General features: G+C 36.0%; 2 protein-coding genes across 3 annotated transcripts; one reads left to right on the top strand and one right to left on the bottom strand.

Moving 5' to 3' along the window:
* The first annotated feature begins 22718 nt into the window (after positions 1-22718).
* On the top strand, positions 22719-40594 carry LOC125655944 (ficolin-1-like). 2 transcript variants are annotated; one of them, XM_048886483.2, is made up of 5 exons: positions 22719-22958; positions 29354-29475; positions 37075-37171; positions 38867-39034; positions 40030-40594. In XM_048886483.2, exons 1-5 carry the CDS (start codon positions 22781-22783, stop codon positions 40299-40301), a joined length of 837 nt encoding a protein of 278 aa, XP_048742440.2. In that variant the 5' UTR covers positions 22719-22780; the 3' UTR covers positions 40302-40594. The 2 variants fall into 2 exon arrangements, with proteins under 2 accessions (XP_048742440.2, XP_056000849.1); XM_056144874.1 differs by having other exon boundaries at positions 22784-22867.
* Positions 40595-60813: 20219 nt separating this feature from the next.
* LOC125656222 (heat shock 70 kDa protein 12A-like) lies at positions 60814-71974 on the bottom strand. Its single transcript, XM_048886830.2, has 5 exons — positions 71729-71974; positions 70409-70697; positions 69952-70173; positions 63991-64150; positions 60814-62261 (listed from the first exon to the last, which is right to left on the bottom strand). Exons 1-5 carry the CDS (start codon positions 71737-71739, stop codon positions 61132-61134), a joined length of 1812 nt encoding a protein of 603 aa, XP_048742787.2. The 5' UTR covers positions 71740-71974; the 3' UTR covers positions 60814-61131.
* Positions 71975-72089: the final 115 nt, after the last annotated feature.

Raw genomic sequence — 72089 nt, 5'->3', positions numbered from 1 at the left:
ATGAGTTTATGATATCTTGACTGGGATTTGGTAGTGCAGAAAATAGGTGATTAAGTTTTGGGAGGAGAAGCGTTTTAATGACTGTGACTCTTCCTATGGGTGTTAAAATCCTTCTACTCCACTGCTTTATCATTACATGAATAGTAGGAATCTGAGGACTAAAATTTAATTCTACAATTTTTTCTAGATCAACTGAAAAATGTATTCCTAGGAGAGTGAAGCTTGTGGATCCCCAGTCTAGTTTCCATCTTGGGTGATGATAGACATCAGCAGAATTTTTTTTTTGCTCCGATCCAAATAATTTTTGTTTTGGAGCTGTTTATTTTTAATCCTGATAGCTTTGAGAAGAATTCTAGGGTTTCCAAAGCATTAAAAAGTTATTTATCTGAGCCATCAAGGGTCAAAGATGTATCATCCGCGTACTGAGACATTTTTTTTATAATATCACTCGTTGTCAAGTACTGTTACCCGTTGATAGATACTATCACCCTGGGGCGCGTGTTTTCTGTTCTCAGAGGGTAACAATATGTTTTTTCAAATGCTTCTCGACCAATCAGATTCGAGTATTTTACATGAAAGTATAATAATACTTTTTATTCCACATTTAAAACAAATGTCCTTGTTGACATACATTTGTTTCTGGCAAAGCATTTTTCTTAGATGATTTGTAAACTTGATATCTTTAAAACATTGCAAGATCTGATCGGAAATTTGGCAATTTCGGAATGTGGATACCACATAAGTATAGGCCCTATAGATAAAAGATTATGGAAAAATGACTTCACCAGAATGAATGTGGCCTAGCTTCCCCCACTTATTACTTAATGTTGTTCTGTTTGTTTTAATTCTCTTTTTGTTGGCTACTTCTTGTCACAGCATCATCATTAGCAATAAATTCTATGCTTTATCTATTTTTTTTTTTTTTATTATTTATGATATCCATACTTAGTCCCCATATTTGTTTGGGATTTTTTTCACGTTGTTCTATACTCCAATACCAGATTGTATTGATTTTTATTCTATTTAATCTTTTCATATTATTTTATTTTTCATCGCAGTTCAACACTAGTTATATAGCTTTACACCTCCAGTTACAAAATACTCATTATAAACCGACATTACAACGATTTAACATACCGCTTGAGTATACTGATTAGTTAAGGTAAGGTTTGCGACATTTTGACATGTAGCGAACAAAGACATGCTGCATATCAGTATGTTCAGTAGGAATTTATCTTTTAAAAATTGACTTTTTAAAGAAAATCGCCTGTGTCGTTTTTTGACCAGATGGGCTTATTTTTGTGATGCTTTACATTTTCGGGATCTTTGTACAAAAGGGAATACTAGTGGTATAAAAACTGCACGAGGCAAACTTGTGGGGTAAAAAGCTGGTATAATTTTTAAAAAGAGTATTATCTATAAGATTATACTAATTGGTAGAAAAATGTTATTTTAAAACACCAAAAAATAGCACTTTTTACATCTTGAATAAAATTTAATTGGTTGCCATGGCAACAAAAAATGTATATTGAACAGCATTGTAAGATCTACTTCAGAAAAAATTTCCTTTAAAAATAATATTTGGACCATAAATATTTAAGAAAGCATATAGAATTACTACCCACCGGGCTTTGTTTCCATGGTAACAGATTATAAAGAATTATTTCATTTATCCGATTTGTCACATTGTTTTATAATTGTACAACTTTTGAAGAGTGCATTGAGCATTTTCATGAATAAGATACAATTCCAGCCCAAAAATGATATTTATATTTATTTGTCAAGTATTGTAGTATCACATTTATTAGAAATTAAGATGTTGAGGTTTTTTTTTTTCTAAATTCAATACAATACAATATTTTCAATATCCCGGCGGGTTTTCCACGGTCCTGCTTCGTCATAAATTCCGTGTTACATCAGCCCGAACCTGCCTTATATACATCTTTGAAATAATTTCCCTCTCCTTGTTCCATTGCTTGATGTTTGTTTACAACTGTAACCTTCGGGACAATATAAAGTATAAAGCCCAGTCAGTGGTGGATCTAGAGGAGGGGGGGGGGGGTAACGTAAAGTTAGTAAAAATAACACTAATAAATTTGTTTTATTTCGACGTTGTGCAAATGATCCTCAGACAAAATTAAGACTATTTTAAGATGTACTAGAGAAGACCCCCCCCCCCCCTTTTTTTTTTTTTTACATGATCTGATCAGTTGCGTTTTCTACATTTCAAAGTTCATGCGCTCTATCAGCGCATGTAGATGTCATAGCATTGAAATATGAAGTGCATGTAATTAGAGAGCATTGTCGGGTTTATTTTTAAAAATCCTTGTGAATGTCATAAAAATTCCTAGCTTCGTTAATGTCGAACCTTGTCTTTGAGGATAATATTCACAAACAATGATCGATTATAACAGCATCAAAATAAGTCCTACTTTCCCTACTGAGCAAGATTCGCAGAGATTACATGGTCACAACATAATTTTAATGGAAATTAACCGTAGCGCATATTATATATGTATATTAAAAAAATTGTAGACTTTCATAATAATATGTATACGGTGTGACCGTTAGACCGAGCGAAGCATGTACGTAATGGTCATTGGAGTGTCCCAAGTGGTAATCATAATTCCGTTAAGTACGGTAGATTATGATTCATTTAAAAAAATATATTTTGAATGAAATTTCCTTGCGCTAAACACCCAGTAACATCTCAGTATTAAAGGAGTTTATATGGGGACAACAGTTTTACATGATCCGCCTATTCATTGAACGCGGGAAATAAAACGCAAGGCGACGTAAACTGTGCATTGTGACGTCACATTTAGCCTCGACTTTTTTCTCTTTTTCAAAGCAAACAATTATAAACAACAATAATACATTCCGTATGCAATGAAAAAGGCCGTTAAAACTGAACAAAATTAACCAATAAATTCAAAATGGTAAAAAAGTAACCGTAATTTTATCGTATATTCTTATTCAAAGAAACTCATGAACTCGTTCATCTATTTAGTCGTATTACGATTTTATATGTATTTATTTGCTAAAACCTGTTACAATTATAATTATACTATTCACTTTGAACAGACTGAGTGTTTAAATTACGAATTGCACGTTAAAGTCTTCTATTATTGGCATTCAAAATAAAACACGAATAATTGTTGAAGCAGGTGATGAAAAAATAAATGGCGGCGCCCATATGGATCACGAAAATTTCAGTGAACGTATATAGAGATTATCTCTTTTTCTTTTGCTGATTTGACTTTTTTCTTTTACATACGTGTTACTTTTAGAGCCTTGCTTCGCGGACGGGCCTTCGGCCCGTCCGAGCTTCGCTCGGTATCAAAGAAAATAATTTATAAATGATCATTTAAGAAACATTATTATTTTGTCATAGAGGGTTACACATACGCCACTTGACACTTGACAGCGGTAGTAGATAACAAGTAAATATTATGACATTTTCCCTCGATTCAACTATGACGTGACGCATTTTTTCATTATGACGTCATAAAGCGCGAAGTGCACTGAGGTATATCCAGAGTTATTTCCCTGTTGTTGCAAACATACCTTCACTCGTTCCTTGTTATTAGTTCAGATCAGTCATGACGCTCGATCAGAACAGATATACCCCATATTAAACTCGATAATTTCAATACTTGGACTTTTAATTTGTTATCTCGACAGAATAGAGCAAACAAACAAGTGTGTTGGCAGTTTTTGTCATGGCTTTACTTATCTTAAAATATAAATGACAGAACAAAATACAATACAATGTATAAATGAAAATTCGCAATGAGCAATGAGACATCAATGATTATATTCCATATTGTCAATGACCAATAACCAGTATTCACAATGAAGTCCATCATCAATAAGCGTTCAATATTCATAGGTCAATGAGGTTAAATGGTAAATGTTCGATATTTTCGTTATATGATACACATTCCATGATGATCAATGGATTTTTCACACAATGGTCTACATAGATTTTTCCAATAGTGTATCTGGAGAAACAATGAAAATGACACAATGACGGAAGCCCAAATTATTGGCCAGATACTCTGGAAAATTAACAGATCTGCGGCAGGGCTTCAAGCAAAACTCGGCCATATGTCTGAAGGCATCAGATCCCATTATCTGATGCCTGAAGACATCCGCCATAAGCGGGCATATTTTGCCCATGCCATGACAAAACTCCACTATTGCCGTAGAGGTGGATAAATTTGGAAATTTTGGCACAAGATTTTATACAAACCTGCCTGTATACCATTCAAAAATACAGTTTGGGCAATATCAGAGAGATGGGTACCATCTGGGAATAACTTAGGGGTGCAGTGTTGTAAGTCGGGGTAATTAATGTAGCCACCATTTCTGGCAATAATGAAATTGGACATGAAGCTGTTTATCCTAACCCCTTTTTTCGGCTGCAATGTGCGAAAACATGTGTCGATAATATTTCCATGGTAAGATTTGATACCAAATGATTCTACACTTAGGTAACATGGAGTGGATATTAACAACTGTTAATTTCATAATTTTTTGAAGATGACGCAATGATATAGTACCAATACTATTTCCCCTGCAATGTAACACTATAACATCCGGATAGCCAAACTGTTGAACAAGTTGACGTAACCAAAGCGCCACATCTTCCCAAATCATGCCTCTCTTGCCAAACCATCTTATGGAAATGTTGTGGGGCTGAAGATGTAGGTGCTGGTTTGTGTAATTCGTAAATGTTTGCTGGTGGGCGTAATGAATTAAAGATGAACCCATTATCTAAACAGTAGTACTGGTACCTACAAACTCATTTTGTACGAAAACAGTATAGATGTTGCAAGGTATTTTATACACGAATATAAGATTAAACAGCATTGGATTTCCAACGACGTTTGACCTTAATTTCGTCTACGGGTACGCCCTCTAAGAACAAATGTGTGGCCCCACCTATTCGAAATGAATGAGATTTAAAAGTACCGGTGTCCAGACCAATAAAAATTGACTTGTGGAGTACCGTCGTAAATTGATATGATGTTAGAGGTTTTGAATTGAGGTGGCAAAAGAATGGGCCTTGAACATTAGGTCTGATTGATAAGAATTGATGTAGGTGGGCAAATAAAGTGGATGTTTGTTTCTTGAGTGGTATTTGTATTGTGGCGCCCTTGCGAAGTTGATAAGTTTTGGACCCCTTAAAGCTGACATGAATGATTAAATACGTACACCTTTCTCATCTTATCCGCCATATTTCTCTCAGGTAGCCCAATTTACTCTACTCGTATATACCCCAAATGTGATTGTCACACCTGAGTGATTTTTCTAGGTGGACTCGACCAGTGCACATCTCCGATAGTAATAAATAGGGAATGCGAAACAAATAAAATCACATTTTAAAACATTATGCTTTGCTCAAAATTACAAAATATTTATTGTATACCAATGCAACATTCCGAAAGTTTAGATAATTTAGAAGAAAAAAAATGCAAAAAAAAAAATAAAGCTTTTCTTGCATACTTGCAAGTGCATGCAAGTAGTTGCAGTTTCTTATGAAATAAATGCGGAGAAATCATTTACCAATTACATACTGATAGAATGGAATAAGCAAAGAGCATAAAATATGTTATTTATATCAATTCTTGCAAAATACAGATGCATGCCATATGCGTAATATGTAATGCACATGGCATATTCGCCAAAACAAAAAACAAAAACCATATCAAATACGGACGTCTATTCAACAGGTATCGGAGATGTGCACTTACCGAAAATATTAGATTCTCTTTATTCTGATAAATCCACAAAACAAAATGATAAACTCCACTTGTATCTCGTTAGAACTTTACAACACGTTGTCATTCCATTATACAGACTGCGACACACTTCACCCGTGCCAAACAGGGTGTCTTCAATCAGGGGAGATGTCAGAGTCGAAAAATTTTCTTGTATTGAATGCTTGTCTGGTCGAGGTTTTGCAGTTTACAGAAATCGGGAATCTAATCATATACACTGAGCATCTGGTTGGATATATTGCGTGCTCAATTCAAAAGTTATCGATGATCATATACAAATTTGGATATACAAATAAGGGAATAATGATCGAAATTATACATCTGTTTAAAAATGCGGGTATTACATTTGCAATCCATAATAAACAGTTGATTACACAAAGACACATATAAAAGGAAATGTATAAACGAAAATATAGTTTTATTGTTTCTTTGGGAACCACATAATTATTTACGGTCTCTGTATATCCATATATATATATATATATATAGAGAGAGAGAGAGAGAGAGAGAGAGAGAGAGAGAGACTGTCCTACTTCGATGTACAATATATAATTTCACAGAAGGAAAGAAAATTGATCACTGATATAATGGTAAGCTTACAAGCATTAAAAAATTCCAGCTACTTAAAAACTTGTTATTGACAATACACTAAAAACTTACAGGAGTTGATGCTTATAATTGAATTCATTACAATTTTAAAAAAAATATATATCAGTTTAAACTGTGCTTGTAGAAAATACTGACTTTGTATGTTAGAATAACGGAAAAAAGTAAATTGTCAAACAAGTGGGGAGAGCAGACCAGCCAAGCCTCCCTGCCCACCCCAACCCCCTGTATACGTGCCTGAAACAACATATCAGTTCGTGTTGAAAGAAAGGTGCATATCTGCATTTCATTAAATTCCAAAGGAGCTCGAATTTATGTGTTCCTCTATTAATTATTTTGTATGCAAGATTCGTTCCCGAATTTAGAATCATGCTTTCAGTCAGAGCAGAAATGAATTCATTTTGAAGTACATCTAGTTTGAATGCAAATGTGGGGTTCCTTCTTTTAATTTCATCAGACTCATTAGAACCCCTCCCCTAAACTATGCAGCTTTGTTTTTATTGATATCTGAATTGGCATATGAATCCGGATATAAATTATATAATGTTTTTTCGTGATCATATAGATATCGATACTAGAAAATGTTTATACTCTTGTCTTTTGCATATCCTACTTATGCATTACAGTAAATTGACACTGTATCATATCAAATAAAACCTCAACACGAATTTTACTGATTTATGAATACTAAATCTTATCGAATACATTTGAATTTGAAATTTCGACGTACAGCGGTATGTCTATTTTCAGAATATATCCATTGCGCCAGATCTACGAAATGCAAATAATCATTATGGTATGTTACAGAAACGTTAAAACACACATATGCTATAGTCCTGCAATGCATGCATGCGATTTTTCTGAATAAATGTATGTATGTATTCGTGAATGAAGTTCCTACGCTTAAAAATATATTGGCTTTATGCATTTTGTTTTGTGATATTGGTTTACCATTCCTTACACTGTGTAAATGAAGGAAAACTTGGTAAAGGGTGCAATTCTACACCATACAATTAGTATGCATGCATGTGTTGAAAAGCAAAATGTACATGTAATAACCAGACATGTATCGTCATTTTTCATGGGGGGGGGGGGGGGGGGGGGGGGGGGGTACAACAGGAAGGAAAAAAATGGAAAATTAGATTCTTCAAAATTTCTTGCCCTTCAAAATAATAATTGAAAAAGATGAACGAAAACAGCAATAAAATAAAATAAAAAACCAAACAAAAAACCAAGATGTTTTATCCGATGTTCGAAGTCCTAATGTCGGGGTGAAGGGTTAAAACAGTCTTTTACTTTGACTGCCTCAATAATTTCCCCCTACACTTCATTTGTTTACATCGTTGGGGGTGGGATGGGGTGGTTAGAGTCCTCTACTATGAGTGCCTCATAATATCTTCATTTTCTTAATTGGTGGTGATGTGTGTTTTCTACTATTATATCAGAACTTTCAAGCTGGGGTCTAGTTTGGGGGGGGGGGGTGTTGTCACCCGATATATTTTTTACTTGCATTACAAAATAACGGCCTATCACTTCTGTCGGCGCGGGTTCGAAACCCGCTCGCGCCGGTAAGTGAGAAAGTTTCCCAGTTTATTTTCGGAAGGTCGGTGGTCTCTTCCCAGGTACATTGTATCTGGTTTCTCTCTTCCACCAACAAAAACTAGGCGCCACCAGATAACTGAAAAATTGTTGAGTGTGGCGGAAAACATCAAAAAACAAACAAACAAAATAACAAAAAATGGATATTGTTATCAAAGATGGGGGACATACACTCTTGTCCCCTCCCCTTGATTCTATGTACCTTTGTACTTGACCTTTGTATTTGGGAGAGGGCCTATATAGGCTATGGCTGTTGCCCAATCCTATTGCATGAGTTTCTCAATAAAATATGTTTAAATAAAAAAATTCTATGTGCTTGATAACTACGCATATGATAAACTCAATTATTACATTTTGCATTACTACAATTTGCGTCGAGTTCAACGCAGAATGTAATAAAGCAAAATGGGATAGACATATAAGATCTATTGAGCGCCGAATTAGCATAAAATGAACAAATTGAAAATAACATTATTTACAGAAATGTTTTTAAATGAATCAAATAAATCTGTATTATCAATTAATGAGAGCAATATTGAGTTACTGTTCTCTTATATTGAATTAACGATATCATTTGTCTTAATAAGAGCGCGATTATTACAAGATCATCATTTGAATTCCTCTCTCTCTCTCTCTCTCTGTATCTCTCTCTCTCTCATCCCATACACTCGTGCAGTGTTGTTTTTGCAAATTATCTATGCACAAACAATTTATGTACCTAAATGATTTCCTGATTTATAAATCTGCAATACTCTGACAAGTAAATCATACGGTATAAGGATTCATGCACAATACAGGGTAAATATTCTACTCTGATACTTCCCCTGACTGAAGATAGCTGATCGGCACGGGCTCAGTGTGTCGCAGTCTATACAATGGACAATGTTGTTTACTGTTGGAATACAAATGGAGTGTATCGTTTTGTTTCATGGATTATGCTAATAAAGGGAGTTTTACTACTACTTTGAGTATTTTCGACAAGTGTACACGTACATCTTCAGTCCTTTACAGATATTACGAGTTGACCCAGGTAATAGTTATCCGCATTCGATGCTTTTTCATGGCGAGCATACATGACCATGTCTTCTTTATACGTACAGTAACATTTATGTATTTGCATTTTGCTTGAAGTAAGTGTGAATGGTATATATTTTATACCCTTTGCTTATTCCATTTCATCAATAGATGTAAATAATAGATGAAATATTTATCCGCGTTTTTGTATAGGTTTGACATATTTATTGCAAATGTACGCACATTCATGTAAAGAAAAGGCATTCTATATTTATTTATCCAAAGCTTTTAGAATGATTTACTACTGTACGATATGTTTATTGTAATTTTGAGCACTGCGTGGTGTTCCAAACGAGATTTCATTTCTTCTTGATGTCCTATAAATTTAGTATCGGAGATGTACGTGTTACCTGTCGAAGCTACCCGCACAGGTAAATCGAAGACACTGATGTGAAGTGAAGCGTAGCAAAACTCGTCCCCTTATATACCATGCGAACCCTGATACATATAACAATAGAATATCCAACTAATATGGCGGATTAGCAAAGAAATATGGCGGACATATAGAATTATACTATATTCGTTAATTCATGTCGGCTTTAATATGAACTTTAATTTCGGTGACCGATACATGAATGTGACTGTTTGATAGAATCACTGCCTTGTTTCTTGACACCGTGAACTCACTTACTCGTAACAATGCAAAGAAAGCTAACTCAAAAGCGGTTGCAAACATAGTTGCTTCGTATGAATTTGAGCAGACTGAGGACAACGCAGGAATTAGTTGACCTAACATGGGTAAAGTGATTGGAGCTCTAACGTTTTTAGAAGGGTTTAGTCGATACTTGTCCTTCAAGCATATTTTTTGACAATAAATGTTTTTGTGTTATCGACATGACCCTGAATTTGGAGCTGATAGCTTATGCCACTCATGTAACATCTGGCAGTTGAATATGATATTGAATTTGCTGCCAGATATGCGATGTAACAAGAGGTACTGTGAGCAATGCTCACTAAGAATACCCCCCGCTTACCCCAATCTCCCAAAGGGTGTTGGTAATAGGTATAAACTACCTCTTTTCTGAGTGTAAAAAACAAATGGCATGACAAACCGAACCATATTGCTACTTCGATGTCCAGTGCGCGTGACCTTTGACCTTTTGACCCCAAAATCGATAGGGAACATCTTCATCCCATGGGTAGTCCATATGTATGATATGGTGACTGTAGGTGGAAAGGATAACGCTTTAGAGCCCGGAAACCATATTGCTACTTAGATGTCCAGTGCGCTTGACCTTTGACCTTTTGACCCCAAAATCAATAGGGAACATCTTCATCCCATGGGTAGTCCATATGTATGATATGGTGACTGTAGGTGGAAAGGATAACGCTTTAGAGCCCGGAAACCATATTGCTACTTCGATGTCCAGTGCGCGTGACCTTTGACTTTTTGACCCCAAAATCGATAGGGAACATCTTCATCCCATGGGTAGTCCATATGTATGATATGGTGACTGCAGGTGGAAAGGATAATGCTTTAGAGCCCGGAAACCATATTGCTACTTCGATGTCCAGTGCACTTGACCTTTGACCTTTTGACCCCAAAATCGATAGGGAACATCTTCATCCCATGGGTAGTCCATATGTATGATATGGTGACTGTAGGTGGAAAGGATAACGCTTTAGAGCCCGGAAACCATATTGCTTCTTCGATGTCCAGTGCGCTTGACCTTTGACCTTTTGACCCCAAAATCGATAGGGAACATCTTCATCCCATGGGTAGTCCATATGTATGATATGGTGACGGTAGGTGGAAAGGATAACGCTTTAGAGTCCGGAAACCAGTGCGTCTACAGACGGACGGACGGACGGACGGACAGACGGACAACCCGATTCCAGTATACCCCCCCACAACTTGTTGCGGGGGGTATAATTAACAAACTGATGGACTGGTGGTGGCCAAAGGAATGGCAATGGAAACTTGTTACGAAATATGCTAAACTAGTCCAGTCCTCTCTGGTATGTGTTAGCCGTATTCTTAGCGACCACAGCAGATAGTATGGTGTCTATGTGAGGTTTAAGAGATTGAATAATTCCGGTGGAATCTGAGTAGGCTGACTGTCCGCATTGGGAGCTAGTGCTCTGAACTTTGCCCACTGAAAACGAGAGATTGAATCTGCTATAGAGTTATAATAATCCGGGATATGAACACATTTTATTTGTATGTTGCATCTAATACAAAGTAACACTAAAGGCCTAAGTAGGTGCATGACGCGCTGAGACTTACTGCTTTGGGAATCGATAATGTGGTCTAAGGCCATATTATCTGTATTTATAAGTAAGTTTTTGGCAATGAAATGATCACGCCATATTGCAGCAAATATGGGTATGAGTTCCAGAAATGTAATGTCTCTACGAACTTGAGGGGACCAAGAATTTGGCCAGTAGATTACTGCCCAAAGGTTGTTAAGAACTCACCTCAACCACAGGAACCACAACTGTCGGTGAAAAGGTTGAGTGACTATGTCAGGGAACGGGGTTTTACCATTGTAGTTTTCGAAAAATTGGAGCCATACCTGAGCATCTTCCTTCATTGAGTTAGTTACTCTTATAAGGAATATGATTTTTTATGCCAATTGTTGCATTGTAAAAACGGCGGCAGAATGCCCTGCTGCCAGGAAGTGCTTTAGCAAAAATGTTGAGTGAGCCACAAAACGACTGCATATCTTTGAGAGAAACCTTTTTGGAGCAAAGGAATGATGCTAAAGAAGACTGAATCTCTGAGCATTTAACAGCTGGAATGAAAATAGTTTGTGTAACTGTGTCGATACCTAACCCAAGAAAAGATAAATTAGTAGTGGGACCCTCCGTTTTCTTTGCATTAATAGGGATACCAAACTGTTGGCACAAGGTGTCAAAGGACTTTTTCAGGTCTGAACAATATGATGTGTCCCCCTTTCCAGCAAATAAAAAACCTTCTAAGTAATGTATAATGGTCTGACTATTACACCTTTTAGCTAATACCCAGTGGAGGAATGATGAGAATTTTTCAAACGTTGAGCATGCTATAGAACATCCGAATGGCATACACTTATCGAAATAGAATTTACTGTGAATACACATACCTAGCAAACAAAAATTAGAGGGATGAATTGGTAACAGGGGAAATGCACTTTGCATTTTGCATAATAACGTGCCTTTGCCTAGAGTTTGGATCTTAGATATTGCCTGATCAAAGGATGCGTAAGAGACTGAACATAAGGCAGGGTCAATGAAATCGTTGACACTATTTCCTGTAGGAGCGGACAAGTTTGTTATTAATCGCCATCCCCCGTCTTTTTAGGGAGGACTCCAACGGGATCGCATTTCAAACTGAACATAGGTGGGTTGTTGAATGACCCTGCCATGCGACCAAGTTCGATTTCTTTAGTGATTATGGTAAGTAGCTCAGAGCTATGATCAGTAGCAGATTTCATATTTTGGGGTTGTAATGGAAGCCTTAAACCAGTGTAATTCAAATAAAAGCCGGTTTGAAAACCACTCAAAAGACATTGAGCTACGTTTTTGTCAGGGTATAGTGCGAGGTAATCTTGCATAATATGGATCTTAATTGGAGTTGTACCTAGGGCCCATAAATCTTGGTCTAGGTTTTTGAAATGAATGTCGTGGGCGGGAAGTGAACTGAGGTGAGTTGGGACGAAAATAGCTGTGGTTTGATTGAGGGTTGTTTTGACAGGTGTTGGTTGATTGATTTGATTGGAGTGACCAGCAGTGGATGAGTGCAAGGTGAAGATAACGAACAGTGATCAATCTCATAACTCCTACAAGCAATACAAAATACAAATGAGTCTTGTGGCAATATATTTCTTTATCATGCTTTATTTCTAGACATAGATGATCTCACACACAAAATCACACACATGCATACAATATTTTCCATACAAAACTTTCTACATGAACTAGTATTTGACAGCTAGGCATAATTTAAAGGTATTGAAAATATACATATCAACAAAATGATACTAATAGTAATAATAACAAATATAACCTATAAAGCTTTGGTTTTTCATCACTTGTTATAAACAATATCATATATTGATCATTTACTAAATATTTTGGATTTGCATCCATACACATTTTCACAGTATTTTTCCATTTGTCTGTAGTACTTAAATAAATTCACTGCCTCAGAATTTTGGCCTGATACTAATAAAAGAATATGTTCTAAACAGCTTCCTTCTGTATTACCAAGTAAGACTATTCTTCTTGAAATTTTATAACCATTTTCAATTGCATCAAACCATTGCTCAAAATCATTCCAAAATAAGTTGACAAATACACAATGATAGAATATGTGGATTATTGTTTCTGCTTTACAATTACAAAATGTACACAGATTATTGTCTAAAATTTTAATTTTGTAAAGAAAGGAGTTGGTAGCAATGTAATTTATTAGTATTCGGTATTGAAAGTAAATTAGTTTTGTCTCTTTTGTACATAAAGATGCATTTACAAAATAAAATGTCCAGTCTTTTCCTGAAATGGGTTCATCTAGTAAAGTTTCCCACTTATCCTGTTTAGAGATTGGGGTTATGAACTCCTTTCCTTTCAATATTTGATATAAAAAATTAACATTGCATGTTGACAAAAAAATTTGTATAAAACATATTTCAATATGTTCATTATTCTTCATGAATTCTACCTTCTTTCAATGCAATGATATCTCTTTTGACTTTTGATGGCATTTTTGATATTACATGAAAACAGTCTAAAACGTTATTAGTACCAAGCACTCCTTTTATTTCATTAAAACATCCAATGTTTCCATGTTCAGACACCAGGTCCTCTCTTGTGGCAATACATACACAAATGCTGTTATTTCAATAGAACAGAACGATAACACGTATTGGCAGTCTTTGTCATGGCTTTACTTAATAAAAACATATTTGTAATTCAACGACAATGTTCATATCAATACAAACCATCAGTATGTATATCATATACACTCTGTAATGAAATGCATGATCTACAACGACTTTTGGATAGTAATGTTGTAGCATCAATAGTCCATGCATGTTTGAGTCAATCAATCAATAATTCACTCAATATTTTCAATCAATATTTCAATCCACCAATGTGTCAATCAATCAATAATTCATTCAATATTTTCAAACAATCAATCAATATTTTAATCCACCAATGTGTCAATCAATCAATATATCAATCAATAATTCATTCAATATTTTCAATCAATCAATCAATATTTCAATCCACCAATGTGTCAATCAATCAATATTTTCAATCAATCAATATTTCAATCCACCAATGTGTCAATCAATCAATATATCAATCAATCATTCAATGTCAATAAGCCCAATTATTGACCACGGACCTGGACTGAAACAAAATCTGTGACAGGCTTAGCAAAATTTGACGATTGTCTATTATTGACCACTGACAACTCGTAAATTCGTAGAGCCATGACGCATCGTGAAGGCGGAGAGTCGAGTCACTTTGACACAAAATGGATCTGAAAATACACAAAGAGAGACAGCAAAAACACAACAAGGATGGATGCATATATGCTTAGAAAAAAGGGGGAGTGGAGGGAGGGTTTGGATTTTCGTTGACAAGCAACTCGAAAAGGACCGGCAATTAGCGCTTACGCACTATATATAACCAGGGATTAGAAAGAGGGAAAGTGTCATAATAGGTATTTGGGGGGATAGTGTCAAAACCGCGCAATTCAATTGATTGCAAGAGTTATGTTTCTTTGCCTGAACAACAAATACTTGTTCTGTTCATTTCAATAACAGGACTTAACTCATAGTGAATTAAGTCGGATATTGGCAAAGTTGCTTACTGCACGAACCCCTGTAATTATAATCGGAGCACTTCAAATTTGACTGTGTTTGCTGCATTATGGACTGATTAGCCATGTAAATGAGCCAAAGTTCGGCATCTACGGAGCCCCAGAGAAGTGAAGTATTGGCGGACATTTTTAGGCGAAATTTTTTATCATATTCTAAACAACTTGCATTAGGATTTCGACTGGCCCAGAGCCTGATAGTTTGGAAGTATTTCAGAATTCCCTGAATGTCTGCCGGGTGCCTTAACAGATAAATACTGGCAAAAAACGCATCAATGGGCGTTATTTTCTTGGGGTTGGATTTAGGGGACATTACTAGCTATCCATCAACAATAGACAACTTGTGATCTTTGTCAGAATCTCGGTCAGAGTGCAGGACTTTAGCCAAGTCAATATAATCTTTAGCCTATATTTTTTCCTTAACTGATTGTGGGACATGGAGACCGATATTATCTGACACACTGATAAGAGGTGTTCTCCATCGTCAACTTTCCATACTCATGTAGCAGTATTCCACTACCACCTACATATCGTGTTTATGAAAGGTGAAGATAACGAACAGTGATCAATCTCATAACTCCTATAAGCAATACAAAATAGAGAGTTGGCCAAAACACGGACCCTTGGATACACCAGAGGTGGGATCAGGTGTCCAGGGGGAGTAAGCATCCCTTGCTGAACGGTCACACTCACCTTGAGCACTACATGTGTATCTTGTCCAGGTAAACGGAGTTATCCGCAGTCAAAACCAGTGTGCCATGAACGGCCTAACAATCGGTATGAAACACGCCAGACAGCATTTGACCCAACGATAGGATGTACTGGCAAACTAGATCGTTATAATGACCATAGAATTTGCGAAATGCTGACTTTAAACGAGACTGTTGGAACCCCTGCACCGTCGACGTGTTTGTCAGTAATATACATATACATGTGTGCGTGTGTGTGTGCGTGTGCGTGCGTGTGTGTGTGAATTATGCTTCATGTTCATCGAGTTGTGTGTTTTCTATCTCCAAGCCTTCGCAATGGGATGTAAACGTGCTCAACGAGTTGAATTCAAGGAAGTTAGCTCCTGGGCTTTTGAGCACAATTACTGCGTCCCATTAGTACAAATATATAACACATCTATTGCTGAACCCTATCCAGTTGTAAATTTTTGTGTCAATTCAAATTTTGAAAGGGTTTGGCAGGGACTATATTTTGTGACGGAAGGATTGATAAATGAAAAAGTTCTAAATCAACATGATATTACAGTTTCTGTTTCATTCAATATATTTTCTATTTTTATGCTACTATACGTGTATTTCAGTTTTACAACTTATGATATAGCTTGTTGAGACTTGAAACTAGTTCAAGTGTTGTAATTTATTAAATTTGGTTGATATATTATTTCAAACAGAACATCGATTCTTGATAAAAAGTTTAAATCAATTTATTCGAAATTTTGCATGAAAAATCAGTATTTTCACCAATAATTAAAAAAATATATATTTCCAATTCCCACTGTTTTCAGTTCCATTTTAGATTTTAAGACAAGACCTAAAAATTATGCAGAATTTTAGAAATTGACATTACTCCAAATATGTCCTTTTAAACTTTCAAGTGTGTTCAAATGAAGGGTCATGCCCCCTTTAAACGGGAGATAATCACAAAAATGGGGTGAGGTCAATTAAGAATATTCTCAAGAAACGAGGGACCAGAGGAGCTGAAATTTACATTACAGCTTCCTGACATAGTGCAGATTGATTCCATTGAGTTTATTAAAATCATGACTCCTGGGGGTAGGATGGAGCCACAACAGGGTATCAAAGTTTTACATACAAATATACAGAGAAAATCTTTAAACATCTTTTTCTAAAGGACCATTGGGCCAGAGAAGTTTACATTTACATGAAAGCTTCCTGTCATAGTGCAGATTCAAATTTGTAATAATCATGGCCCCAGGGAGTAGGTTGGGGCCACAGTAGAGATCAAAGTTTTGCATGCGAATATATAGGGAAAATCTTTAAATATGGGCCAAGAGGACTCAGGAGAGCGATGTGGCCCATGGGCTTCTTATTTTTTATGTGCTTTCAGATATTCATTTGATATTTTATACATTGCTTTGCCATAACAAGTTTCAAATCAAATCAAACTAAGTTATGGCCCTTGGACTTAGAAAAATAGCATGAATTGTCAGTTTTCCCAACTTTCCTTGTTTTTTTAAACAGATATTCGTTTAATATTCTGTACATCATGATGATTGCTTTGTCATAACAAGTTATAATAAGAGTTGTACAACAATAAACTGGAGAATTCTATTTGAGCAGAGAAACAGTATCCAGTATCCATAAATAATCTAGATTCGATGGGTAGTATTTGCGCATTCCAATATCAAGTTTTCATGTGTGAGATACTTATTTACCTATTTCTCATGTTTTTAGACACTCATTGAAGTGTACAGGTGCTTTGAAATGAACTGTCAGGATGCGTCATATATTTATTACAGTTATGTTGCTATGTTGCATAAACTTTTATTGCAATTAGCATGATATATATATGCTTTTGAAATTGGAGGAAAACCATAAAAAAAAAACTAGCATGTAAAAATAAAAACAATCATGAATTGAAATTTAATATGTTAAATTATTATTTATAAACAATGTATATCCTGTACATAACTTTATCTACTCCTGTGAAGTTTTGCTTTTGTTAATCAGGTTTGTTTTTATGTATTCATGTATTCATTACATAATAGGTGCTGTGTAGGAACTTCACTATTTTTAGATCACATTTGGTCAGTAGTGTGTTTATATTGACCAATGAACGGCCCCGGGCACACTTTGTTATTAGCTTTATACTTAGTTTTCTAATTAGGTCAGGTTTGATAGTTATTTGGTTAGGATAGTAATGAGTAGCCCCCAGAACGCCAAACTTCAATTTAGGTTTCATGTGTGGTATTTATACAAGAGGTATTGATATGTCCATGTATGTAGTTTGTATATGTAGGGGTTTTCATGTGAACCCAAATAAACACTAAACTTAAACTATAGTAGTTGTTTATAAAATGCTGATAAAATTCAGAGGTAAAATATCTATAAACAGCTGGTAGACGTTGGATACAAATTCACTACAATTTTCTTCAATTAGATGGTTACTTTTATAATCAAGTAAGCATGATATAAAACTACATTGCAATCTAAAATTCTCCAACCACAAACTATAGAACATGAATACAAATTGGTACTTAATTACGTTATGTTAACATTGTCATCAAAATTAAGTAAATCGAAAGAATCATAAAATTGCTGGTTTTGAATTCGAACAATATCTAACTATTTTCATTTTAATCAACTACATAATGTAATATCAAATGTAAACGCAAAACAAGGTTTTCAAAATTTGAGCATCATGCCATGAATGTCAGATTTAAAAATGCAAATTTTCAAATCATTCTAGGAGTTAAGTTCTTAAAAATGTATCGGACTCACACGGTTTCAGATTACAGCATTTGCCCTTATGCTAGTAATTACAGAAATATTTTTACAACGTTGTTCTTTAAAGAGGTACACTCAATCACTATGTAGATACTAACTTTACAACATCATGGGATTTGAAAAGTTTGACGCTTTGTAATAAAGCAGGAACATGTTTTATTAATAAACATTATTGAACAACTTCATCATTTAAGTATTTCTAGATGTTGGCAATACATGTACGTTTGGCCTGAATAATTGAGGTAGAAAACCCATCATGATAACAATGTAAAAGTAAAACATGACTGAGTGTTACAAACGTCAGCGATAATAATTCACTTAAATGTACATTCAAAAGGCAGAGCTAGACAACACAGAGACTCGAGGTATTTTTTTTTTTAAAGTTTTCCTCCTCACATTCTGGGAGGGCTAAGAGCAAGGGCTGCACGAGAGCAATAAGATTTTTGCCATCATTATGTATTATAGTTGCAATATTTTTCTCCAATTCAATTTCGCATTTTTTTTTTTATATGAAAAAAGATTTTGAGGCTTTTAAGGTTACTTGCTTTGTTTATCCTTATAAACTTGTTTATATGTATAGTGTCAAATCTTATACTTTTGCTGTTCTATAGTTAATTTTGTTTGGGTTTTTTTTTGGGGGGGGGATAGAAAGGGGAAATGGTCCCGGCACCCCACCCCCTCTAAATCCGTCAAGCCGCTTTCATTACTGATTGTTTGTTAACTTGTATTTTACTTGTGTTATAATATTCCTCCATCAAACTATCTTTCCAGAGAAAATGTTAAAGGGACTGATTCACGATTTCCCCCCAAATCTTCTTTTTCAATTTTAATGATCAAAATCCACTGTCTAATGTGTTTAAAATATTTCACATAAAAATTAAGGTTATACATTATCACAGAAGCTCATTTTAGAGAGTTTTAAAATATTTGTTTTGTAAACAAAGATTGCGGTATGTTATTGTTTACGAAATTTTTAAAAGAAATGGATATCGATCTAAATTTATTATATCTTTCACATTTCAAGCATTTTGGGGGTAAACTATGTTATCTAAAAGTTAAAATTTATGACTATGCAAAATTAAGATGCTTTATATAACAAATTTAATATTTCACATCTTTCTTTGTAAACATAAAAAGACTCGAGTCTTTGTTTACATAACACAGATTTAAGGCTAAAATATTGCTTTTATTCTTGCATTCAGAAGGTAAAAATTTTGGCTGTCAACATTAAATGAGTTATATTTTCAATGTTTAACATCAAAAATGAAAAATATTTTTATCAAAAATCGTGAATCAGTCCCTTTAATTCGTAACGTGCTTTGAATTGCGACAATCGTCTACCATTATGAAAATTTAAACACAATTCTTTCTTTTGAAGTTTTATTCCCAACCGCCAAGATGAAGATGTTCGAAGAAAATTCGCGCTCCTAGCTCTCTAAATGAAGTATTTGTTGTTATTCATTGATTTTGTTATGGATAAAGTATAGCTAAAATAATCCGTAAAAGTAATTAACATACCGTATATCAGGGTTTTTCCGCATGTATCCAATTTCCGCTTTGTTCGCGACGATTTCCAAATCGCGGAAAATAAATCCGCGTAAATTTGATACAAAGTTTGCTTTTATGATAAAGTTATACGGCCGATCTACCCCGCACATCTCAAAGTCTGTCGAAATTCACACCTATGAAAACAACGGCCTGGATTCCCCGATTCTTGATTTAATTAAATAAACAACAACTCAGGTTTTGTTAATTAACCTCATCCGACCCTGTGTTGAGTATACGTTAACCTGTTGATAGCTTGGGTATAATAATTGAGTCAGCGTATCGACTAAACAAGATCACAGCCGAACCCGTGCGTTTTAAAACGCAATAATTCGATAATAACAACAAGATAATTCCCAGAATAGCCATGCTCGACTGAAATCGAAAATAGAAATCGCGTTATAATCGAAAAATGTACAGTCGTTGAATAAAGGTAACATTTTGTGAAATTAGACAGATGGTCGTTTAATACAGGTACAGTAGATAGGGTACCGCCTTGGGGTGATCGTTACGGTCACATACAGCAGTGAGTCGCTTATTTACTTGAATGTAAAGAAAAGTACAAAATCATCGTGTGATCAGTAACTCAGAAATCTTGTAAATCGTTTCCCTGTGTGAATTTTTTGCACTAAAAATTAAGAGTTATAAGCTGGCTTCTTTTATAAGTTTAAATAATCTCTAACCTCTCGGCCACCGTGACGGTCCATTAAACGAGACATTTTGAACATGATAATACTCAATGTATCACATGTAAGTACCACCGTGTATCCTAACACTCATATGTACAAACGTGGGTATAGGTAATTGTAAGCAGATTGCATGCCCTGGAGTAGAGACATTACAATTTTTACATCCTGTATGCGACGCGTTGAACATATACACACAGGGTCTTCTCCCCTGTGTGTTGTTTTAAGAACACGTGCAGCAGGGACCCAACAGGTGTACATATAAACGATGTTCGATTGAAATGGGAAAACAAAAAAATCTTTCGTTTAGCATAATATAAAATTTACATTTTTTTTTAATTCTTAAAACATACAAAATAAAATTTTGTTATTAATAAATTTTTGAACCAATTCTCGAAGTCTACACAAACGCCAATGAAACAGACAGAACATAGTAATCTTGCACTCATATACGGTCATTTGTAGATCTATTTGCATTATTTTTTCACTGTAAAAATTATTAGGACACAGCTCCTAATCCCCCTTTTTTTAGAATGAGAAAAATGGAAGTGTATTAAATATGCTAAATCCTAAGTATATCTGGTTTTGGTAGATCCCTGATTTTATTTTTAATTTTTTCTTAAATGATATATTTAATATACCGGTATGTAATGTGAGATAGCTGTCCATAAACAAGCCGTACTCATTTTCTGCCGACGAATAAAATGGCTATTGTACAGTTAGTTTGTCATAACAGGTAAATAACGGTACTTCACACCGCGGCGGTATAAATCTTCCCCGCGAAGAAATCCCGCGGAGGGATAGCGCGGGAAGGATTGACATACCGCGGGGGAGCGCCCTCTAATACGGGATCCGCGCTGGCCGTACTGTAACCCTATTTTTTAACCAATCAAAATACTTCTAGTGTACAAATGGCGAAAAAGGTTGAAGAGGTGGTTGGGTTAACATTATCAAGTTACCGAGAGGCTAAATCTAGTCTAGTCTATCTAGTCTATTGTCTTTTTGTTACCTGTATACACTTTACATGCGGTAAACGCAAAATCTTCGCCCGGAATTGCAGCCATCATGTCAAGATTTGCTTTGGTGGGTTTCCGGTTTAGGGAGAATTCCTTAAGTATTCAAACTAATAAAAAATATTGGAAAGAGATATCTCTTTTTCTTTGAGAGATATCTCTTTTTCAACGATTAAAGAGAAAATCTTATACTTTGAGAGATATCTCTCAAAGTGAAAGAGATATCTCTCTAAGTGAAAGAGATAGCTCTCAAAGTGAAAGAGATATCTCTCTAAGTGAAAGAGATAGCTCTCAAAGTGATAGAGATATCTCTTTAAGTGTAAAATATATCTTTAAAAGTAAAAGAGATATCTCTCTAAGTGAAAGAGATATCCCTCTAAGTGAAAGAGATATCTCTCTGAGTGAAAGAGATATTTCTCTAAATGAATCTCTTTTTTAGAGAGATATCTCTTAAAATTGAGAGATAGTTCTTATTTTAAAGAGATATCTCTTTAGAATAAGAGATATCTCTTTAATTTAAAGATATATCTTATTTTTCGAATAAATAGTAAAAGGGCTTGCAATAGATAAATGACGACTAACTGTACAAAAATTTGTTTGGTGCATGCTGCCTTTCACAATGCTTCCCATTGTAATGCTGTATACTGAAGATCAGTAATACAGTGTGACGCACTTTCTTTAGTGACGTGGTTGGAACTCGCATGAAAAAAAAACAACATTTTTGTTTAATTTCGCGGATAATCAGATTCAGTATCATAACATGAAAAAATGGGATAAAATGTTGTATGACGTATTATTCATTGCCAAATTATATACAATACTGATATTGAATGACCCTCTAATGAGGAGAATACACCTCAGACCTTTAGAATGTCCACCTTACAGCGTTTTCTGGTTTACCAATGCTTATAACAATAAAGATATATTTGTGACATACTAAGATGTAAAACTCGCCTATCCAATGTTACGCGTGATCTTTGTAACTAAAGGTTTTTTATTTAACAGAAATGAATAGTGTATTAAGTGTGTGTTCTTTGTTCCTTGTTGTTGTTGTTTTTTACAGAAAGGGAGTGACAATGGAATTCTTGTTGCGCAAGTGTTTATAAAACAAACGTGAATGGTATTTCATAATTATATTCTTTGACTGTGTTTACACCCTAACATCCAATACTGTCAGAAATAAAACATGGTGGAAAATATTTCTACTCGGAGCCTTGTGATCTTGTTCATGACTATCATATTATATATAAGGATCCCCCGATCAAACACTCAGGTAATATATAATTCCGGAGAGGAATGCTATTTGGAAGAAAGAATAGCGAGGTTGGAAAAGGAACTGGCCACGCTACGCCATGAACGTAAACGTGAGTGCAATTGATATCAGCTGATCTTACTATATAAATTGATATCAGCTGATCTTACTATATAAATTGATATCAGCTGATCTTACTATATAAATTGATATCAGCTGATCTTACTATATAAATTGATATCAGCTGATCTTACTATATAAATTGATATCAGCTGATCTTACTATATATCGAATGGGAATGGAGACGAGTACAGTACATGTAAATGTTAATTGCTGTCCACTTCTCGGGCTGAGAATAAAAGTAAGAATAGCGTAGATATGATATTAGAACACACAGTGTGTTTATTCTTAACAAATACATATACTACATGTAGACAGCAAATACAGTAAATATCAGACTAGGGCCTGAGGATGAGTATGGTGAATGTGAAGTGATGAAATTAAGACAGGGGAATATTACAATAAATTCAAACTGATAAGGGACCTGTCAATATTTATTGAGGGGTTAGGACCAGTGCATTCCAATCATTATCATTAGGTCCAGTACTTTATTGCAAATTATCTCTAGTGTATTCAACTTGGACATGAAATGAAGCATGCATACCATTCAGTGTTATTGTTTGTAACATAGATAAGTTCAAGGATTTGAATTAAAATTTTGAACTACTTGTTTATATTTTTTTCATGGACACATTTGCAATAAAAATATCACTGTCCCATCTGTGTTGAAAATAAAAGTCTTATCAGTGAGTAAGCCTAAAAAGTGTGTCCGATCGTATTTTGCACCGATCCACGCTCCCCAATAGTATGGACCGGTCCCAAAGAACGACAGTGAGTAAAATGAATTTGAACTGACAACGACGTATGGAAGAAATGGGTTGGTTGGTTGTATGTTTAACGTCCCGTTCGAGAATTTTTCACTCATATGTAGATGTCACCATCGCTGGTGAAGAGCTGTAAAATTTAGGACTATGTTCGGCGCTTAACAGACTTTGAGTAGGGAGGGATTTTTATTGTACCACACCTGCTGTGACACGGAACCTCGGATTTCGCGGCCTCATCCGAAGGGCCATTTAGTCGCCTCTTACGGCAAGCAAGGGGTGCTGAGGATCTATTCTGACCCAAATCCTAACGGGATTAAAGAACTAGGAGTACAATGAAGTTTAGTAATATGACTTCGGCAGGACTACGCCCAAGAGAATAAATTTGTGTACAAAAAACGTGAGAGTGTGACATTACATCCTTAGAATAAAAGTGCAATTAATGTAAAACGTATAGATAAAAGCATGCATAATAACTGATCAACCTGCGGCGTGAGATCAGACCAGACTCTGTTAAGATTAGATTACGTTATGAGATCTGACCTGACTATCAGGATGCGGTGTGAGATCGGATCAGATTCTCTCAGAATGTGGTGTGAGATCGTATCAGACTCTCTCAGAATGTGGTGTGAGATCGGACCAGACTCTATCAGAATGTTATGTAAGATCGGACCAGACTCTGTCAAGAATCGAACAAAACTTTATCAGAATGTTATGTGAGATCGGATTAAACTCTGTATAGACTGTGTCGTGAGATTCTATCGGAATGCACTGTGAGAATGAATGTGATGTTTAAAGTCTAGATAGGATTTATCAGGTGATTGTTGCGTGTTACATATCTAATATATGACCTATCAACCCCTTACTAAGGTTGTGGAATTCAACTTCAATTAATTGTTAATTATTGAAACAATTAATTTTAAAAACATTTCAACTCCATTTTTCGCTACAAGCATGGACACTAGATACATGTAGGTCTCCTTAAAACATCTTGAGTTACAAATTAAAGGGACATATGCTCATCCTTTTTTTATTTTGACTTTTGATAAAGATTTCAATACTACAGTATTCTATATTCTGATAAAGTCTGGTCCGATTTTTAACAGAGACTGGTCCAATCTCACGAGTTATAACTGCATAAATATGTGCAAGCATTGAGGTGTACGTCATGTACATAAATCTAATTATGTACATAGAATCTAATTAGTTTCCCAGAAAACCCCTCAACTTTAATTTTAAGTTTTGTTTGGGGTGTTTTTTTTTGGAGGGGGGGGTGTTAAGGATTTTTTAAATCTTTTTTTTTTTTTTGGTTTATATCTTTATCATTTTGTTATCAATCATTTCTGAGTCATAAGGTATTTAGGACTCGGTAAACTTTCCAAAAATCGCCAGTCTGTTCATTTTCACTTACGAACTCCTCAACTATTTTTTCTAGATTCAGTTCATCAGTCTCAATTTTATGAACATGCAATAAAAACAAATTGTTTATTCGTATTTGGCTCATTGTTGATCTCAGTTATGTTTTCACTCTTTTCAAGGCGCTGAATGAGCGCTCACTGGTAGTGTTAGTTGCAGGAAGTACCAAAATTAGTTTGAGAATTTTGAGGATCTCGACAAACAGACTTTTTTCATTTGAATGTCTGAAAAATTCAACCACACCTGGTATATCTGGCGTAAAGTCTTTTGGCAAAACAGTCTTTAACATTATAAGCTGGCAGTGAAGATCCTTTGGCTTCAAATCTGTATCATATAAGGTCGTGACAAAATTGAATTCTTCTTCAAACGTTTGACCTGTGCAAGCCTTAATTACGAGGTTGTCAAGATTAACATAAGCTTTGTAACCTGGTTGGTCAAATCTAGATTTTATGCCTGCTAAAAGCAGATCTAATGCCTCGTAGAAATCTTTCCTATACATATCTGCACACGATGAAAAAGTATGTGCTGCTGTCCCATCATCAAGTTTACGAGGAATGTTGCGTTTTCTAGGAAGAACAGGATCATCTATGTTCATCTGTTTTGCTTTTTCAACAACTTCCTCGTAAAACTGAGTGAAGATTTCTCATCTCGGATACTTTACAAAGCACTCATTGTCGTTGGTGCCCTTTTTTGACCATCACTCGCCGAGAGATTTGGAGCCTGCAGAGCCCTTGCCAAATTATCACTATAACGTAAAAGTTTTTCACTCAGTAAACACCCAAAGAAGAAATCAAACCTGCACATATAAGCAGCCACTCCCCTAATTCTGTTTCTCATTTCTACATCACACACGTATTGGAGGCTTTCATCCCAAACATTTCTTAGAATTTCATAGTTTGACAAAATGCTCAAAAATGTGTCGGCTTTTATTGTTCATCTTGTGGAACACAAAACCCTTATTCCCGCTGACGTTTTCTCTAGATTTTGGGCATTTTTTAACGTATTGAAAATCATCTCCTTCTTGGAGATTCTTTAATCAACTTTGTTATATCCTTTGTAATGTCCAGGGTGTCTCTAAGCAACTTACATCCCTTAATACAATCACTGCAAGCTAGGTTAAGAGCATGACCATAACAGTGTATGTAAAGGGCTCTGGGTTCAGGTGCATGAATTTGTGTTGCAACACCTGTCTTTGAACCAGCCATAGAAGCAGCCATGTCATAACACTGGCCTCGTACTTTGTTGATAGGCAGATCGAACCTCAAAAGGGCATCTTTAATTGCTAGGGTTATTGAATTAGCCCCAATGTCAGAATGACAGTACATCCCTAATAAATCTCCATGAGCGGTAAAATTTTGATCAACCCATTGAATGCATAAAACAAGTTGCTCTTTGTTGGAAATATCTCGTGTTTCGTCTGCCATTATTGAAAGGAATTCAGACGATTTGATGAAAGCAACAATTTGTCGCAAAACCTGTAACCCCATCACATGCAAAATTTCATTTTGTATATCTGGAGAAAAATACTTATTTGTCTTGCGTTGTAGCCATTCCTGAAGCTGGGGATCGCATTTAGCCTCTAGCATGAGAAGTTGATTAAAGTTCGAGTTTTTCTCGTCTTTGTTACCCCGAAGAGCAATTCCTTGTCGAGCAAGAAATTTCAAAATGTTTGTGATTTTAAGCAAATTCTCTCTGTTAGACTTCTTCTCGACTTCGTGCGTCTTTGAAAGACATTCTCCAACATCTTTAACCTCCTCCTTTATCGTAAACTCCCTTTCCATTGCCTCTTTATGGCAATCACTTTTCTAGCGTGCGGCGAATTTTGTGCTTGCTTTTTTCCAGTTTTTAAAACCAGTTGATATGAAAGTTTTTTTTTCTTATGACAACTGAGAGTCTTCTTCTGAAATAATTTTATGCAAGGAAAACAGAATATAACATCTTTGATTTCTACATAATGTAACCAAGACCACCGATCAAACCAGGAAGCATTGAAATATCTCATCTTTTTACCAAATATTTTGCTGGAAAGAAAATATTCCGTGGCTGATTTGGGGTACTACCGATCTCTGGTGTATGCCATTTTTCATGTACAACCTGGGTCTTTTGAACTGGTATTTCTGAGATATCATCTTCTGAAGAAGAAGAATCAATAAAGGAAGCAACCTTAAGATGTTTGTCTGTTTCTTTGTTTGCAGTTTTCCCCAATTTACCTGTTTCAATAGACTTCTCATTTGTGTTAGACTCCAAGAGTGGGGAAGGACTATCTTGTGATTGTTTTGGTTCAAATGAGCGATGAGGTTCAGAATCCTCAAAGGATAACCTCAAACGCTTTGAAAGAGGTTCCTCATGCTTGTGAATACAGGCAACAAAATGATTAGGTGTCCAACCATCTATTTTTGTAGCAATTGTTTGAGTCCACATGATGTGGATAGCATCCTGATATTCTTTAGCATCAGCACGGTCAAGAGGAACAATAAGCTGATTATGATCTTGTCTGTTTACACTAGGGTTTTGCACCTCGGAGAAAATCGACATGATTGGTTTCTGCAAAACGTTAGAAGCTACGAACATATGTAAAAGGCTTGAATAGTAACCGTTCTGGGTTGTTTTTATTGTTTCCTTTTGTAACGAAGCAATCAAATCACCAGTAATTAAACACTCATCTGACAGGGAACTTTCAAAGACATATTGAAGTGAACTTTTGTTTGTGGACATGGTCACAAAAGTGTTTTCATTCGTGTAGCGCTTCAGGTTTGAAACAAGTTCAAACACAATTCGTACCCTCATTTCCTTAAAATTGTCCTCATATCCAAACACAAAAGAGAGAGAGAGTTCTGAATAAACAATTCCCATCACCATATATCTGAATCGGGATAAGCTCAGAAGGAGCATCATTTGGATAAAGCTCTGAGGAAACAGCAACTTTTCGAATATTCGAAGTTGGGATATTAGGTATGCTTGTTGGAAGAGGATATTTCTTTTTAAAAATGCCCTTTGAGTCTAACAAGAAAACTTAGTGCTCCCCATCCCTTTTTTCCTGCATTCCTTGCTTCTTCGTGCACTTTTTCGAAAAATGCCTTTCTTTCGTCCGCCTGGGCATACATTGTGAAATATAATCAAAGTTAAAACTGTGCGGAAGGTTGATCTTACACTGATACGATAGTGTCTACTCTTGGACCAAGAATGAAACAGGTCTTGACAGCCTGAGACTTTACAAGCTTTGAAAAAATTGTTACACGTCATGACCTACGTCACATTGGGGGTGTTACGTCACTGATAAATAGTACTTCACACATTGTCGGGTTTACCTTTACCATAAAAACTGTGATGATAAAAAAGTCAATTCATCATATTAGCTTTACAAAAAGATTTTAAATATATACAAACGTTGAACTAGTATTAGGGCAGTTGGGCATACACATTTTTGTATCAAGACGAAGTTTCTATGAACAAGCTATCTAATGAATTATTAGACCTTGAAAGTTAGTCAAGGTCACACATACTAGATACCTTATGATCAGTCGTCCCTTGCGAGATTTTTTCACTCGTATGAGTCGTCAACAAATACCGGTGAAGGACTTTAAACGACACTAGTGCCGGGCACTTAGAAAAGGAACAGTCACTACATATCATAGGTTTGACGCCAGATGCGGAGCTGGTAACGAGAACCGAACCATTACCTCATGATTACGACATTTTGGATGATGCCCTAAGAAATGTTAAGGCATTAAGTGCTTTTCATAATATTTTTTTTTTATTTAAGCTAAAGGACAGTCACACTGACTGACTCTGAGTCTCATTGAATTAAATGAACTTTCTGCTTAGAAATAATTATACATTACACTTTTTTTGGGAAAAATATTAGGGGGCACCCCCCCCCCCCCTCCCCCTCGTGCCCCCGGTTCCTACGGCCATGTATACATGTGCATTGATGAGGTTAGTTTAGAAACAAAGTCTTCATTATTAGTACACATTTATATATAAGGTCAATTCGCATCAGTCATTTCATCCATCATGATTTTTGAATGCAGATTAATGGCAAGTACGGGATTAGTACGGACTGCGTGTGAAGGCTAATCATGCATATCAAGGAGAAATCCGGATGAAATTTACGGTAGAATGAAAATGTAATAGAATAGTTTATAAATTCATAAACAAGCGATTATAGCATTTTCTTCTGCATACATTACAAAACACGTTTCCATTTCAGCTGCTGACTGTCTGGCGCTGTATGAAAGCGGATACACATGTTCCGGGGTGTACACAATCTACCCAGGCTGTGGTCAATCTAATGTCTTCTGCAATATGGAGATATCGGGAGGCGGATGGACGGTTAGTCAATACAGGCGTGGATACAAATATTTTAGTGTTCAAATATTGGAGTGTCTAAAAGCATATTCATATTGGGCAACGTTTGATTGATCCTCTCTCTCACGTACATGTACATTATTAAGAAACCTAAATTTTGATAAACACTTGGAGTAGGGTTCCTGTCACCCCACTGATATATGTCTTTCGTTATGTGAATTGATTGTTTGCAAATTCCTATTTTATGCTCTAAAAATGTGGATTATTAAATACATTAAACGTATCTGTTATCTACAAAATATATTAAATGAAACGGGATATAACCTTAAAATGGTATATTCCCCTTCAAAACGTGGGTCACAGTGCCTAAATCGAAGTCAAATAACAAAACGTGGGTTACAGTGCCCAAATCGAAGTCAAATAACAAAACGTGGGTTACAGTGCCCAAATCGAAGTCAAATAACAAAACGTGGGTTACAGTGCCCAAATCGAAGTCAAATAACATTTGTTGTAGTATAACTATTCCAATTAAAGGAGGAGTTGCCCTGGTAACATTCGCACTGGATAAATCACTGAATTGCAAGGGGGCTTTTCAAACAATGAGTCGTGGTTTTGATGTCAGTATTGGGGTTATGACGGACCTTCAACAGGGTCTTCTCAGACACTAGCGTCGCGAGTATGTTAAGGCAGGTCATGCTTCATTAATGCACGTAAACTGCATGCATAATTTTTAAAATTTGTCTTACACAGAGAGAGGGAGCTATTAACTCTTAAAAACTATTTTGGTTGTTTACATGAGAACATTTTGTATCATAACAACATGACAAACATCCGCTTCCGTATGACGTCATTGCATGACTGTTATAAATAGATCACGGAGGTACCTTAATAGAAAATGTAAAAGTAACACATCCCAAGATTTAAATATTGGTCTAACTGGCGATAATGACGGTAAACACCCATAGTATATCAGAATTACTGATAGAATCCTACCACTTTCAATAAGAAATAATTATTGAACATTTAAACACGAAACCATCTAGCCCATGTTTTACATTTTGCACTGATGGCTAATGCTATGCAGTTTTATTTAAAAGTTTTCTTAACAGACGATTCTATCAGTAATTGCCGTGTATATTAGTTTATGACCTTTCAAACGGTGATAAAAAGTCTCTAAAAGTATGCGACCTAATGTGCTATTTTTGCAGTTTTATTTCAGTCTGTGACAGAGGAATATCGGATCGACATGCTAAATGGAATGTTTTCTCCGTCAAACAAAATTGTCAATGAAAGATATCAACATACCTTCTTAATATCAATAAATTCTCAGCGTTTCACATATATATACCATATATCCCATGTCATATATTTCAAATACACCACATTTTGTCGATATTTGCATGGCACATATAAACAAATTCCTTGCATGTGTCAACGTCACTCGATGTATAGTCATGACGTCATCAGTTTACTTAAATATCGATCAGACAGAAATTACACAACAGCAGTATAGCATTTCTAATTTCGTTGGATCTTAGTAGCTGCATGGTTTATTTTATGCATAAATAAAACTTAAATAAAAAAATAAAATCGGAATTTAATATATACTTAGTGATATACTTATTTCAATTATGACGTCACATTGTTTCGCGGATTTTATCTCAGTAAAAATTTTCATAACCTGCCTTAAAGTACCCTCGGTGGGTTTCCTGTAGAACGTGAAAAATGCCAACAGCAACAGACCAATCTTTTCGATATGACCCAGGCCTTACGTAAGGTCAGCATAGATGGCTTGTGGGAAATTAAGCTGAAGTGTGAATGTCCCAGCAGTTTAAGAGTTCCATGATGTGTTGATGAAAGTCCTGAATGACGGATGTGAATCGAAAGCCTTCCCAGAGGCTAAGGCGTAAAGCAAGGCTGTATTCTTGTCAATACTTTTCAGCATGGTCGATTCCGCGATGCTGGCTGGTACCTTCTGTGACTGCCCAGGATCGTATACACATCAGACATAAAACTAAAGTTTGGCTCTTCAACGTCAGGCGACTGTAGATAAAGGGTCCAGTCATCAGGGACTGCAGGTGAAGGGTCCAGTCATCAGAAACTGCATGTGAAGGGTCCAGTCATCAGGGACTGCAGGTGAAGGGTCCAGTCATTAGGAACTGTAAGTGAAGGGTCCAGTCATTAAGGACTACACATTAGGAACTGTAGGTGAAGGGTCCTGTCATCAGGGAATGTAGGTGAAGGGTCCTGTCATCAGGGACTGCAGGTGAAGGGTCCAGTCATCAGGGACTGCAGGTGAAGGGTCCAGTCATCAGGGACTGCAGGTGAAGGGTCCTGTCATCAGGGACTGCAGGTGAAGGGTCCAGTCATCAGGGACTGCAGGTGAAGGGTCCTGTCATCAGGGAATGTAGGTGGAAGGTCCAGTCATCAGGGACTGCAGGTGGAAGGTCCAGTCATCAGGAACTGCAGGTGAAGGGTCCAGTCATCAGGGACTGCAGGTGGAAGGTCCTGTCATCAGGGACCGCAGGTGAAGGGTCCTGTCATCAGGGACTGCAGGTGAATGGTCCTGTCATCAGGGAATGTAGGTGGAAGGTCCAGACATCAGGGACTGCAGGTGAAGGGTCCTGTCATCAGGGACTGCAGGTGGAAGGTCCAGTCATCAGGGACTGCAGGTGAAGGGTCCTGTCATCAGGGAATGTAGGTGGAAGGTCCAGTCATCAGGGACTGCAGGTGAAGGGTACATTGATAAGGGACTGCAGGTGAAGGGTACAGTGATAAGTGACTGCAGGTGAAGGTTTCCGCCATCAGAGACTTCTTGTTTGCAGATGACAGATGACAATACCACAACAGAGCAGATGATGCAACACGAAAAAGAATGCCCCTCATGAGCATGGGACAACCTCGACCTTGCTATATGATGAGGATATTAGCTTTGTATCAGCCTGCGTTAGGTATTGCCCACCAGAAACTAATTTCCTCTAGATTTATCCCAATGGTACGCGGGTTATCTACAAAAGACACAATAAACATCGCAAGCATTTCACCTTAGGTCTCTCTGCAGACTCCTACACATCAAATAGTAGGACAAAAACATCTACACTTCCCTGCAGAGGTACCTAGCTAAATGGTATGACCACATCGTCAGAATACCAGACATTCAACTGTTTTAAACTCACATGAGCTGAAACCTCAATTGAACTATCCGGATCACCTTTTTCCGTCTGACCGTAACATTTTAAAATGTTTGACTTCTTTGATTAGAACTACAAAGTTGATTTGAAACCAAACATGCAAAAAAGCAGACTTGGGTGGTTTGCTCAAATGAAGTACCACGCCCTTTTAGAAGTGGAGATAACTAAGAATTAGTAAAAGAAAAAAAGGTGTAACTTTTTTTTAAAATCTTCTTTTCAAGAACCACTGGGTCAATTTCAATCAAACTTTGCACAAATCATTCTTGGGTGAAGGGACTTCTAAAGTTTGGTCAAATGAAGAGTTATTCCAAAGGGGAGATGATAAAGAAAAGGCAAAAATAGGGTGGGTTCATTTACGAATTAAGAACCAAGAGGCCAGAAAATTTGATATTTATATAAATTCTTCCTGACATAGTGTAGATTTAACTTTGTTCAAATTATGGCCCCCGGGGGTAGGCTGAGGCCTCAATAAGGTTTTACATGGTGATGAAAAGGATCAATCTTGAGAAAATATTTTTCTTCAGAACAACAGGGCCATGATTAATCATACTAACATGCATACATTCCCAGGCACAATGTAGTGCAAATTTACGTTTGTTCAAATTGTGGTCCCCGGGGGTTGGATGAGGCCACAACTGGGAATCAGAGTTTTACATATGAATATATAGGTAAAATCTTTTCAAAATCTTACAACAGGGCCGTGAATACTCAGGTAGCGCTGTCTGAAGTTTGTTAAACGCATGGCCACGGGGTAGAATGGGGTCACAAAAGGGGATCAAAGTTTTATGTGGGAATATATCTACATGTAGGATGGATCTTTAAAACTCTTCTCAATAACAACAGGGCCATGATTACTCAAATTAATATGCAAGCATTCCAAAGTAGTACAAATTCAAATTTCTGTAAATTGTGGTCCCCGGGGGTATGATGAGTCCACATTAGGGAAGCAAAATTTTACATGGGAATGTATGAAAAATCTTCTCAATAACAACATAGTAATCAATACTCATATTAATATGCAAGTATCTCGGGTAGTGCGACTGAGGTAAGTTCAAATCACGACCATTGGGGGTGAGGTGGGGGTTAACAAGGGATTAAAGTTTATATGGAAATATATATATAAAAAAAAAAAAATCTTTGAAAACTTCTTAAGAACATCAGAGCCACGATGTACGCATATCAATATGTAAGGATCCTCCAGTAATGCAAATTCAAGATTGCGCAGTTAAGGAGCACCCAGAGGTAGGGCGTATCCATAATAGATGATCAAAGTTTGATATGGAAATATGCAGGAAATTAATGAAAACAAATTATTTTCAAGATTAGCAGGGTCGGAATAAATCATACTGAAATGCGAATGTACCTAGGCTATGTGGACTCAAGTTTTATCATGCTCCAGTGAGTAAGAATAGGGGTATTCTTGGGGTATTCTTTTTGTCCTGTCTGTCTGCAACTTGTGTCCTTGATCGTAACTTTTGAACCGTGAGTGACATGGCTCTCATGGTAAATGTATGTGTATTCCTTGTGACAAGACCTATACTTTGGTACCAAAGTGTTTGACCTTGTGACCTTGATCTTTGAGTTTAACTAACTCTTAAGAATATCTAACCTAGGCAATATCTCCTGAGCTATTCTAGGAAAGGTTTTCATGTTTTCTATATACATTGCCTATATGAAGAAAATTCATTTAATGTCATGATGCTTGATTAAATTTTTTAAAACATTTTGATTTAAAATTTACCTCCTCATAACTTTTAAATATTGAATGATGCAATTTTCATATATGCATATCTGGTGAAAAGCCGTATGGTACCAAAGATTTTGACGTTGTATCCTTGATCTTGGATTTTGACAGACTTTTATGAAAAGTTAATTTAGGCAATATTCTCTGAATTGTTTGAGATATCAATTTCATGTGTTGTATTCAGATTCCTCGTGGAAAGACCTTACATTTATAACATGATTTTTTACTTTATGACCTTGTATGATGGCTATGTCGTGACCCTATGGGGTTACAAATGTGAGTTAGAACCACAATATGGGGTTAGCCTTTTTGATGGGAATTTGTTTTTACAAAAATCGTTTTAAAATCACGTTATCTGAACAACAGCATGGCGAAAGTGATTCATGTGAGCGGTCTGGTCCATGGGCATCATCTAATTACCATACGGAGAGCTTATTCTAGGCAAATACAAAGTTTAGGGACAGAAGAAACTTTTCAAAACCATCTTTCCTTTGATAAAGCTCTTATGAATTGCTTACCCTGGAACGCCCAGTCTGGTAAGGCAATCTCAGAAAGGATACATATGCATCATACAGAAAAGTTAAAGAAAACGAACTGCACGCAAAGCTACATCCAACTGCAATTTTAGCACCCACCAACACGTAGGACACATACATGAGTGCGTCCCGGACCCGGAACGACCAGACCAACCATTTGCGGACTCGCATTTACCGACCTTCCATGTAAAACTGAAGTCATGATCATTTTTAGTTTTGAACGATGAACATCATCATTCAAACAATGATATATTGTTTTATGTCATTATTGAGGTTATGACAGACACCTGTATTACATAAAAATTCAGTGATGCATTTGTAAATTTTCCTACAATGCTGGCAACAGATAATCACATCATAAACACGTCATATTGTTAATGTTCACACCATCGCCATCTGAACTATGTTTAGAACAGGATTCTATGTCTAGGATAAACGTATTTACAAACATATTTCATAAGTGGAATTACGTAAGGGTTAATGTACGAGTATCGCTCCATTGCTTTTAAGGAATGGAGTGATACGAGTACATTGACCCACCTTAATAAAAACTAAACTTTGTGCATTTTAATCATGTCTTACGTTTTTCATTCTTTTGTTGCATGCATTTATATCTACTTGTATAATGGTTGACCTACTTTCCGAACACTCCATTCCTGAAAAATAATGGAGTGTTCGAACAAAAGACTGACGTGAAAGGTGGATTTTAATAAATGGAACAGCAAAGTCTTCAGGCCAAATAAATGACTCGGACGCTTGTTTTTCCTTGCGAGAGTCGTGTGGTAATTAACTGAAAAATATTTGAGAAAATCTAAAGTTAGCTTTTTTTTTTAATTTATATATTGTTCAAACCGAGAAACAGCTATGTGTAATCAAGGCAAATTGATATCTGTCGTTTTCAATGTTTCGACATTTGAGACTTGCCCTATCCCGTTCGAGGTTTGGCGTTGTGTCGAGTTTGCTTCATCGACATATGAACCTGAAACCGTGCAATAGAGCTGATATGGAAATATCGATTGAATTTGAATGCAATATGAGCATATTATGCAGCTATTAATTCAAGAACTCGCCAGTGTAGAATATTTTGCAAATGATTGAAGATATCATTAATTATTCGAAGATATCATTAATTCAATTATTGCGCACAATAATTCAATTGATGCGCACATCAAGTCAATTATTGCTCTCATTATTTGAATGTGTGCGTGCATCAATTGAATTATCGCGCGCAATAATTGATTTAATGTGCACGTCAATTAAATTAGTGAGGGCAATAATTAAATTGGTGTGCACATCAAAAATAATTATTGCTCTGATCAATTTAATTGACGCACGCAAAATTCAATTTGGAGCTCGGTATAAAATACAATTTGATAATCTCTTTGAATCAATTGAATATTATTTACAACGATTTTGTATAAAGAATTAATGCATGCGTCAATTCTTTAAAAGAGAGTAACAATTTCATTAATTGATTTATTATTTTACATCCCGTCGAGAATTTTAAAGTCATAGTGTGCATCACCAGCTGTAGATGAAGTACCACAAAATTAGATGCATAGGGATCAGGGCCGTAGCAGTGGACGTTCTTTTTCGTGTCAACGACTGTCGCGATATGGTAACACCATTTGTAAGGTCACATTCGAAAGACTCTTGATTCTCACCTCTAAATACCGAGTGTTTGAAAAAGGAAAACAAATTCATTGTAGAGATCATTATTTCATGTGAATATGTTGAATTGAAGATACCTCTTATGAAAGAATTCTCTCCCTAAAAGAATTATTGCGCACGTCAATCGCATTATTGATGTAATTAATTCAAATGAAGAGGACAATAATTCATTAAGTGCGCGAATTAATTGGATTGATGTACTTATCAATTGAATTATCGCATTCTTCTATTGAATTCTAGTACACATCAACTCAATTGTTGATTTGAAGAGAGCAATAATCAGATTGTAGTACGCATCAATTCAGCAGAATAATTAATGCTATAAACAATTCAGTGAATGCGTGCAATAATTTACATTTCGAGACATCTATTTATTTTCATTGAAATAGATCTTTAACTGAATTGCTGTGGGCATCAAATGAATTGTTCAGTTATTTCAGTTTATGTTAATTTGGCGCTCCATAAAATAAATATTATACAGGTTATCCAGAATCGCTTTGACGGATCTGTAGATTTTGACAGAGATTGGGTCACCTACAAGAATGGCTTTGGAACATCCACTGGTGAATATTGGATAGGTAAATTGAAGGTTTTCGAATTTTTCCAGCAACACGTTCAGCAGAAATCACATTTTAGATTCAACCTAGAAAACGTATCTGTTAGTCATTTACTTATCTTAACAAGATCTTAACAAGAGTTTTTACGTATAAACAACTAATGCAGAAACTCTGAGCGAGGGAAAAGTGGAAATAACGAACAGTGATCAATCCCTAACTCCTATAAAGAATACAAAATTAAGAGTAGGGCAAACACCGATCCCTGGACACACCAGAGGTGGGGTCAGGTGCCTAGGAGGAGTAAGCATCTCCTGTCGACCGATCACACCACCGTGAACTCTATATATTTATCAGATAAACAAAGTAATTCGTAATCAAAATTAGCATTTAAAGAACAGACTAACAATTGGCATGAAACGCGTTTTACAGCATTTTACATATTGACAGATTGCATTTGCAAATTAGATCATTATAAAGACCAACGAATTTGTGAAATACTGACGTTAAACGAGGCTGTTTGAACCAATTTAACGTCAACTTACTTGTCAGTAACCTGCCTCGATTTAAAAACTGATCAGAACGTGCTCGTGCGTATATTGCCAAAACGAAGTAAAACCACAAACAATCAGTCAAGCGAACCAATTACAAGACATATCTTGATTCGATATATCCCTGTGCACTCGAAATAAGACACCACAAAGTCGTCCACTTCTGCTTCATACTTAGATATTTTATTGAAAGTAGATATTGACGACAGACTAACAAATCCATTATATAACAAACTGGCTGACTTCAGCTTCTTCGTCGTCAACTTCCCATATTTATGTAGCAATATCCATTATCACCTGCATATGGTGTTTATATCTCTCAACTGATTCTATGCACACGAGCTTCTTTTGCGTATGTTTTTAAATCGGGACAGGCTACTGACAAACATGTTGATGGTGCAGGGGTTCCAACAGTCTCGTTTAAAGTCAGCATTTCGCAAATTCTGTAGTTGTTATAACGATTTAGTTTGCCAATACAACCTATCATTGGGTCAAATGTTGTCTGGCGTGTTTCATACCGATTGTTAGGCCGTTCTTGGCACACTGATTTTGACTGTGGATAGCTCCGTTTGTCTGATAGAGATGTGGGGTACGTTGCTGGTGTGACCGGTCATCGGGGGATGCTTACTCCCCCTAGGCACCTTATCTCACCTTTGGTGTGTCTAGACCCTAGGGGTCTGTGTTTCCCAACTCTTTATTTTGTATTGCTTATAGGAGTTATGAAATTGATGACTGTTTGTTATCTTCACCTTTCATAAACACGATATGTAGGTGGTAATGGAATATTGCTACGTGAGTATTGGAAGTTGACGATGGAGAAGCTGAAGTCAGCCAGTTTCGCATAAAGTTGAGTTGTTAGTTTGCCGTTTACATCTACATGTATATTCAATAAAATATCCAAGTATGAAGGAGATGTGGAGGACGATGTGGCCATGTTGTACATTTAATGTTGGTAGGGTCATTAAGTACAAAATATCTCCGTGTTAGAAAGGTATTTATGGGTCACTGAGTAGAAAACATCAGCTTTAGAAAGATATTCGAGTGGCTTATTTTTTTAAGTTCGTGACACACAGTTACCGTAAATACGAGAACTTCACGATAGATGAGCATTTTGTATGGTTAAATTTACGTATTAAATGTTTTGTGTGTGTGCTATATTCACTCACAGGTAACGATGTCATCCATGAATTGACGAAAGCTAACACCAGCTCGTTATATGTATCCATCACATTAACTAATGGGACCACGTTATTTGAACAGTATGAGAAATTCTCTGTTACAAGTGAACGAGACAACTACAGACTCTTCATTGCTGGACAGGCAACTGGAACGCTTGGTAAGCTTGTACTTCTATCTACAATGCTAAATTAACAAGCCCTTAGCTAAATATATTGTTATGGATCAGAACAAGCCCTTGATAGAGCTCAGCAGAGTTTACTAACAAAGGGCAATTTAACAATTAATAAGGTTTATTTACAATTAATAATTGATAGAACATTGTTACAATGGCAAAATATTAACTTGCGGTAGTTGAATAATAAATCCGAACAGAATCTACACAGAAAATACATTAATCCTAAATCGTAGTTCCCAGTATGATAATCCAGAGTACATAAAAAGTGTCTAACCAGAGCTCAATCAAAATATAGTGCTCAGGGCGAGTTCGATCGGTTTACTCTTCTTAGGCACATGATCAGACATCTGTGGTTTTCGCCCTGCTATCAGATTTGTAGTCTTTATAAGATTTATAAAATTGATAACTGTTCGTTATTGTCACTCTCTTCACATTGTTTATTAACATTAACGGTTTGGGGAAATTGAGGTTTAATTTAATGAAATAGAATGAGGTTGATTGATTTGTTCATTTGAGAATATATGACATTCCCTTCAACTTTATTGCCTTGTATTCAATCATATTGTCATAAATTTAACAATGGTCAAATTTACAGCTTTTTCTATTTGAAGCAGGTCCTCTTTAATATCTGTACATGTTTAGCATATTTTCCCATTCTTAATTTAATCACATCCTTGTGCATTGACAGCTGCTGAATATGTTATGAATTAGATACCGATTTATATTTCTCAGCGTTACAGAAGGCGCATACTACTACACCACCCTATACTTTTAGCAAAACAAATGTAATGACTTGGAAGATTCAAAATATATTTAACCATCTGAAATTGGAAAACTCTTTTAGATCGAGCAGATATATTGGGTATTTAAGAAAAATCGATAGATGTCCTTATATCATAGATTCAAATATATTATACTTTCCATACTCATTTCTGATGATTTTTAAATAAAAACATTCCGTAACCTATTTCTTCCAGGAGATAGCATTATAAAGAGAGAGAAAGCGGGTGACATTATAAATGGAATGATGTTCACCACAAGCGACAGAGATAACGACAAAAATCCGCGTAACAACTGCGGTAGAGAACACTCCGGTGGGTGGTGGTTCAACTATTGTCACGATGCTTACCTGAACGGAGTTTATGGGTCGTCGTCATGGATGCAACCCTGGACACCTACGTTGCCATTAGGGACATTGATAAGAAAAACAATGATGATGTTGAAAAGGTTGAAACCGGAAGGGTTTTAGACCACTAGAGCATTGTACAGTACTGTGCCCTGGGACCACAAAACCTAAATGAGCTCAATTTCCTTAATCTCAGTCGCATTTTTTTGTTATTTCTTCATTTTTTATACGTGAGACGTTCTCAAAACTGAACTGGTCTACGATTTATTGTCAGCGATTCTATGCAACTAACAGTCATCGAATTAAACCGGCTGATGTGGACAGATTTTTACGATTAAGAATATCAGAGTGATAAAAGACTTGGCAAACTGCTTAATAAATATGTGATATAACACAATAAAAGATAATTCAAGTCATGCATACCTTTTAATCAGTTTATAGTACCCGGAAAAATTCGTACAATTTTAATCGCATTGTGTGAATAATGAACGAAGCTATGAAAAATAAAAAGGATTTTGAAAACCTGCATAGTGTACGATGAGTGAAGTTTGCAATAACTATGCAAAATAAAAATATGTAAATATGTCGCGCCATTTGAAGTTCGATGGTGGTCATGATAAAGTGCAATGGTTTGTTGACGTTACGGACGCCAAAGTACGATCGCCTCTTTCCTATAGATACGCTACGCCAACGTGTGATGGCTCGTCATTTGTAGGAGCACCATTTCAAAGTACGATGATCTGACACACCAAAGTCCGCTGGTGTGGGGTAAAGTAATGTATAACATGTTATTATAACGTCATTCATAACGTTTTCAAAATTAAACCGAAGAAATTAAACATCAATTTGTCCCGACGAAGGTTCGTTTATTGGATAAATTACAGAAAAAACTGGAGACGAATGAGGTAGACTGCACTATACCGGTACGGCCGCCAGTTTGATTTTAGATCCGCACGTGAAGTAGGGCGGAGTAAAAAATTAATAACGTATCAACCGTCATATGCACCGCCATTTGTTTTTGTTATTGAAGCGACAAGCAGAGTTTGGTCTAGAAAAAGAAAGCCGAATAGTGTTTTAGCGTAATTAAGCGGGGCCTTGAGGCGGCAGTCCTCAATAAACATAAAAATGAAAAGAAAAACTTACCTTAGTCGTCAAATAAATCCACACAAGCACGCAACTATGTTAAGGGCTTCATAGTAAAATGCACTATACATATGTACTTATGAGGTGAAATTTCACCTCAAATTCACAGGTATCATTACACTTGTTACGAAACGATACTACCCATATGTTGACTGTAACTGAGCTACCGTAAATTCCCCCATGGTAATTCCCCGTGACGTCAGTTGAATATCACGTAACACTTTATTTTGGAAAACAAAAAGAGGTCCTACTTAGAAACAAAAGTTCAGGTTCATGCGGGTTACCAGCTGAATTCTTATTGATATACTCAGAAATAAACAAAAATCCTTTACAGGAAAAGTGCTGGAAACAAATGAACACTCAAACAAAATATGCTAAAATTCAACAACATATCAATGTTCAGTCTTTAGCGAATTACCGGGCTTGTCCACATTCCTATAGATATCATACCATTAATATGCAAGACAGAAGCTGCTCCCTGCAATTTTCAAACGCATAAAGATATTCAGAATAATAGTATATCTCAGAAACATTTAGCCTTTAATTCGACATTTAGATGTATCGACGACGTTTTATCTATTAACAATAATAACTTTTATTCATATGTCGACCCCCCCCCCTCCCTAAAATTTTCAAATTTAAGGTAACTCGCGGTATCTTGTTCCGGAAAATGTACTAAACGATAAAAGAAGCAATAATTTCTTCCACTCCCGGAGAAATAAATGACAAAATCCTTTGATTTCTTGAATTACTTTATTGGGAGAACCTAATTTTTTTTCCCAAAACCCTTAAAATTTGGGTCATTTTAGCAATTTCACCTTATTAAAATGATAGAAAATAGTACAAATGACTTTATAGGAGAAATATTTCAAGCCCCATAAAATCTGTAAAATTCAGGAGCTTCCGGAGGCTTCGCCCCCTGGACCCCCACCAGGGCTCCGCCCTGGACCCACTGCTTCATAACGTGACGCCCCCCCCCCCCCGTAACCACAATTCCTGGATCTGCCCCTGGTATCCCTGCGAGCTCGAAATAAAATACACCATGTAGTCGTCCACTTCTGCTCCATACTTAGATATTTTATTGAAAGTAGATATGAACGGCAAACTAACAATTCAACTTTATGACAAACGAGATAATTTCAGCTTCTCCATCGTCAACCTCCCACATTTATGTAGCAATATCCCATTAACACCAAAAAACACAGACCAACGGAATGCGCAACTCAATTAAAGCTCTCCGAGAAGTGTTGTTATAAATGTACCTCTGTGCACTTCGGCACCATAGGACGTAACAATGAAAAATACGTCACAACGTGCAGGTACTTACAGGTTGTTTTTTTTTGGGGGGGGGGGGGTGTTTCGCTATCTCACTTAGTTTCAGCTAAATACATAATACTGACATAATATTGATATTTGTTTCTCTTTCTTGGAGTTAGCCAATATTGATTAATTGTCCACCGTTTCATATGCATCAACTACCGTCTAGCGGATTTATTCCGCGGGTCTAAAATTTATTACTGGTTCAAAGGTGTGCTAATAATTTCAGCGGAATAAATTTTGGCGGACAGGGAAGAGTGGTCTCTCTTTCAAATACTGAAGTCGCAATTGGGTGCATATTTGGCGAGTGAAATTTTGGCGGAAAGCTACAGTGTATCTAACTGCTAAGATAAGCCAAAATTATAATCCCGCTATACGGTAATATTGATTAGTTCCAAAGGTGTTAAACCACATTGAATCAAGATGAGGAAGGTAATATGATAACTGAATTGAGGTTGGAATTTTAATTTTAAGGAGAGTTCCAATCCGACTTCCATCTGTACTCATAGGAAAATCAATCACATCTCCCCAAAAGGAAGGATTAGACTCACAAACCACCAAATATGACCTTGTCTTAAAAAGGAATGATTTTGATTCAAAATGTTAATCAGGATTTATGCTATTTGAAATTATTTTTCTTTTCTTTATCTATTGCATATTATTGAAATACCAAGTCTTCAAAATTAGGGTATATTTGCCACTTTCTTCAATGTAACGTCAAAGTTATGTAAGTTCTGACTTCTGTCAGGATATCGGTATATGTACCTCAATAGAGCACCTCATACATATGAAATAATTATACAGCACATTATGTTTAAAGTAATTGAAGGTACCATATTTTTATTTAATGTTCTCTATTATTCTTATTCTTATAGAGTTTAATACACCATTTATAAATCGTGTATAGATATTAATTACAATGTATTAAAACTATATGTCTCCATTTTGACATTTCATCTCTGTCATTTGCATAACGCTTTATACAACTTTTTTATTTCACATCTCATTGAACAATTGTACGTTTTTAAAAATTTAAATATGTTACCGTTTTGAATTACACTTTAAATTACCCGAAGGGTGGGGCAATAAATTAACTGTATACTGTGTTACATATGTATGTAGCACTTCCGGTCAGCTTGAATTTTCCAAGGCAACTGTATCACGTGAAAGCAGATGATGCGGTGCATGTTCGCGTAGTATTCATTACAATGTAAATAGATAGTAGATTATCATTAGTGCGGTGAAGAAGTAACCGAGACTTCGGTGGAACAATTAGCATGCAGAAGCAACTAATGATGTCAGTGAATTTATATGCTCTAGCAATTGCAAATACAAAAGTCTTCCAGATTTTCACTACTATTTTAATATATTGCCGTCGAGAACCCGTTTTTCGCTCAAAATTGACCATTTTTGGATATATGTAGTGTATTGTTGATTTTAAAACTGTGTGTGCTATTAAAACATTCGATTATATTAAAGTCCCCCATCAATGAACGATATTGATCCCACGAAGAGGAAATAAACACTCAGATATCTTACAAATCATTGGGTCATTTTAAAAACATTTCTAGGCCATATATACCGAATGCTGGGTCGAATTCTTAATTCTCTCTCTCTCTCTCTCTCTCATTAAATTCCTAACTTCCTAATTCAACAATTCAATAATTCCTAAATGTTACAACCACTTGCAGTTAGATAATTTGTAATTCAGAATATCGTCTTCTAACTAAAAACTGACGTACATGTATTAAGCACCAAACATTGAAGAACGCGTTTGTAGGCACTGGACCGTAGCGGGTTTTGTTGAAATTGAAAATTTTGTGCTGGATTGGTTTACTGGCGTGCTTTTCATTAATCTTTGCTTTTGTTTTCTCTCTGCACCCATTTGTTTGTGAAAATACAAAATTACTGAAGTCAAATGCGGTACATGTCGACAGACGAACACACAAGAGCAGTTGGCATGGCCCATGTTGGGCGAAGTTTTCGAGAGGTTCGCTTTCTTCCATTGCACTCGATATTTTACAACTTTCAGATGCACAATGTAGGAAACGAGACGTGTGAAAAAGAAACACAAACGATAAATAACTTTATTCACACAGAAAGGACACAAACAAAACCATTCACACTCTACACGCTCACTAGCACACAAAACTCACACACTCAAATTACATAACATATGACAATAAAACAATGTACTGTGGTTTAAGATAGACTGTCTATTTTACAAAAAACTCGACCAGTATAAGTAAGTAGAACGTTTAATGATTCATTGGTTCACAATAAGATGCATGGTAAGGATACTTGCACATGTTGTTTATGTCACCACTTGGTATCCGTAGTTATAACACGCATTTCAGAGATTTCTCATTATGCCTCATCCGGGTATAATACGCTGGTACATGTAGAAGTAGAGTTTGGTATTGCTAGTAGTATAGGGACACTCATATGCAGTACAAGCAGACAGAACCAGTACATGGATTACGTGAATCGCCTAAATAAGTACACATCAGAGGTCAGTCATTCCACACAGGATTTCACACAAAAAAACGGCACCATCAACACCCAGAATAGCACCACCACACAGGACAGTTCTATGACCACACAGGTTTTCACACAGAATAAACGGCACCACCAACACACAGAACGGTAACACCACACAGGTCAGTTCTATGACCACACAGGTCATTTATATGACCACACAGGTCCACACAGACATGACTTAAGCGCTCTCGTTTGAATGACGCACCTTCTCGACGACTTGAGCTGAACTGACGCACCTTATAGAACTGGTTTTACAAAACACGTGACCTCACTCTCACCTAAATATTGTTACTCTCATACAGTTGGGTTATGGCGCGAAATTAGGGACAAAATAAGTGACTATGTACAAATTGTGACACAGACGAGTAAGACAGCTTCCCCAGCCACAAAATCTGGCAGAGCTGGAGAGAGGCCCCATTAACACTTCGAATAACATCCCACATAGGTTTTCACACAACTACGGGATCTCAATGCGAAGCAGGTGACAGGCAGTTAATCGAGCGAATGGGGGACAAACACAGTATTGATTGTTAAAGGACACAACGCATGTTTCTAAACTTTTTCATTTTTTCAGCAAAATTAACTCTTTTAATGCCTAAAACTACTTTAAATGTGTTTTAAATGAAATAATTTGCGTAGTTTTCGAGTTTGAAAGCGATGAAATTCAAATCTTGCGATATGCATATTTTCTTTCGCTAGTTTACGCGCCATTTTGTGTGACGTCATATGCGCCCTCGGGTTTGAAAACATCTATTAGCCATTTCATAAACAGATTAGATTTAATCGACAAAAAACCAATTGTCACGTTAACGGCTTGTAAATAATAATGCATTAAGATGTTTTGTGCCGTGCTCGGGTGTACTAGTTGTCGGTAGAAAGGATTTAGACTGAGTATTTTTCAATTTTTCGAAGGAAGGTACGAGAAAAAAAGACGTGGATAATTTTTTTGTTGGAGCAAGAACTTTACCTTAAAAAACACACCCAGTCACCTTTCAAACATCGCTTGGACAGTGACCCTGATAAACTGCGAGAAAATGGATATATCGAAGCTATAAGCACTGGTAGGCCTATAGCATACATTCTGTTTTGCTCTTCAAATTCAATACACACTCGGATCAACTGACCTTCACCTTGTAACAACATATATCGACGATACAATGTAACTTCTACCAACTGGTAGATTTACAACAACAAAAAATAAAGATACAAAATAATTGAACTTTTAATTATACAAATAATACAATATTGTATTTCCTAACTTTAAATTGAATTATAAAATTATTTCTTTATTAAACTCGTAACATCTTGAGTGCGTCAGTAGGCTATAACGCCGTGCTCCCACTTCGTACTTCCTAAAGACGTGCAGATCACAATTCAAAAATAGTAATAAGATTGCTTTATCAAAATAAAATAATGTGATTACCACTTTGAATTTGAATATTTTTATTGATTTGTGTGTGTGTTGTCTTTTTCTTTCTTTCCGAAATGCACGCGTGACAATAGCTTGGCATAGGGCCTAGTTGCCAACAATTTAATGTATCACAATTTGTCTAATCCAAAAATAAATAATGATTGCACTGTTTATTTTAGAAAAACAGCGCCAATTACAGATGTATAAAGGAATAACATCCCCAAACAGTTTGTAGACAGCGACCCATATACACATTATTTACTCACAATTTTGCCGATTTCATACACGCTTTACTCGCTATATTTGGGTATTTACATCGTTATATGTGTGCACTGGTGGCGAACACATATAAAACTCGGACAATTTATCAACATCGATTTAAATGTTGCCCATGGTAAATTAATTAGGCCCCTAAAAGTTGAGTTTTTAATAATATCTCGCAGTACTTTCACAATCCGAAGGGCGCATGTGACGTCACTGTACCACGTGACTACCTACCTAATTAACTTGACTTTTTGAAATCGGGGCTTAGATTTAAGTCTGTATTGTGGTTAATTATCGCAAAAATTTCGGCGAACGAACTATTAGAATTAATTACTATAAGCATAAAGAAGACAAAATGCATGTAATATTGTATACTTTGAAAACATGAGATATGTCCTTTAAGGATTTCAAAATTTAGGGTATTGTTAAGTTTTCGTATTTTTTAAATGAATGTTTCAATAAATGAAGACTGAAGAAACTTGACTTCTTTTGAAGATATTAATTTTTATACCAATCAAAACTTATATCAAAATAGTAGAAAATAATACCAATACATGAAAAAAAAAAAAAACCTTAGGTGGGGAGTTAGAAATTTTATCTTGTATATTTCTAAAATAAAAAAATGATAAAAAGAGTACTCGCCATCTTGCTTTCGGACTTCGTTCACACAGCGACACATCCAGCATTTGATATGAATTTAAGACACAGTGACGGATTATATCGCTCTTTTAGCATGTGCAGGTCGCCCAGGTCACCTAAACATTCTGTTTTACAAGACTGTCTTAAGAAAACAAATCGTCACAAATGTCCTAGGTACTACTATTAGTAATCCATTTGAAAAGACATGACACGCAGTCTTCAAACTAGGATGACAATATTTTGAACGTGTAGAATAAACCTAATTATGTTTGAAATCTACTCACTGGTGACCCTCTCCTGGCTGTTAAATTTAGCTTAACTCCGTTTGAGGGTTCTAATTTTCAAACCCAGCCAGTACGAGAGGGGGAAGGGGATGACAATGATCAGTGAAAGCGCAGCCCGTTTTTGCAGGGTAGAAAGTTTCTATGTGCAAAGGAACTCACTTACACCAGAGAAATATGTCTTGCATTTTAAAAACCTTTTAGTCAAAAAATGAAGTTTTAGTAGAAAGTCATTTGAAAAACATTTAGACCCCTGTTGGACTAGAACCGGCGATATACCGGTACTGATCAGCAGTTCACATGTTAACCGACTGAGTTACTCAGCTAGGCAATTTGATTGAAAAGGAATATACAAATATTGCTGCTATTTATATCGTCATTCCTGATTTGAAAGGAAATCAACCATTATGGCGATGTAATATACCTCCTTAAGGTCCAGTAACGGTTTTCCTATGTTAAAGGACACATCTCGTGTTTTCAAAGTATACAGAATTATATGCATTTTGTCTTCCTTATGCTTATAGAAATTAATTGTAATAGTTCGTTCGCTGAAGTATTGCGATAATTAGCCACAATACGGACTTAAATCTAAGCCCCGATTTTAAAAAAGCCTAGTTAATTAGATGTGGTACAGTGGTACAGTGACGTCATATGCGACCTTTGTTGATCAACTTGTTGTAAAAGTAGTGTTAGATATTTTTAAAAACTCGGGTTTTAGGGGCATAATTTATTTACCATGGATAACATTTATTTCGATGTTGGCACATTTCCCGTGTCTTATATCTTTTAGCCACCAGTGCATATACAAATAGCGACCCAAATATAGCGAGGAAAGCGAGTATGAAATCTGCATTTGCGAGTAAATAATGTTTACATGGGATCGCTGTCTAAACACTATTTGATAATGCCATTTCTTTAAACAACTGTAATTAGCGTTGTTGCTATTCTAAAATAAACAGTGCAATTATCATTAAATTTATTTTTGGATAAGTTAGATAGGCCTAAATTATGATACGATTACGTATCATTGACAACTAGGCTTACTGTCACGGGTACGTTTCGAAAAAAATAAATAAATAAATAAAAATGATCAAATTTATAGTGAAAATCACAATATTTTAAAATTAATCTATTCAAGCGATTTTATTAATCATTATTTTTTAATCTACACGTTGTTACTTAGGAAGTGGGAGCGCGGCGTGCTGTTGTTGCGTACGCGTTCCTTAAAAAAAATGAAAGCATTATAATTCAATTCAAAGTTGGAAAATATCATATTTATTATTATAATTGAAAGTTCAATTATCTTTTATCTTTAAATTTCTTTTTTAAAACTACCAGTTGGTAGAAACCAGTGGCGGATCCAGGAATTTCATAACGGGGGGGGGGGGGGGCGCAGTAGAAGGCTGGGGTTGACTTGAAGCTTTGCACTGATGGGGGGTGGAGGGGGCTAAGCCCCCGGAAGCTAACGAAATTGTGCCAATAAGAGAGTGGTTTCTTTTTCATTTAGATAACGAACATATAACGTCTACATACGTATATTTTGCTCTTTTGTGGGCGTTTGTAATTTTTTTTTTTTTTTTGGTAATGAATAAAACATATAATTGTAGGCTTTAACTCAAATAACTCAACAACAAAAAATTCAAACGGGGCGCGCGCGCCCGGCGCGCCGGATCCGCCTTTGGAAACTGGAAACTGCGATCACAAGTTCTGCCTATATGTTGTTACAAGGTGAAGGTCAGTTGGTGCGAGTGTGTATTGAATTTGAGAGCAGAACGGAAAGCAAATGCCGTAGCCCTATATGTAACAGTGCGTAGCTTTGATAGACCCATTTTCTCGCAGTTTATCTACGTCTTTGTACAAGTGCTTATTTGAAAAAGTACAGGGACAAATTCTACTGGTTTTTTTTTTATGGCAAAGTCGTTGTCCCGACAAAAAATATTCACGTCTTGTCCCTCATATCTTCCTTCGAAAATTGAAAAAAACACAGTCCAAATCCTCTCTACTGACTGCAAGTACACCATTAAACGGCACAAAACACCCTAATGCAGTGGTTCATTCTCACTTAGCTAAAATTCTGAAATTGTTATTCCCACTTAGCTAAAACTGTGATTTTCACACCTGAGTGGTCCTGAGGTATAGTCTGTTTTAGACTAACTACCTGTAATAATCAGCCAGGCCTGTGAAATCAAATCATATATATATATATATATATATATATATATATATATATATATATATATATATAAGTATATCTCTTCTTATCAATATGAAATAACAAAGATTTAAATAATGATTTAATATATTAATGACATTGTTTAGAGGTGTACAAATATAAGTTTCAATACAGAATTCTGAACAAAATTTTAGCTTCAAACTCATACTTATTCAAAATCAGTTTGTTTTGAACATAAGACCAATCTTCAAATATCAATAACAAAAAATAATTTTATTTTTGGATGAAAAGAAAACTATACAAAATAATCTTGTTCTTTGGCTGAAATATTATATCTACATGTATACTATGAGATGTAAAGGGAAGACACTGAATGTAAATGTTGCGATATCGCTAATGAATACATTTTATGAAACTCAAAGACATATTGCATATAAAAATGGTGAAAAAGATTTGTTTGACACCTGCTGGAATCGCTGGAATCATTTGTTTCATTGAGTGTTTGTTTTTTTCTTTAAAAAAAAAAAAATTTTCAATATATATGTACCTTTAATATTTTAGATAATGACTATGCACCTCTCTCTCTCTGTCTCTCTCTCTCTCTCTCTCTCTCTCTCTCTCTCTCTCTCTCTCTCAAAACCCAAATATAAGTATATTTTTAAAGGATAAGATCATGTAATTGTGTAGTGATTGGTGGTTTAACATATGCTTATCTATCTATGTTTAGTGTAAACTGTATTTTATTTCAAAGAGACACGAGCATGAAATTGCTGATATTGGAAAACAAGTGCATATGCACTTATTTTAATTCCTCTCTCATTTTGTAACTTACGAATGGCAATCACGTTTTGACAGAAAAAGCTGCAAAACAAGAAATGAACAATGCTCCTTAAACAGCTTACGATAATCAGCTCTTCCCAATACTCTACATGTCATTGCAATTCTGTTTTGTTGTTACCCCCCGCTGTTCAAACAAGATTCACATTTATTCAAAGCAATTTTTAACAATGACCATTCCGTACTTAGAGAGAGAGAGAGAGAGAGAGAGAGAGAGAGAGAGAGAGAGAGCCAGCGACAAAAACAAGTTACGTGGTAGTCATCTTAGAAGATATGTGTACTTTTATTTGGAGGATTACCGGAACAAACATTAAAGACGGAATAAACATACAAAAATCCTGTTATTCATTTAATACAAATGTAATACTAGCAATTGATTCTTAGAATTACTTCAATTTCTGTCCAGAGAAGAATGTGTACTTGTTTGCATGCAGGTAACTCGCTGTAACATGGTAAGTTCTGATCCAGACCTTGTTCCCCTCCTTCAGTTCATATAGTAAATGTCCTGATGCACTCACGTGGTAACTTGCTTAATCATTTATACATGTAGATGCTTTTCGGACACCATTCACCATTGCCTCTAAGTAAACGGTTGATCCTTTTGAGGTAATGTAGGTCCATTCGAAAGAGTAGACAGCGTCTTCTGGTGCGGTGAAGACACCTGTTTTTGGATCGTATCCATTTCCTTTATTCAACAAAACATCCTCAAACTTCAATGTTGTGTTTACAGGAACGTTCCGGAGGTGAGACTTTAGAGCAGCATGGAAGGCGATCAAGCGTTCATTTTGAAAACAACCTACATCATAAAGCAAATCACAAAACGGTATTGATAACGCAGGTACATAATTGAATCAGATGTCAATGTCGCTTAGACCTTATCAATACCAGTCTCCGTGTCATCAAAATTGACACACCTTTCTGTGGTTCCCAACCGAAGCGTTGACACACACTCAGGTAACCATCTACCTCTTTGATGAAACGAGATGGCGAAGACGATTCTGTTAGGGACAGTGTCAAAGGAAGCACCACCGTAAAAACTGAGAGCGCAGTCACGTACATTCCCCTTCGACTAGGATGAAAAAGGTGTCATCATCCACATATATCAACATATTTACTAATCAATTTTCTTTCAAGAATGTTGACTTCTTCATTATCTGAAAATGCATTGTTGTTACATTGTATATGCCTCATTTTTCAAATTGATTAGGTATATAGGCGGAATGCGTATATCGAAATAAAAAAATAGTTCCTACAAATAATTTACATATGTAAACACACAGCAGCTGGTCACATTATAAGTTGTGCATAACGAGACTTACCTGGTTAAATTTTGTGGTTATTTCTTGTGATCTCATTTCTGTTAAATAACTGAATTTCTGTTTAAAATTGCAACAGCTTGATAATATGGGTCCTGCAGTTACAAAGTCGTATATTTATGATATGGCAGACAAAATACTTTGTAGCTATTTCCTAATTTTCAAGAGTTTACTTTGCAAACAATTCAAATGGTGTTGCAGCTTGACCAAACAGTACTGTATTTGCTTTCACTTTACATCAAGCATGTGTGATTTATGCATGGTCATGTATGCGATAAAAATGTTTTAGATATTGCAGACTGTTGTATCTTGCAATTATAGAAATTTCAAAATTAATTTGACAAACATTTGCAAACGTTTCCTTTAAAACAACAAGATGTTGTCAAGAGCAATAACCATTATGATGGTTTTTTCCTCTATTTCATATGATACAATGATATCCATAATCAATTTTTATATTTTTTAAATATTTTTTAACAGGAAAAAGTCAGATTTTCTATTTTTACCAGTTTTTATGCATTTTTATTATGTTATTTTTCGAAATCGTGCGATTCTCTAATGTTGACAGCTACTTCTGTGTATGCATGTCTGACATCCTTGAAAAGGTGGCAATATATACTGTCTATTGTCACTTATTAAAGTAAACTATATGAAGTGAAAATTGATACATCTACTTAACAACCCCTAACAATGCGAGTATGGAGTTACCGTAGACAACTGAGAAACTGCTGATTGTGTGGTTATAATTAATTATACCACTATGCATCAATAAAATTTTTATCATTCGTATGCAACGTGGAAACATGCATATCATGTACAGCCAATTACAGTCGAGAAATATAAAGCTTTGTTTTATGCAAATTTTTAGCTTACACATTAGATATCTTCCATTACATATACTCTGTGTGTTCGTGATGAAGTAAAACAAACTGAAAATATCGTCAACTGAAACATGTCAGGAGTTTCGGGAATCAATGTAAAGATATGTCTGTGATAATTGGTCTTTTTATCTAGATAGTTCATACTTACATTAATCGAAATGGTTATAGTGTACGCGAGAACATGCCCTGTGTATGATCAATTTTGAACCGAAAGTCGAATAGTGTTTCATATTAATTGTTAGGTCATTTTTTACATTCTGATTTTGACAGGACAAATTATATCCTTTCATCAGATCAAGTCTTACGGTCGTGTGTAATTTGTCAATTGGCCAGGTTTACTCCTCCTAGGCACATGGGTCGGATTTCTTGAAAATTATTTATGTCGAAACTTTGACTTAAGTCTGAGATTTACTCAAATTGTTACTGCTCAAATAGATTAGCTTTGAAATTTTTTCCCCGCGAAATGCTATCCATGGCACATCCCTGGTGTTTTTCCGACTCCGTTTTGTCTATAGGGTTTATGAGATTGATATCTTATATCTTCACCTTTTGCTTTGATATCGCATGGTAAATGTAATCAAGTTCCAGTTTAAAACGGATGTTTATCAGTGTTTCATCAGAGGGTACGTCACGTAAACTTCTTTTGCAATTCTGTCAACCCTGAACAACTTATTTTTTACAAGATTCTTGTAAAACTTTTAATGATGAATTCTACAAATCCATGATTTTTTTTTTTATCGACCTAACAATGAAATATTTATTTGATAGAAACTATAGTTGTTTCAATAACATGACATGACTTCCTTTACAGTAGATGTTTCCCTTAAATTCGGTTGGTTGGTTGTATATTGTTTAACGCCTCATTTTGAAATATTCACTCATATGGAGACGTCACCATTGCGGATGAAGGCTTGCAAAATTTTCCCCTACGCTCGGCAAGGAGGGGTCTTTATCGTATCATATGTGCTGTGACACGGGGTCTCGGTTTTTGCAGTCTCATTCGAGTCGCCTGTTACGATAAGCAAAGGGTACAAAGGATCTATTCTAATAGTAGCCCGGGTCCACACTGGACTCTTAAGTTCAGACTGCTAGATATCGTGATCGAAAATACTTCAAATTCCATACCAAGTAAGCAAACCCATTTGTCCAGAATGCGCAGAAGAACACAGTTGAACGTTTCGTTTCGTATTTTACTCGGTAAGGAAAATACATGCAGGCACACTGTAAACGGATGAACGAACTCGAACACAACTCCAGCTAACATAATTCAGACAAACCAAAGAAGTACATCAGGTTCAATGTCCTTCCCAGGTTAAGACTGAAAACCTCCACATTTTAGTTCCCTATTGTCTACATTATAATTGTTATACATTTTCCACACAAAAACAGTCAATTTATTTTATTTCGCTGGCATGCTTTGCGCATTGCGTAGATTGCCTCTTTTCTATTGGTTACATGTGTGTTATGTGATCACGTAATGTAGGAACTATTTCTTAGCATTAACAAGGGTGTATTTGAAGCTGGCGTCAGATGTCTTCTGGTGAGAGAATGGATGTTTGCATGTTTGTTATCTATTTACGAAAAACACCCGTTTAAATGTTTTCGTTGTGAAAATGATAACATTCTAAGTTCCTGTGGTCAGTCTATTTGGTTCCAGGTGTCGTTTTCAGTACAACTGTCCATGTGCACAATCGTTACGTCATGTACATTATTTTTCTACATGTCACTTCGTTGAATTCAGTAAACAACATTGTTTCACATTGATTTCTTTTTTTATCTATTTTTTTTTTTTAATGTTTGATCTTCTTGTCATCAGTTTTTCTTTATGAAAAAGAGAAGATAACGAACAGTGATCAATCTCTTAACTCCTATCTAAAATTAAGAGTTGGACAAACACAGACCCCCCTGGACATACTGGATGTGGGATCAGGTGCCTAAGAGGAATAAACATCCCCTGTTGACCGGTCACACCCACCGTGAGACCTATATCTTGATCATGCTAACGGAGTAAAGTGTGTAAAGAACAAGTCAGACAGCATATGACCTATTGGCAGTTTGTATCATTGGCAGGATAGCGACCATAGAATTTGCGAAATGCTGACTTTGAGCAAGACTGTTGAAACCTTTGTAACATTTTCTATTAATAATTTTCTATGATGACGCTCTTTAAGATATTACCGGTACCAAATTGAATATCTATGTTTATATTTCTTAGACTAATGATACAGTGGATGCTTACTTCTCCTAATCACCTCATCTCACTTCTGGTATGCCCAGGGGTCCGTGTTTACCCAACTCTTTATTTTGTATTTCTTGTGGGAGTTATGAGATTGATCACTGTTCGTTATCTTCGTCTTTCATATAAATGACACCCAAATGAGAGTGTAAAATTTCAACATTTTTATGCTCCCCGCAACATTTTGGTGCTGTCGTGGCCAAATTATATCATTCAAAGCATTTCTTCCTTCCGTACGTCCAAACTCATATCTCCTAAACCTCTGATCAGAAATTGACATAATTGATCACATATGTTTCGTGAGAGAACCACTTCTAGGCCAAGGTCTCCCAAGGTAACTTTGGAAAGGCTAAGGTCACTCAGAACACAAAAGTTACTTATCAAACAGTTTTTGATATAAATGTCCCCATTCCCTATACCTTACGTCAGTAATTGATCACATATATTCCTGAGGACATGGTATTTTTGGATCAATGTCATTTTGGAAAGATGAAGGTCACTCAGAATATATTTTGAGTGCCATCTTATCAAAACGGAAGCTCTCAAATACGAAGCCTAGTTGAAGGGAAAGTAACAAAAATTCAAATATTAAAATCAGCATAAATTTTCAAAATGTTCTCGGCATTCTCAACAGATGCATGCCAGTTTAAAATCGTAGTAACTTTAAATGTATAGATAGAAATATGTTGTAATTTTCATTTAATCTAAATGGTAACGCCAAAAAGTATAATTTCAATATTTCGAATTTTGGCACTTTCCCTTTAGCCAAGCGTCATATTTGAAAACTCCCCTTCTTTTCAGACCGATTTGACGAGGCGGTCCTCAAATACATGTATTTGAAATCGTGTGAGTTTTCCTTTGATGGAACGCATGTCAACCGGTGACATGTACATCACCATTAAGAAAATCATCGCTGCAGCGAGGTTTGCCACAATAATTCAATAAATTGTTAGTATAGAGTGCAGAAACGGGTGTTCAACTGAGTAGGGTTATTTATTCCAAGATGGCGACTTTCGTCCCTTGTATTGATATGATACTAAGGGCACGGAGTGTTATTTAAACGAAGTATTAATTAACAAAACGTGTCGGCATCTTTATCAAAACTTCAAAGGTGATTTTTAAAAGGATTCATATCTTTATTTTTTTTATTTTCCACAATCCGGAAGACGTGCCCCTGTGGTCACACCTGCCGTGAGCCCTATATCTTGATCAGGTAAAAGAAGTAATCCTTAGTCAAAATCGGTATGCAAAGAACATAAGGATCTTTAAGTTGTTACTATTAGTTGGTATGGACACACGTCATACATCAATTGACCTAATGACAGGTTGTATTTTCAAATTACATCATTTTTGATAATAACGATCGTAGAATTCGCGAAATACCACAAGTGGGAATAAAGTCCCTCGTCTGCAGAATTATAACTGGCCTACCCGTGTAGTATATTTCATTTTAGCATTGTTTTTGTGTCACCAATAGGTAACTCCAAAGGATCTAGAATAAGCAGCACAATGTCACCATTGCTTTAAATTTATAAAATGAGCCATTTTTTTAATTAGATTGTTATACAATGAACTGAACTTATCAAAAAATGTTTCACCAGAGATAGAGAACCAGAGAACTTCTCGTCTGATCATCCAACGGAAATTAGATTGAGACAATATGACAAAAACGAAATGGGAAATTTTTGTTGGACTGTCTCCTAATATGAAAAATGTTGAAAATTATTATTCATAAAATCCCCCTTAAAATGTCTACTTTTTACTATTCACCAAGAAATGCAAACCTACATTTGTATGGATATACATGTACATGTATTATTGCTTTTTGTAATTCTCAAAAACAATACCGATTTTTATGTGTATTGATTGATTGATTGATTATATATTGTTTAACGTCCCGCTCTAGAATATGTTACCATTGTCGGTGAAGGGCTGCAAATTTTAGGCCTATGCTCAGTGCTTATGACAAGGAGGAATCTTTATCGTGCCACATTTGCTGTAACACGGGGCCTCGATTTTTGCGGTCTCATCTGAAGGACCGCCCCATTTAATCGTTACCTCTTACACCAAGCAAGGGGTAGTGGGGACCTATTATAACCCGGATCCCCAAGAGAGAGTTCTATGTGTACTTGATGAACCAAACAGGCAGTATTACATGTACAATCATTTGACCTTTGTACACTTGAAATTAGTCTAAGAGCTTTTGGCTTTGTCATTGTAATAATTAGTGCCAATGAATCACAAAGGCAATGTTTGGAGAATTAATGCAATGGAAAGATTTTTTCTTTGTTTTATTGAGCATAGCACAGCATAATGGTTAGTTTTTGCAACTAAATAACGACCGTTTCAATTTATATATTTTTAAAAATATTGATATACGCAAATCAAACCTTGTTTTCATTTTTATGATTTGGAAAGTAGAATCCCTTGATATACACATTCCCGATGAGATAATGTGCGCCTTCGTATGTGATGCTATAAGCGGCAAACAACCAGATTGGGCGATACGAAGATATGTTGAAAATGGAGGAATATCAAAAGCATTATCGAGTAAAATTCAACATTTTACTTTCTTATTCATTACTTTAATTGGTACAGATTTCATCATCTGAAGCTAGTCGGTTTGATTGTAGAAGTATGTAGCACACAACTCATATCTCCACAAAACATACCTCAACTGACAACAACTAAGCCATTCATCTGGACACGTGACACATTTTCATATAATGAAGTGGTTCATTCTTTGGCAGGAAACGGGTAATGTTTATAGCTTATCGAAATTTACACGTGTTTGTTCAAACAAAGAAGTAAAACAGAAGTGAGCTTGGGCAACAGCAAGTGGTTTTTCTTCAACACAATAGTACCCACTACTGACGAAGAAAAAACTGCGTAGTATATTTTCCTTAGTAAATTCTGTATAGTTTCAATTCGTCATCACTTCAATCAATATGTATTCCAAAATTGAAAATTCTGTCGATGAATAATTCCCATGCAGAGCGCTACGATTTTAAAGAAATGGATGGAAATTACTAGATTGATTGGTTGTACATTTAGTGTTTAGTGAGAATATTTCACTCATATGGAGACGTCTAGAGGCTGAGGTTATAAGATAAAATCTCGAGAATAAACACGGGAGCAGCAGATTTTAGGTGATCACAACAACGAACAATAAATAATATACATTCAGGATGTGGCCCGTGGATGAACGCGAACAACAATTAACGTGGATTGGTTAGAATAGTACGCGAACAGAATCTAATTTGGTCAGAACGCAGTATGACAATGAAACGTACTATAAATATCACTTGACAATAATGGTGAATAGAATAAATGTGACTAGGTCATACTACGGACCTCATAATAAAATCAAAGTTCAGTAATTCTAAGCTGGTCAGATTACGGTGTAAAAATGAACTGTGAATATTTTAGTTTTTCGTTGCATGATATCAAATGACCGTGTCGTTATTGTCTTCCTAGATCACCAACGTCTCGTTAAATTAAAATAGAGATAAGTGAAATGGTTCGTCTTAGAGGTATACTTACATTGAAATTGACATATTTTTGCAAAGTAATCATCTTTAATTCACTGTAACTATGTATTTTCCACTTTGATTCTCCGTAGCTGGATTTTTTCTCTTTGATTCTCTGTAACTGTGTATTTTCCTCTTTGATTCTCTGTAACTATGTATTTTCCTCTTTGATTTTCTGTAACTATGTATTTTCCTCTTTGATTCTCTGTAACTGTGTATTTTCCTCTTTGATTCTCTGTAACTATGTATTTTCCTCTTTGATTCTCTGTAACTGTGTATTTTCCTCTTTGATTCTCTGTAACTGTGTATTTTCCTCTTGGATTCTCTGTAACTGTGTATTTTCCTCTTTGATTCTCTGTAACTGTGTATTTTCCTCTTTGATTCTCTGTAACTGTGCTTCCTATATATGTATTTACATTCTTGACTAGGTGATAACGACACTATTGAGTGTATTCCCAAAGGTGTGATCCCGTCACTGGTGAGTGTATTCCTATAAAGGTGTGATCCCGTCACTGTTGAGTGTATTTCTATAAAGGTGTGGTCCCGTCACTGGTGAGTGCATTCCTATAAAGGTGTGATCCCGTCACTGTTGAGTGAATTCCTATAAAGGTGTGATCCCGTCACTGACTATAAAGGTGTGATCCCGTCACTGATGAGTGCATTCCTATAAAGGTGTGATCCCGTCACTGTTGAGTGCATTCCTATAAAGGTGTGATCCCGTCACTGATGAGTGCATTTCTATAAAGGTGTGATCCCGTCACAGTTGAGTGCATTCCTATAAAGGTGTGATCCCGTATGTGTTGAGTGCATTTCTATAAAGGTGTGATTCCGTCACTGTTGAGTGCATTCCTATAAAAGTGTGATCCCGTCACAGTTGAGTGCATTCCTATAAAGGTGTGATCCCGTTACTGATGAGTGCATTTCTATAAAGGTGTGATCCCGTCACTGTTGAGTGCATTCCTATAAAGGTGTGATCCCGTCACTGATGAGTGTATTCCTATAAAGGTGTAATCCCGTCACTGATGAGTGTATTCCTATAAAGGTGTAATCCCATCACTGATGAGTGCATTCCTATAAAGGTGTAATCCCGTCACTGTTGAGTGCATTCCTATAAAGGTGTGATCCCGTCACTGATGAGTGCATTCCTATAAAGGTGTGATCCCGTCACTGTTGAGTGCATTTCTATAAAGGTGTAATCCCGTCACAGTTGAGTGCATTCCTATAAAGGTGTGATACCGTATGTGTTGACTGCATTTCTATAAAGGTGTGATCCCATCACTGTTGAGTGCATTCCTATAAAGGTGTGATCCCGTCACAGTTGAGTGCATTCCTATAAAGGTGTGATCCCGTTACTGATGAGTGCATTCCTATAAAGGTGTGATCCCGTCACTGTTGAGTGCATTCCTATAAAGGTGTAATCCCGTCACTGATGAGTGTATTCCTATAAAAGTGTAATCCCGTCACTGATGAGTGTATTCCTATAAAGGTGTAATCCCGTCACTGATGAGTGCATTCCTATAAAGGTGTAATCCTGTCACTGATGAGTGTATTCCTATAAAGGTGTAATCCCGTCACTGATGAGTGCATTCCTATAAAGGTGTGATCCCGTCACTGACTATAAAGGTGTGATCCCGTCACTGATGAGTGCATTCCTATAAAGGTGTGATCCCGTCACTGTTGAGTGCATTCCTATAAAGGTGTGATCCCGTCACTGGTGAATGCATTCCTATAAAGGTGTGACCCCGTCACGGTTGAGGACATTTCTATAAAGGTGTGATCCCGTCACTGGTGAGTGCATTCCTATAAAGGTGTGACCCCGTCACTATTGAGGACATTTCTATAAAGGTGTGATCCCGTCACTGTTGAGGGCCTTACTATAAAGGTGTGATCCCTTCATTGCTGAGGGCATTTGAGACGGAGTGATTACTTGCCTATTCCCGGCGGGAGAGAGAGAGAAAAAACATAGAGCACTAGTAAGCAACCGAACTCGAATACCCAAAATGACTGCATCTATTTGATAGATATAAGAACGAGAGATAAATACAAAAAGCACTACGACAATCTTCAACAATGAAAAAATTGTGCAAATTTAATTTACGAAAATGTATATGTTACAAATACATAGATACAAAATAAAGTCACTGAGGAATTCATATCCACACTCCTGCTCCAGCCCGGGGTTGAAATCACTGCATGCAGAACCAAAACTCCAAGCGGCTTGTGACCAACGCGTTAGACCGCTGGACCATCTATCTAAAGAAGTTGAAAAGCTTTATTTTCGATACCGATGGAATTATCGGCATGTTGTCACACGCTACACGGACATTGAGAAGAAATAAGAAAATGTTGGGAAAAAATGCAAACGTTTTAGATAGATAGTATACTCATGATTTATCTTTTTTAAAAGATCTATACAGGGGATTTGTATCAGTTGACTGCCTGGGTTCTGTGAATTTTATTTTACCACCGCTTGTGCATTTTGTATTCCTGTCCATGAAGGACACTTTTAGTCCTGTTGCAGTCACTTCAAAAGTTATCTTCCCCTTCATTTTATCCGGCCATTTCCCGCCCGGTGGTGATACCACAATGACGCCCTGTAACACACACCCAGGATCTGAGATAAATTTTGGATCTTGTTCAGCTGAGGAATACATCTCGATTTCCTTGTTCTCAGTTCGTGCACATTCCGATTGCGTACTAAAGTCTTCAGCCACCCGGATTGTCTTTTTCTGACCAACCTCTATAACTTCGTCTTTTTCAAACAATTTCTCAAAGCACCCAACGATATATTGTACGTTTCCAACTTTACAGCTTCGAGACAAATCGTGCAATTTCGGATTGAAATAATCGTGCATGGCCATTCCGTACGTCTGAGGGCAAACTCGGAAACGTATAGTGTCGGGGGCATGACCAAAGATCACACCACCTTTCAAGACGGAAAGACCGGCATCTTCAGGTAAGATGACTCGTAGGTTTGGAAACACCTCTTTAATTTTGGTCCTGACAACTTCGGATTCTGAAAAACCTCCAACCATCAAGATGTACTTAACTTCGCTACATTTCCTACTCTTCAAAATTCTTAAAACTTGATCAATGATCGATTGAATCGACAAAGAAAAGAATGTCTTGAAGTATTCTCCTGTATAACTCAGTTTTCCCTCACAGTATGATACGCTATCACGTGTTTCCAACTCCTCAAGAATATCACTTATCTTTTTCTCATTAGCCTCCTCCGTTATTTCCTCGAGAGAAGAAGGAATGTTCAAAGTTACAATTTCTTGGTCATTCCTAAAATTCCTTTTTGCTATCTCAAATTGATTATTTAATTCAAAATAATCCCCTGAATGTTTTGCCATGAATTTTTGAAATGCATTTTCTCCGAGATGTTTTATGAGGTCTTGAAAGAATGATTTGTTAACGCAAGTTCCACCCCAGTTTCCTCCGGTAGCGACGTGGAGTTGACTAAGCTTCCCATCCTTCTCCACTCTCTGAACCGTAATATCAGCAGTGCCACCTAAGTCAACAAAATATGTTCTATATATCAGCAGTCCCACCTAAGTCAATAAATGATACATGTATGTTCTATAAATCAGCAGTCCCACCTAAGTCAATAAATGATATGTTCTATCTCTCAGCAATCCCACCAAAGTCAATAAATGATATGTTCTATAAATCAGCAGTCCAACCTAAGTCAATAAATTATATGTTGTATATATCAGTAGTCCACCAAAGTCAATATGTGATATGTTCTATATCTCAGCAGTCCCACCTAAGTCAATAAATAATATGTTCTACATCTCACCAAAGTAAATAAATGATATGTTTTACATTTCAGCAACCCCACCTAAGTCAATAAATGATATGTTCTATATCCCACCTAAGTCAATAAATGATATGTTCTATATCTCAGCAGTCCCACCTAAGTCAATAAATGATATGTTCTATATATCAGCAGTCCCACCTAAGTCAATAAATGATATGTTCTATATATCAGCAGTCCCACCTAAGTCAATAAATGATATGTTCTATATCTCAGCAGTCCCATCAAAGTCAATAAATGATATGTTCTATATCTCAGCAGTCCCACCAAAGTCAATAAATTGCATGGTCTATATTTCACCAAAGTCAATAAATGATATGTTGTATATCTCAACAGTCCCACCTAAGTCAATAAACTATATGTTGTATATATCAGTAGTCCACCAAAGTCAATATATGATATGTTCTATATCTCAGCAGTCCCACCTAAGTCAATAAATGATATGTTCTATATCTCACCAAAGTCAATAAATGATATGTTTTACATTTCAGCAATCCCACCTAAGTCAATAAATGATATGTTCTATATCTCACCAAAGTCAATAAATGATATGTTCTATATCCCACCTAAGTCAATAAATGATATGTTCTATATCTCAACAGTCCCACCTCAGTCAATAAATGATATGTTCTATATATCAGCATTCCCACCTAAGTCAATAAATGATATGTTCTATATCTCAGCAGTCTCACCTAAGTCAATAAATGATATGTTCTATATCTCAGCAATTCCACCAAAGTCAATAAATGATATGTTCTATATCCCAGCTAAGTCAATAAATGATATGTTCTATATCTCAGCAGTCCCACCTAAGTCAATAAATGATATGTTCTATATCCCAGCTAAGTCAATAAATGATATGTTCTATATCTCAGCAGTCCCACCTAAGTCAATAAATGATATGTTCTATATCCCAGCAGCCCCACCAAAGTCAATAAATGATGTGTTCTACATAGCATATAGCATTTTGAATTACATGTAAGTATGTAAAACTTATATGGTACCAATTTTGATGCACCAGATACGCATTTCGACAAATAATGTCTGTTCAGTGATGCTCAACCGAAATGTTTGAAATCCGAAATAACAATGAAGTTTTAGAGCTATTATAGGTAAAAACAGTGTGCCAAAAAAGTGGAGTCAAATTCGTCTAAGGATAAGAGCTATGCGTGAGGGAAATAATCCTTAATTTTGAAATGAATTTCTAAATTTTATAACAGCAATTAAATATACATCCGTATTTTCAAGCTAGTAACGAAGTACTTAGCTACTGGGCTGTAGAGACCCTTACAATGAATATGATTAAATAATGTATATACTTATTAGGAAAACAGTTAGAATAGAAGTTACTATATGACAATAATGACAAATGCTAGAAAGACCTTTCACGTCTGTGACGTCTAAAAATTTAGAAATAACTTACCACCAAGATCCAAAACTAGAAAGCAGCATCCGGGTCGAAACATCATAGCGATGTTATCCTTGGTTCGTAGAGTGACCTGATTTGCTGGTATTGATAGACAATGAAGAGCCGCAACTTCCGGTTCGTAAGCGACCATCAGGTTTTCTCTTTTGATTCCTGCCTAAAAATTCGTTGTAAATCCTTAGTTTAGTAAAACATTATTACGATACAAATATATTATCACGTTATGCCTACAGAATGAAATACTGCATTTGTTGAATGATAAAGTGAATATAACGAACATTGATCAATCTCATCAATGCTATAAGGGATACAAAGTCGAGATGAGGGCAAACACAGACCCTTGGAAATGCCAGAAGTGCGACCAGGTACATGTACCTAAGAGCAGACATCCCCTGTTAGCTTGTCACCCCACTGCGAGTCCTATATCTTGATTAGGTAAATGGAGTGATCCGTATTCAATCAGTTTGTAAAGAAATGACATAACAATTGATATGAAATACATGTACGTCAGATAGCAGTCAACGTAATGACATGTATTTGTGAATAAGATTACTACAACAACCGTGAAATTTGCTAAATGCTTACCTTAAACGAGACTGTTGAAATCCCTGTAATGTCATCTTATTTGTGAGTAGCATCTAGTTTTAAAATTTATCATACGCATAGCGTGCTCTCGTGTATCGAATAAGTAGACATACATATATGTAAACACTATTCTTGTGATAAATGAATATTGCTAAAATATGGGAAGTTCACAATCAAGAGGGTGTAATCATCCAGTTTGTCATAGAGTTCCGTTAATAGCTAGCCGTTAACGTCTATTGTAAAATATCAAAATATGAAGCAGATGCGGAAGACTCTGTGGTATCTTTTATTTTGACTTCACTGATATATATCGCATTGATATGAGTGAAAGTGAACATTTTCAATAGATAAAATGTCATCGATCAATCTAAATGTCGAGTTAAGGGCCACAGCAAGAGATTTTTTTTCTTCTTAAATACAAGCTTTTGAATAATTTCTGCCTCATAAGAATATACAAACAGGTCAGCTGATAAAGGAGCCCGGTTTGTACCCACGGGAATTCCAAAACATGTTGGTAGAAAATTACCGAATTCTGCAATGTATTTTTCTTTTTAAAGTGCCCCGGAAGTCATGGGTGCAAAATGGTAAATTGGTTCAGAAATACATTTGAAAATATAAGAATAAAAAATTATGATCGTGCGTGCACTCAATACCGAGATATTCCCCGTCAAAGTTTGCTATTTTTGCACCTGCCCGAAACCAATAAGCTAACTTCCGATTTTACTATATTTAGCCATAATGACGCGTGACGTCACAACCCATCAGTCTCAAACAGGCCAGTATGGCAAATGCGAGCGATACCTCCGTTTCTGTGGACGAAATTGACCTCCACATATCATTTGCAGCGTCTTCCTTTTAAGATCATCGTAACGAGGACGTACAGGACATCGTCCCTTACCAATAAGAGTCAGCTGCAATGGATTCCGATTATTTCGACGAGTTAAATGGGGAGAATGCTGAACGTGAACAACTTGAACTTCGCCTCGGAAGCACGGAATGGTAAGGCACCGTTAGACTGTTTGTTATAAAATAAATTTTGGGAAATACGAAATTGATCAATCATTTTTAACTGTACATCATTCTTAATTACTTTAATGATAAAATTACAGATGTCTAATCACCATATTACGCCTGTCCGCGTCGTATTCACAGGAATATGTCATTTTGTCTGTAATAACAATGTTAGTGGTCGCACTGGTGTGTACCATACCACCCCTTAGTAATTAGGGAGTGGTATGGTATATACCTTCAATTATCAATAGGCCTACTATTATTACAGACAACATTATTTGTTCCTGTGGTGTATTTTCGCTCATTACTTCATTGGGAAAGAGCTGAAAAATAACATTGATTTTTCTATCCTCTCATGTGACACCTCCTTTATACTTTTATATCTGTACTTACAATTTTTCTAAGAATTTTTAAAAATTATCATCTAGAGGAGAATTGTCTTATCTTTTCCCCATTATTGAGTTCTCTATTCTTTCACAAATTCACATGGATTACAAATCATTTTAGGTGTCAATGTGGATTCTATTCCCATATGTTAGCTGTCAAGGAAAGTGTATGCTGCACCGAATTGCCAAGGGTTGGTGAGAAGAGGGGAGTCATTCAACAAGGAACTGGCCTGCTTTACTGAACACCCTGGGTTTTCATCAGTGTGTTTAGATGTGCATGAACTCGAGACGGCATAATACCAATACCCAGTATGGAGAAATGAGGGCAACAATTGAAGAGCAAGTCAATTTTTTTTTATTGATTTAATCAATACAAAATTCACATGACCATTGGGTCCGATTTATCATTAGTGAATAATTCCAAACATTTCCCGGAATTACAGGCGTAACAGATACATAACACACAGGCAATTTTTTTGATGGTGCTAAGGATACCTAAGGCACAAGGTACGAGTCAATCTACCCTCATGTGCTGTGACGGAATTCCTTTGCCTCTGAGGAGTATCAAGGATTCAATGCACCTGAGTGATGGTATGATTTAGTTGAAGCAACTTTTTTTAAAACAAATGTACGATTCATACATGATACATACAAAAAACTTCAAACACAACATTCTAACAGAAATGGCCCAAAAATAATACATCAATTTTCTAAAAAGCATCAGCTATACAAACAATATTTCAAATAAAATGTGTCCGCACCCAGGAAAGGGACGAGGACCCCGCTTTCATGTACCCATTTTTTAACTCTTACAACTATTATTTATAATATAAAGCTAATACTACATATACTATGCTAATATTTCATTCTATAAATTATTTGCAAAAATACACTGTTGCATGCAAGACCAAACAGATTGTTACCCAACGGTCAGACCCTATATCATGGTTGTTCCCAGTCTTTTTTTATTTGTAAAAAATAACAAAATTTGTTTTCACAACCTACTACTCTATTTGACTTTGGTTCAAATTTAAACAAAACCAAAGATAAAAGTCTTTCACAATGATTTAACGTTTTTAAACAAGATTAAAATAGAGCACATCTGTATGACCAACATACTTTTTATCTGCTTTGCTAGAATGTCCAAATAGCTGGTATTACGTTTTGTTCACATTCACACGGATGTCTCCTTCCGACTGAACTTCGATGTAAAATGTAGCACCGCTTCTTCTTTATCAGGATGGAAAAATTCACTGCACAGTGGAGGTGGTTGAGTTGACAATGAGCATGGTAATGGTTCTGATGACCCTTGAAAAACCAAACAAGTCTCCTTCATCAGGACTGATGGGCTGGAATAAATGGACACTATTTAAAATTTTATGTATGCTTTATATCCTTATAAATAAATTGCTCTTTACTATATGTATTTTATTTTGATAAATACATTTGTAGTAAAAATTCTCATTAACTTTGTTATTGCTGTTTTAAACTTGATTGAAAGAAAAGTGACAAATGCAAAAATGCCATGCCAATTAATTTTGATATGAATTATGATAGTGGATTATCTTTAGAAGTACATTCTTACTAATTCTTGGATCAACAGGCTTCCTACGAACACTTGAACTTCGGGAAGCTGATTTTAAATTGTTGGTCCCCCTCCTTCGTTATGTCATGCAGCCTTGAGGAATTCTCATTAAAATGTAGAGCAGCAATCATCAACCTTTCCCAATAAAAAAGGATAAAATAATTGTTAAGATAGTGCTTTATAATGTATTTACTGTAATTCTTTTATTATTTTGAAATAAAATGTCCCCATGTAAATATTGAAATAATTTGCAGTGGGGGGATCCTGATCATTCAGAGGGGGGTGGGTATCCCGAAGGTCGGAACCCTCCCCTTTCATCAGAAAATGTTGCTAAAAAACACCCACACATATAGATGGTGGAACCCCCCTTTAACAACTAAAATTTAATAATGTTATACCCCCCCCCTTTCCAAAATTCCTGGATCTGCCCATGATTTGTGTAAATCAAATTAGTGAAGAGGGGTTTCCATCAGATTTCATTTTTGGAAATAATTTAACCTAATTTTCATTAACGTATAAATCCAAAGGATGTACATGTAGGAGTTATAACAGGGGTTACAGGCCACCCACTCTACACCCCTCAGCATTCACTTGATTGATCAGAATTGGTATCTTTGCAATGTTAACATTTAATCGTGTTGGAAAAATAATATTGCCCAGTAAAAGAGTAATAGAAGTCTATGTATATTTAAATTATGCAAAGTTCTTGATAACATTACTAAGATAGGTCAGTGGATCTATATGACAGAATATGTTTAAACGGCAATCTAATCCAGGGTCCTGATCAGATGGGGGCATGTTAGAAACTCGTCATATGGTACGTGTATTGTAACTTATAAAGTGAAAAAAGTTAATAAACATCACAGACTACAATAAAAATTATCAACTTTCTTACCGATGGAATCTTCATAATAAAGTTACACACGACCTACCCTATTTTTCTCCAGCTTGACAGCAGCCTGGCGCTTGGGTTTAGGCTCGGGCGAAGAGAGGAGGGCAAGGGTCGTCCACTTTCCTCTTAGGATAAAACGATAGAATCGCACCAGAGCAGAGGCGTTTTTTCGCAGGAATTACAAGTTCTCTCATCAATGAAAACTGAGCCTGGAAACATCCGTCCGTGAAATGCGCACTACAAACAACAGTATACTGGGACAATCCTGTCCAGTCTGCACAGGTCAGTCTCACAAATCGAGTCTATGCTGCTCTCTGTCGCTCTTCCATCGGGAAAACATGGACGGAAACGGTGTCCGAGTGCCTGTTGTTGCTTCCTACAACTACACACATGCGTCCCTTACTCTTACTTGCCATTTCTCTTCGAATATTTTCTTCTTTTATACTCTCGTCTTGTTGTGAAGAAACCGCCAATGATGGGTTGTGACGTCAGATCCGGATTACATTTTCAGTCTCGTTTTCGGTATCGTAAAGGTGTGAATTTACGAAGAAGGTTGTTTTTGCCCATTATATCGTTTATTGATTAAAAAATAACTGAAATAATTTTACTATCGGTATTTATTTTTTAAAATACGTAAGATAACCAAAATGTATATTTGACTTCCGGGACACTTTAAGAGTTTTGTATAGTTTTGGAATCCAGTATAGATACGGTAACTCAAACTAATTAACCTATGTTTTTGATGTGTTTGAAACTGAAACGTGATTTTGAAAACCTTTGCGTTTTGAAAGGGAACTTTGAATATCTGTTGGATTATCAAATGTGGAATTAAGTCAAATTATTCTAAAATACAGTTACAATAATGAGCCCTACAGACAAACACAATCTACTTTTACAAAATCTATGATAGAGATGAACTGTCACCAATTGAAAAATTGGGGCTACTAACTCAAAAACGATTCTGCAAGCAGTGAACTGTGCCATTTCAACACCACGAAATCCCCGCTGTACATGCTGGTATATGCATACAAATTTCTTATCTATATTCAAGATAATATCTCTATTCGATATGACACATACCACACTTAGCAGGAAGATACTACCTATCACGATGGCTCAGTCACTACACCATTGATCTCGTGATCTGGAGGTTGTGGCTTCAAGACCCGCTTATACCATCGCCGTGTCACAAAGTGCAACTTAGAAATGACTGCTCCTTTGTCAAACTCATGTCGGTTAGAAATGAGATCGGTGGGTCTTTCGGATGAGACCTTTACGTTGACACGATAAAGAGCCCTCACTGATGTCTATATCACAGTTATGTCAAGATAGGAGTGAAAATGTTCGACGAGACTTAAAACAATTAAACAAATGCACACAAAAAACTTAAAGGGAACTTAAAATAGAATGTCTGTAAACCACTCATTCATTTTTAATTCTCATATTTCGACTGAAGTTTAAAATATATTAATGAAAGAAGCAGGAGGACCATTAGCTACCTTAACTGAGAATTCTGTCATCGCCTGCTTTGCTGTGTCACTCCAAATCGCGGGTACCGTGACGACAAACTGAATGTCGTCCACACCGTGGTGATAGCCTCTATTCTGCAGCTGCTGTAGGAGGTCGTCTTTCAGGGATCGTATCACTCCTGCAAACACGGCACCGGCTGGAACGTAATGCTTCTGGATGTCCAATACATTCAACATATCTATATTAAATTTCTGAAGAAAAACAAGTTTTGAGATTAATTATTTAACTAGCACTGTGTGTTCAATTGTTTTGAAAAATAATTTAGTTTATTTTTACGCTTTACACGCACTGCAGCACCACATTCTGTATATTCACGATTACTAGCATCCGCCGCCCATGTTATTTCATTAAGGATGTACCCCTATGACGCTTTTATATTCACAAACGTTTCGTCCCTATCAATATCTTATTCTTACATACATGTACCTTTTTTTCGTTTAAGACCATTTTAAATCCGAGAACGAAATTCCACTCCTTGTGTTCTTTTTTTGCAAATAAATTTGAAAATTCCCTTTCTGCTTCATATCCAAAAGAATGGAAAGTCAATGCTGGTGTTAACAGGACGGAAGAGGGTGCTCTTGTTGACAAGTTTGTATCCAATGTCCATTCTCTCACTGTAATGTCGTAAGGATTCTCTCTAAAGGAATATGCATATCCGCTGTAGGCGGTCCCTATATCTATAGCGACAACCACGGGCTTCTTAGCGATGTACTCGCTGAAAAAAGGACGTTAAACATACAACAGTTAAATTCTTAATAACATATTAGTGCCGGATTTAAAGCAGACATGGACAGTTGTTTAGAAAACTTCATCAAACTAAACACGTGGTTATTTTGTGTAACTTGGGGTGTAAAAATGAAAAATCGTAAGTCGCACCTGTCTTTAAAAATGTCCGTATCTCTCGCAAATATTTGCAAATACAACAATTGTCTATACCCATTCTGTTACAATTACAAACTGTAAATACGTGCTCTGTACTGATTGAGTGCGAATTCAAAAGCACGTTGCATTATGTTTACTCCAATTTATCTGCATGGTTAATACAAGAATACGTGAGGTTTTTTTTCGGGGTGGGGGGTGGTTGGTTGGTAAATGAACGGTAATTATCCGCGAACTGTGGGACAATCTATGCATCAAAACTTGTACATTTAAATCGCGAGATCGATCGATGCTTTGAGTCCTATTTACGATAGATTTTTTAAATCAATAAACTTCCGGGTTTAAGAATACATTCAGTGAGACTTTGTACGTGCAGTATTTTTTCTTTTCTTTTTACGAATTGTATAATCAATGGGGATAATTAGATACTGTTGTTTTATTGGTATGGGAATATAATCGATATCACAGGTATACATGTATTGTCAAAGCAAATAATAATCATAATATGATAAATAAATCAATAAATAAATGTCTATTCGGTATATACATACATAGATACCAAAGAAAACCCATGAAAGCTCGATAGCTTATTTACAGTGGGGTCCTTTGATGCACGGATGTTTGCGCTAGGTGATGATAATGAAAATAATAATGAAGATAATAATGATGATTAAAAGGATTAACATGACATGCCCAAAATTCCTGAGATTGAATCTATTTCTCGACCTCTTTTATAACAATCATACTTAGTCTAACTTGACCATAAACAACGAAATCCGAGAAATAAATCTTGTATCCGAGAAATAAATTCTTGTATCCGAGAAATAAATCTTGCTGCACATGAATTGCATGGTATGAATTACCTACCTTTCACACATTATTTCAAAATTCAGAATTGAATAATTTCCTTATCGGTAATGATAAACGTGTATTGCTTCACGACATTTTTAGTTTGTGATTTAAAGACATTCGACATTTAAGTTATCTCTTGGCACTAGTACAATAAACATGTCTTTATATCTTATTTGGTACGGCGAACATTTGAGCATTTAACCTCATAGCAGTGCAAAAATACGTTCCTAATCGTCGAATCATTCATTAAAGACTGCATTTACATATCAATAACGAAATTGGCGTGGCTGTTCATTGGTAATTCATGAGTAGGAAGACGAACGTAACGTTTGGCACACAACAGTGAATTACGATAACCTTGGATGTTTTTGAAAAT

The sequence above is a fragment of the Ostrea edulis genome, chromosome 7 (genome assembly GCF_947568905.1).
Source record: "Ostrea edulis chromosome 7, xbOstEdul1.1, whole genome shotgun sequence".
Lineage (NCBI taxonomy): Eukaryota > Metazoa > Mollusca > Bivalvia > Ostreida > Ostreidae > Ostrea > Ostrea edulis.
Note: the sequence above shows the minus strand (reverse complement) of the source record. Positions and strands in the feature narration are given on the sequence as shown.

Coding starts and splice junctions, on each gene's coding strand:
- LOC125655944 (XM_048886483.2), top strand. CDS start 22,781: ATGGTGGAAAATATTTCTACTCGGAGCCTTGTGATCTTGTTCATGACT. Junction 22,959..29,353: donor GCTACGCCATGAACGTAAAC/GTGAGTGCAATT, acceptor TTTCCATTTCAG/CTGCTGACTGTCTGGCGCTG. Junction 37,172..38,866: donor CACTGGTGAATATTGGATAG/GTAAATTGAAGG, acceptor ATTCACTCACAG/GTAACGATGTCATCCATGAA.
- LOC125656222 (XM_048886830.2), bottom strand. Junction 64,151..69,951: donor TGACAGAATTCTCAGTTAAG/GTAGCTAATGGT, acceptor ACGAATTTTTAG/GCAGGAATCAAAAGAGAAAA. Junction 62,262..63,990: donor TCTAGTTTTGGATCTTGGTG/GTAAGTTATTTC, acceptor TTGTTGACTTAG/GTGGCACTGCTGATATTACG.